The sequence below is a fragment of the Solea senegalensis genome, linkage group LG6, assembly GCF_019176455.1.
Source record: "Solea senegalensis isolate Sse05_10M linkage group LG6, IFAPA_SoseM_1, whole genome shotgun sequence".
Classification (NCBI taxonomy): domain Eukaryota; kingdom Metazoa; phylum Chordata; class Actinopteri; order Pleuronectiformes; family Soleidae; genus Solea; species Solea senegalensis.
The window spans coordinates 15098027-15159161 of record NC_058026.1 but is presented as its reverse complement, the minus strand read 5'-3'; the positions used below and the strand labels follow the sequence as shown (position 1 = coordinate 15159161).

Genomic DNA, 61135 nt, shown 5'->3' with positions numbered 1-61135 from the left:
AAACTAATTATCAATACACAGCATAGAGCATAAAAACTACTACTACTACTTCTAGTAGTAATAATAATGTAACAAAAATATTACATACAAAAACATGATTGTATGTAATATACAAATATACAAATAGACAAAAAAAATCCATGTGGTAATCCATGCAGTCCTGGTTTTGTTCTGATGAAATACACATTGGGTTGATGGGAAAAGACGATATCTTATATATGTCTCTCCGAAAGAGTAGTTATTCCAACCTGGGGCTCAAACCCGGGTCTTTTTGTTGCAAAGACAAGAGTGATATAAAAATATAGTTAATGTAAATAAGAACCCCATCACTCTTTGGTCCCGTGATTGATTCCAACAAACGATTAATCATAAATCATGAGAGGACAAGCAATGGCTTATATAATCAGGAATTCATCAGGGTCTCTACAGAGTCAATATGCACTGGTTTGTCTCCTTATATGTTGTTTTAATAATAACTTAACTAGTATGCATCAACATTCATCCACCACTGTGATCTTTTTTGTTGTTGTTGATATACTCTGTTATCTCCTGCTGAACGATTCATAAATTAATTGCACCGCAAACAAAAACCACCGAGTCTTTTACGGGTTTGATACAAACAACCCCTCCCTCGGCATTCGTTTGTATCCTCTCCCTGCTCGACAGAGCCCGTTTTCAGATGAAAAACACAGATAAAAAAGGGGGCTGAATAATAAGATGACCAAAGAAAATCATCAAACCATCAGCTTGTTTAACTTCAGTGAACTTTCAAATTCTGCTGAAAAGCCTTTGGTAAAATGCCCAGACAAAATAGAAAGAATACGATTTAAGAGTCGAAGCAGAACCTTAACAGGAGCTGGTTATCTCACTCGCTGTTTTGACAGGAGCACAGTGGAGTTAAGAAAGCAGGAGTAAGAAGCATCCAGTGAACCTTATCCATTTCTACATCTACATTGAGTGCCTCAAATCCTTTCTTTAAGGAACGCCACTTACACTGAATGCAGTTTTCTTGAAAACATTGAAAAAGGTCAGTTGTTGTAGGCATGTGTCTATAGCTCCTTTCTTTGTTATCTTAATTATGATCTACCATTCATTGCTAAAAATCATGTTGAACTTTCAGGCTTTACCTGAAAAACAATTATTCAGTGCATTTACACAAAAATCCATTAAGTACTTCTGCGACTATACATATAAATTGATAACAACCCTGAACCTTGAAATGAATTCTGGTACCAGCCTTCAGTAATTACTAAATATTTGAGATATGATTCATCTGTTTGCAAAAAATCCCTTTCATCTCAGCATCATTTTTATGATGACCTAATTATTTATTCAATGATAGATTTGAACTTGTATTTAAGTAAGTATGTATGACATTATCAAAGTCCTTTTTTAATCTCAATTCAAGTAATAATTTATCCATAATCATCTAGTCATCAACTATGTCACTCCACATTATGAGCTCTTAAGTACTTATGTTATAATATGCACTTAAGCAACAGAAAATCAAACATTACCCCATCAACTCCCCAAACGTTCCCTCAGGAACCTGCCACAAAAGGACTTCTCATGGTTGAAGTCTTGTTTGAAAGCAGGACTCCAGACTCCTAGACCCACATCTCAGCTGCTTTCGATGTGGAATAAACTGCCCACAGACAGTTAGACTTGGTTCACAACTTTCCTCCAGTGTGTCCCTCAGCACCAGTGCACACCAAGGTTGAGACCTTTGGTCCACTCCCATTACACATATGACTGTGTCTCCAGACACCTGACAGAGACAGTAATTAAAGGTGACATATGGAAAAGATGTAGGATAGAAAGACATCAAATTACTTAAAGGAAACATGTTAAATTTAAGTATTGGCTGCTGTCAGGCAGTACCGAGGACCCAAGTGCAGGCAGCGTTTCAGAGTTCAAAAAGGCAGGATTTATTCGACAGGATGGTCAAACAAAAACAAATCAGGGCACAGGCAGACAGACAGGTCTGATCAAAAAAGGGAGACACATCGACACAGACACGAGTGACAACCTGACAAAGACACACTGGGAAGGGCAGGCTTAAGTAGGGAGGAAGATGAGTGGAGAACAGAAATCAGGTGTGGCAAATCAGACGCAGGTGAACATGATGAGGCTCATCAAGAGAACAGGGAAGGGAGGGGGAGTGAGCAGAGAGAGCAGGTGAGTGGGAGAAGCACACGCAGGAAGGAGAACTACAAAACAAACAGAGAGAGACACAAAAGGAGACAAACAAGACACAGGCATGACAGCTGCCATTTGAACATGCTTGGCTTAAAGGGGTGAAGAACACTCAACATAAAAAACTTTCAGAAACACAGAGGTGACCTCTCTCCTCCTTTTGTGTTTTGAGTAGCTATAGGGACCTACATCACTGAGGACCTGAGGACACCACTTCACTAATAATAAGGCTCTACAGCGACTATATTTTTGGAGGAAATCAAAACCGATGGCAGAACTGCTCTATCACTGTCACTGAGTTTTTTTATCATGCAACATTAAGACATGGTATACATACCACACAGAAGCAGAGAGAACGCGGTGATCACGAAAAAATCATCAGACTCTCCCCTCCTCACACTGGAAGACATCTTTAAAAGACACTGTTTCCGCAAAGTCAACAATATACAGAGGGGCGAATCACACCCTTCTCATCAGCACTTCACACTATTTCCATCTCGAGGGCACTACAGCGTCCTTAAAGCTCAACAATGGGTTAAAAACTATTTCATACCAAGAGCCATCGTTGATCTCTGCTAAACACCTCCCCTTCCATACTGCCACTGACTCTGTATCATTATAAAAACAGGACTGAACCCCCCATGTGTTTACCCTCATACCCTCATAGTCTTTACTCTTGGTTTGTGCAGCAAATTCCATTTTACTGTGTTGGTACAATGACAATCTATTCTCTTCAGTCCTATTCTACAGTTCCATTTTCATGAAAACACAATAGCTTTTAGTGGCACTGAGTAGACAATTGACAGACAAGTTAGCATCATGATTGAGGCATACAGTATATGTGGGAAAATGCATGGCAGCGGTTGTACTGCAGGTTATTCTGTGTTTTTTTTCAGAGCCCAAAGTCTCTTCATTGTCATGTTGTTTGGCTCCCAACTGTTTTCTAAAAAAATAATTGCAGCAGTCCGAGGCGTTTCGGTGGTGGTGAACCATTAATTTGAAGGCTGATCCTCACAACCTCAAAGACATGTGTGCTTATGGTGTGTTATGGTTATGTTAATGCCCAACCCTAACCAAACCCAAACCACAATTGAAGTTGAAGCCCTAAAATGAACCAGTTCCTTGTAAAAACTGAGACAGCTGTCATATATAGAATACACATCAGTCCAGAGTATTTTTGAATGTTCCAACTTACAACACAGAATGACAACCCTTACCCTAACCCTAAAACCAAGTCTTAACCCTTAAAAATGTCGTTTTAAGGAGTGAAAGAATGTGCGGACCAGCTAAAATGTCCTCACTTTCCCAAAATGTCAAAAGGATACACACACACAGGTTTGTACAGCTATTCTATTTTGGACACTGCATTGACCTCCATTCATTAAGACTGCCTAAACAAAGTGGGATTATTCAATTTGCACGGATAACACAAATTAGGGACATTGTGGTCTCGACCTCACAATTTCTATACAGAAACTCACAATTTCCCGCAACAAGCAGGTTGGTGACAGTGGAGAATCCACTCTCCAGGTTGGGGTGAGAGTAGAAAGTTAGGGGAGAGAGGAAAGGTGGGAGGAATAAGGGAGGTAAGATGAACATATAAATTGTTGTAAGTACTGCTGTTCACCAACCAGCAGTTACCTGCTGAGGTATATTACTGGCAATGGATTTTCATTTGATTCACATTTGGACCATGTTTTCAGCACAGCATACGACTTCACTGAAGCACAAATTATATACTGTATGTCAGTATGAGACTTATTTTGGGAATAAATGTTTTTTCACAGAAGAAACTTTCATACCCAGCTGGTAACTGCATATTCTTGTGCATTTGAAGCCATTATTTAGATACATAGAAAGTATTTGCAACTGTTCAACTTGCAAAGATCTTGTAAATTACTTAGATTACATGAATCTTACAAAACAATTTTATTAAAGAAAGAGCTGATTTTTCAAGTGCAGTCAAAGTCTAAAATGGTTACAGAGATGCTCGAGATGTTACTCAAGTACTGTAATTGTGAGATACTTGAGCTTTGCGCATGTTTTACACCTCTACACCACAACAACTCTGTAGGTATTTTTTTTCCACTGTGTTACATTTCTCAAATAAGTGAAGTTATAAGTTACTTTTCCTTTTGTTCTGTAATTTTATATTTGTTTTTTGTTTTTTTATGTTTTTATGTACTTTTCCATCAACCTGCCCAGGGACTACAGGTGGAAAATAAAATAACAATCTGCTACAACCTGGCACAATGCATATTCTCTTGTTGTACAAGATTAATCTTTTATTGTGCATTGTCCCTGTCTTGAAAAATAAATTACATTACATTACAAATGTATCCAAAAGATCAGCAATTAGGAAAGTCCAGCTACTTAACTGTTTCCTCGCTCTTCCTCGCGTCACGGATCAACTCATGACATAATATTACCAACACGTGTAATACAGTATATATAATAATATCAGTCACATTTGTTTATCTGGCATTTATACACTGTGGAATTATGTTTATTAGTCAGTTGTATGTATTTGAGTATTGTTGTACTGTTACGTGTACTGGTACCTTTGTTTCAGTAAAAATATCCACCACTGCTCCCGCATCACATTGGTATGACATGCAATCGATTCATCTTTTGATGAGTTGTACCCTGTTAAATCCCATCCTAGTTTATATTTCCCTCACGATGAAATCTTTGCTTCTGAATATTGATGTTGGTCTTCTGTGGCCCAGTTGGTGAAAAGCTTGATGAAACTACCCTGAGAGAAAATCACATGAAGATAAGATATCTTCATGTGATTTTCTCTCAGGATTGTTTAAGCTGTCACAATAATAGCCCAAGTCCCAGAAGCAAATACAAATCAAATAGAATCTATAATCAGCACTTTTATCCACTCTGACCATGTTAAAAAAAAAGTTCTTTCCATGGAGTAAAAGTGCTGTCTGAAGACCGCAGCCTCATCTGTGCTTTATTATTAGTTCTGTTCAGTACATCTTTTTATCATTTTCAAATTGCATGTAGATGATTAATGGCGCTTTTCCACTACCCACTACTACTAGTGGGTTTCTCCGGGTTCTCCGACTTCCTCCCACAGTCCAAAAACATGCAACATGGGGATTAGGTAAATTGGACACTCTAAATAAACCGTAGGTGTGAGAGTGAGTGGTTGAATGGTTGTTTGTCTCTTTGTGGCCCTGCAATGGAATGGCGGACTGTCCATGGTATGGTATAACCCGTCTATCAGCCGATGGCTGAGTCGTGTCAAGCCGAGTTGAGCCGTGCTGGAACTGTATCAACTGTTTCCCGATTGATTTCTAGGCTCTTGTCCTTGCTATCTCTACAAGAGCATTGATCGTTTCTTCCACCCACTCTGTCCCTTCACTTACAGAACAGTATGTCTTATTTCTTCCATGTTTTGAAAAATGAATCGTACATAAGATAACTGTCACATTATTTTCCACAGTACTTTTCCCCCTTGTTCTTTTTTGTGAGTGAGACAAACTGTAATGCATGTGTGACCATAGACCATATTTAAAAAATTTAGTCTTCAGGAAATAAGAATATATTAAATAGCCACTGAGTACTGACTCAGTTTGAGTGGAAGTCTATAGGAAAATGAACTTCTACTTCTCTACTTCTCACTTGCTTTATAACTTTAGTAAACAGGAGTTAATGTAAATCTAAATCGTTAGTTTCAGGTCTTCTTCAATAGCATATGATGTCAGTTTTGTAAATAGGTTTTTATTTGCAAACACACCAATTAGTGAGAGTGAATTTGACTGCAGCATTTAACCCATCCTTTTTACACACCAGTACACACAAAGCCCACCACACACCGAGGATAATCACGTGCCCCCCCCAAAGAGGAATAAGCCCACTGAGGCAGGAAACAGGTCCCCGAGCCAGTCTGGGGCAAATCCTCCAAGGACAGGTAGGACCCAAAGGTCCCAGGGTCTGAAATGCCCAAATCTGCTGTGCCTCGGCCCAGTCCCACCGAACCCCCAAGGGACAGACCGCGACACCTCCAAAAAGGTGAACCATGATGAGCCATGTCCGTGCCACCCCAGGCACGTCCCCATAAGAGCACGAGAAGAAAGACCTTGCCCTTACAGTTAATAACACAGCATCTCTACAACAACGTAATACCGATATTCAAACTACTCCTAGCTGGCTCTTCTGTGCTGTAACATGCGTTCAAATGCAGAGGCTGTTTGGATTCATATAAAAGGCCCAGTTTGGGGGTAACCACAGGTTTTGGCTGCTCCCCTGATGTCTTTCTGTTCCTTTGTCTTTCCCTCCTTTGTTTTGGGGTATGTTGGTTGCCTGCTGGTGCAAGATTCTGATGACGCCAGGTTTGTGCTCCAGTGGGTGGTGGGAGTCAAACAGCAGGTACTGGTCTGTGTGGTCTTGGTGTTGAGGTTTCTCTCTTCTCCAATGCCCAAGAAAGTCAGGGTGTTGTCTTTGACAGCCTCACAGGTGATTTTGATGTTTTTGTCCATGTTGTTGATGTGTTTTGTAAAGTGTTCCAGCTCCTGTGTTCTGATCTTGACCCATGAATCATCCACATATCTGAACCAGTGAGTAGGTGCAGTGTCCAGAGTCCAATGCTCTGCTTTCTACCTTCATTGTATTGGAAGTAGGTGGTGGTCAGGCATAGGTCAAGCAAGTCCAGTAGCCCACGGCTAACTATCAAAAAAGATTATGACCTGGATGACTTTGCTTGAATTGATAAACATTTGACTCATTGGAAAGAAACATATTTATACCTGTGAATTCTGGTGTTAAATATCAAAATGAGATGCCAGAGTGTTTCCCATCCTGGATCCAGCAACTCTGAGGTTCAGTGGACAGAGAGAGACAGTGCATTTCTTACTTAATTCTGAGTAAGTAGTCATTAAGTAATACATACCTTTGGGTGGGATAGGAGGTCAGTAATAATAATTATTTTGTAATTGCTGTTGTTAATTATTACTATTCAACCGTAGTTAACAGATTATAGCTGAACACAGTGTGACGACTTCTTTTAAACAACCAATCATATCGCAATAAAACAACCTACTACGCTCCTATTTGGCGCAGGCGCAAACGAACACACAGAGGACAGGATCTTACCACAAGGATTTCAGCTCTTCTTAAAAAGGTGAGAAAATACAAATTGTTCAGTTCTCGTGTGGTTTTCTCAATGGTCACGGATATGTATAACGTTTCCATTATTTGCGCTCTGTTTGTAGAATACCACAGCGGCGTTACGACGTTTGTTTCTGCATTACTCTTTTGATGTTGTGCTACTGCTAACCGGCGAAAGCTAGCTAAACGAGCTAACGTTATCAAGTAGTAGTTAGCTCCCTGGGAAGCTAACGTCAGCTTTTGTTTCAGCCTGCACCTCCAGGTACATTCGTCTGTTTTCAATCACTTCTATAAATCCACGCCATGCTGAGATAATGTTCTCCCGATACAAATAACGTGAATCACAAGACACCCTTATTTAGATATGGATGGTAAGCGAACATTGATTTCATTGAAAGGTTATCATCGCTAAACCTAATTCCCACTTTATTAGGAACATCATGCTCAAATGGGTTCGGGCCCGTGTTTGCTTTGTGGAAATGACGAGTAAAGGTAAAACTTGTCCACGGAATAATATTCACATTGATTATGGCTAGCAGTTTTGTCATTAGTGGTCGAGGAAAACGTTACCCCCAGTGATAATGACTACACACACACACACACACACACACACGTTTGCGCAGCTATTCTTATGATTCTTCTGCGTTGAGTTTCATTCATTTGGACAGCCATATCAAAGTTGTATCCCTGATCTTAACCATCACTAGTTAATACATAACCTAAACCTCAATTTAACCACAATTTAAATCTTACCCTTAATACCAACCAATTCCTCAGAAATGAGCTTTTGCCTCATTAGGAGCGTGTTGTCGGTGTCCACGTCCTACAAGGTGAGAAATGGTCCTGAAGAAGTAAAAATACCTGTTGTCTCTCGCATGCATGCGCAGACATAAGAATATAAGGCAGGGTTTCCTAATCCACACTGCCCTGCATGTTTTAGATGTTTACCTGCTCCTACACACCTGATTTGAATGGCCATCTCATTGGCAAGCACAGCAGAAGCCTGATTATGACCCATTTATTTGAATCAGGTGTGTCTGAGTAAGGCAGTGGGTCTTCAGGACCTGGATTGGCAAACCTTGACATAAGGTGTATATAACCTTTCAGCCAAAATATGATTGTATGATTCATTTATTGTTGTTCATATTGCCCAACCCTTGAAGTTGATTTTAATCATATTTATCACTCTGATCGCTGGAAACCACAGTCTTTCACTGTATTATGATGATAAATAAAACATTTTAAATCATCTTCTCTTGTGTTTTCTATGTTTTTGTATCAGCTCTTAGGAGCTCATCACCACCAGTAAAGCTGTATAAGCACCGGGTTGACGGGACCGAAGGAAGTGGCGCATCTTACGGGGAGCTGCCTGCTGACATCGCCATGAGTTACAAACCCATCGCCCCTGCGCCGTCTGGCTCCAACCACACTCCTCCAGGTATTGTCTCTGACTCTACACAATCCTAATGATGTTTGTGGAAAAATATTGACACCATTGCCCTGAAAAGTATTTTTAAATTAGTGATGGCTGACACTGAGAGTTTGACTAAAAACAGTCATCTCATTACTAAGAGAACATAAAATAAATATGGTGTGGTAAGTGATCGTATGAAAGTGGCAGAGTTGTTTTCAGAGTGAAAGTTTACCTTTGGCTTGTGAGTGAAAAGAAACCTTCCTGCTTGGTATTTTATTGCAATTGGCATTTGTCATGTTGCACTACTGCTGTTCTTTTTCCCTGCTTCCATTGCTGTCCTCTCTTATTAGGTCGTCACTTAGAAAGTTAAATGTTATGTTTGAGAAGGCAGGTGTCTCATCGTGGTGTTTGTGTAACAACTGTGTTTACATGATTAGTTGTCCTCATTTTATCCAGGCTCCTCTGTTCCCTCTCCATCCCTCCCCTCGTCGTCCAGCTTTAGGCCAGCTTTCAGTGACTTTGGCCCGCCCTCCATGGGTTTTGTTCAGGTATGTCTGCAGTGCATTTCAGTTTTCCATACTGCTCTGTCTTCTACATCAGTGATGTGTCATGCAGTACATGATAATATGTAGGTTAAAGAGAAGAACTTGTATGTGGCGATGTAGATTTGTCAGCCAATTATTTTATTGTTTATTTGAAAGGGACAGTTTACATAAAGTAACATCAAGCACAAGTGAATGACATGCCGTACGTCTTAGAAAACTGCATACTATTGAAAACTGTCCATTAAGTGTGTGAAATGATCTCGGTGTGGATTAATGATGGACATTGCCTTCATTTGCTGTAGCACATGTCTTCATTTTTGGGTATTGAGGTTTCATTTTAATGCACCCACCAACAAAACAAAGGCTCAGTCTGGTTCATTGTTTTTTTTCCGTTTTAGTTTTTTTAACTCGCATCATTTAGACATATTTTACACTTAAAACAGGATGTAGCAGAACCCTCTTAAGCTAATTCCCTTGAAATGCAGCCAGACAAACAAATCAGTATTACCCCACATCTACGCTTTACTGCCGAAGCACAGTAATGACTAATGGCTTTTCCTATAGTCCTCAATATGTAGTGATATAGAAAGTTTTAAATAGAAATATTTGTGTCTGGAAGACCGTTACCCAGTCTCTGTTCTATCCTTTCAAGAGTTACATTATTTTATATATATATATATATATATATATATACACACACACACACACTTTAATTTTTTCTCTTTTGACAAGTTTTAATGGATTTTTTTCCACCCTTAAAATTATATGTTTGGGAAAAATAGCCTGTCAAAGTGTCTCAAGGATCCACCTACAGTGAGCTGCTGTCTGTCATCGAGGAGATGAGCCGTGAGATCAGGCCCACATATGCTGGGAGCAAAAGCGCTATGGAGCGGCTAAAGAGAGGTGTGTTTTGCGCTTCAAATAATATACATTGCGCTGTAATGTATATTATTAAGTACCTCCATGTGGAGGTTAAAGAGATGAATTCAAATATGTATTGTTACAATTTGTCTGGAAGCTGCAATTTTCCAGGCAGACCCTTTTTTTTTTCTGTCTCCAAGTTAAGCATTAATAGCTGTCATGAGTTTATTAGATTTAAATAGCTGATGTAGTGATAAGCAGGAAACTACTACTTACAACTATGTTTCGTAATCTCATTTAAGTCAAACTTGATTTAACTCTCTTGTACAGGAATAATCCATGCCCGTGCACTGGTCAGGGAGTGTCTTGCAGAGACGGAGAGAAGCGCCCGCACATAACCTTTTGGAAAGAGATGGTCATCCCTCACTCTCACTGTAAAAGCCCTTATTATTGTGTTGTTGTTTTTTTCAATTTCTCCCATCTTTTGTGCTTTTTCTGATGCCTTTTGATATTGGCACAGTATGTTCCTCTTGTCGACACTGTTCCCTGTATCTCGCTACACCTGATTTGTTGATGAAATTTTCTGTGAACTGTGGGGTGTGTACAACATGCAGTTTTGTATCTATTTTGAACACATTTTTAAGTAGAGTTGTTGGGGGGAAGAAAACTTGTTCAATGACAATATTTAGTATTTGTTTAATAATGGCCACTGACCAATAGATTCACTTCTCTTAAATGTTCACTGTTTAAGAAAAGCAATGTTCAAACTACACATATCCTCAAATTTCTATTCTCATTGCAGCCACTTAATATTTTCTGAATTTCTTGAACAGAGCTTTGTTTCATATTTTGTAGTGTAAACTCAAGATGTTTCACAACCCCAATAACTCTGTACATCTCAATTTGTTAATATGGAAATTTTGTAAACCAAATTTTTACAGTTCAGTATGTATATCTTAATTAAATAACAAAAAATAAAATTGTGTTTCATGTTTTTCGAAGAAGAAACTCCTTTTTGAGGTCACTCACTGCAATAACAAAATATTTGATATTAATATTAATAATATTTGAAAATATTTCTGCAATACACGGCTCCTAATCCAATATTTGGGATAAACAAATTTATTTTCAATTACAAGATTACGACCTCCGTGACATCTTACTTGATAAACGGCAACTGCTTCACGTGAATTAAATTCTTTCAAAGCAAGTGTAACAGCAAGTGAAGAACATACTGAGGGTTTAGACAAGTTCATTTTGACACAGAACACTGCTGCTATTTCTAACATCAAATAAGTACACAGGAGAAATAAAATAATTCAATTTCATGAGTCTAATGATTGTCAGTCAGCTTAGTTTCCCAGTCACTTCGACCGGGAGACAGTGGTCTCCTGCTTACACTATTGACCAGGAGAGAAAGCATGATCTGACAGTGCAAGGCTATGGTGTGCATGAGTACGTCACAATCTTTGTGCAGAATTACATTTGTTTGGTTTTCTTTGTTGGGCTAAAACAGCTTTTCACATTTCAGACAAAGCAATACAACAGTAAAGGCATTAAGTAATAATGGTAGCAAATTGATGGTTGATATATAAAGGCTGTATAACGACTTCCACAAGTGCTTCCACAAGTTAAATCAAACAAAAGATAAATATCTTTCGCAATTCCTTTGAAAATTGTAGCCAAGGGTCACCGTCGGCATGTTATTTACAAAGAATCTGACATTTCTGAAACCTAACAGGCTTCATAAGACCTCAAATTTAGAGTTATGGGTCAGACCACAGTGGATTATTATGGCATTTGGAATTTAATCTAAAGCCACCAATCAAATAATTTACTTTCCAACAAAAGAGAGGGCCTTTTTAAAGTAATATGGCAGGAATGGAAATTATACTGAGGTTAATTGATGGGTGTGTATGAGTGTACAACTGAACAACAAGACAATGTTTCCATGGGGGCAGAGTTTGACTTGGGTGCATTAAGGATAAAACAAAACACCAGCAGAGTCTACAGTTCCTCCTCTGTCTTGAAATTCACAGGCATCCACTTGTTTCCAACCCAATGAGAAGTTCAACCCTGTCAGGAGGAGAGAGGATTTATGGTCTTTTAAAATGTCACATTTTATAATAACTTCTCATTTTTGCAATTTACAAAGTAAAATGTGCACTGACTGTAGTAGCAGTGGCTGGTGGTGTGTTGTAGTCGAATAGGCTTTTGTAGCGACCCTTATCCTCCTTGTCCTTAGAACGAATCCTCTCCTCCATAGCCCTCAGCTCCTTGGCTACAGACGGCCCCAGAGATGGGTCCAACTCCAACACCTTAGCAAAGTCAGCTCGTGCTTCTTTCTCATTCCACACTGCGGCGTGGGCCTTAGCTCGCTTGTAGAAGGCCTTCACATTGTCTATTCGGAAGGAGTGAGAGAGAGAACATTAACACCAAGGACATGGACACAACTGACTTGTATGAAATGTGATCCGTCACACAGTTTTTAATCATGAAAGTTTTACAACACTATAAGCCACATAGAGAGGTAAATACATTACATTAAGTAAATATTAAGGAATTAATTCATTGTATAGTTTAATATGCAATGGATTCTCACAGAACCTTACATTTTTTGAAATACCAATCATTCTCAGTCTCACCCTCATATCTGAAGACCAAGGACGTGCAGTGCTCTATGACTTCGTAGTACTGGCCTTGGAGTAACTTGCACTGGCAGTAGTTGAGGAGCAGTGGTGTGATCATAAGATCCAACTTTACCCATGCTTCATCTCCAGGATGTTCCTTAAGGACAAGACAAAAGAGTTGATGACAAACTGATTGAATTACAGCTCTGGATTTAACAAACTATTGAGCTGTGGCCCCCTGGTGGGTAAAGAATGTATTGCAGGTGAACCGTGAGATGTCAATTTTAAACAGAACTTTGTTGTTACATTTGTTCAGATTATATTATTTATAGGACACATGTTCATTATTATTATTATATTATATTATATTATATTTTATTATATTATATTAAAAGTCTGTGTAAAGCAAATGCCTGTGCCATGAGTAGTAGCATTACTCCTCTACAAACACTGTCATGATACAAAAACTCTCAGTGAAATTTTATCAGAGGTTTACCTGCACCTGCTCTGACTCTGCCTTTGGTTTGCTAGTTAGCTGAAATGTCTTAGTCCTGCAAAAATTCATTAAAAGTATGTAGCAGAAATAATTCCTTACATGTAGTTATTATAACGGCATCACTATTTGTTTTCAAATATTGAAATCGATTAACGTGTAAACCGCAATTATCACAAAACCGCAATTGTGATTCAAGGTGTTGTTGGGTTGCATACAATTCAAAACGTCAGGGGTTATGTTGTAATCAAAAAATTAAATCATAAATGTAAATATGTGAATATATTTTTCTATATTCCTGCTAATTGTAGTGAACATTAATTGTGCCCATACCTTCATCTGTAGGTTTTTGAGGCACGCAATGCCATTGTAGTACTTCTCAGTAGCTTCCTTAATTTGGCCTTGTTTAAAGAACATGTTACCCTCCTCGTGAATCTGAGGCACGAGTTTGAGTTTTTCTTCGTCCGACATAGCCCACACGTCCAGCTGGAACGACCCTGGAATCAGAACCTGAGCAGAATATAAACCTGGAGATCAGTGGGGAGAGAATAACTATGGGGACATTAAGTCCAAGTCCAGCCAATGCAGAGATTCCCCTCTTCACACATTATATACAACTGGGGCTGAGAACATGTGAACAAACTGTGGTGTAAAGAATTATGGTGATAAGACTGAACAGTTCCTCTCCAGTCTTCTTTAAAGAATGTTTAAAAATATGGTTAGGTAACACACTGGAGCCATAGTTAGAATAACTCCTCTTCCAATGCTGCAACAATATAAAAAAAACCTCAGTGTGCTTTGTCTGTGGTGTGCCTGTTCACTCACTAGTAATTGCACCCGCTCCTACACTTGTGTTTGCTACCTATCCGAGATGTCTTTGTCTTCAAAATGTGTCTTGGTGTAAAAACATATGCAGAAATGCTCCACCACTTTATATACAATTCCTAAAGATGAGGAAATGAAGTACAGAAGAAGAACAGAAAGAAGAGCAGACTTGTGCATTGAGGGTAGGACTGGAGCTGAAGCAGCTCTGTGTTTGACTTTTCCTCAAAGTAAAATAGAAAAAAGTATTTGTTTGGGCTGTCATAGTATTGATTTTTTACTTACAATACAAATTTCCCAAATATTGCTGTTGTAACCATTATGCAGTTATGCACAGCCTGCGCTTATATCCCTGTCGCTTTGTTGCTTGTTCACTGGCCATTGCACATGCACAATGTCCAAAGACCATTTATCAATTATTAAAACACTCACATACAAAATAGAAAGCTGGGCCAGTGTCACAGAACCCAATCCAAATCATTAAAAAAAAGACTTATGTGCTCTTAAACTGAGAAAACACACATAAATGAAGAATCATGCCGCCCTAAAGTGTAATAATGCCATTTTATTGCATCAGTACATATACAACTATAGACTCTGTCCTGCCTGCTCACCTCAAGAAGCTCGATGGAGAAGACAAGAGGCTGTGGATTGGCCTGAAGACTCTCCAGATCCTTGTGCCCCAAAGAATGGTGGGAGTGGATCTGGGCAATGCCACAGCAGTGCCGCTGGCCTTCCAGGGGGTCCTTACCAGCACTGATGTTTCTCAGGGACTGGGACACCAGTGGGTACAGTGCTGTGTGCTGAGGGATGAAGAGGAACACGATAGCAAACCTGTCACACCCAGTATCACAAACTACTGATGCACAATGTTTGCCTAAAATCCTGCAGCTTCATCACAAACCTTAGGATCACAGGTGAATTCTGCAATTTCACCTGCTCTCATGGTGATGACCACTCTCTCCCACACAGCTAGTTTAAACTTCTTGCCCAAAATAAGCTCCATGGGTTTGTTGTGGCCGCCCATGTTTCTGGAGTCATCCAGCAATGTGCCATCACACAGGCTGGTGCGGTAGTGGAAGACCACCTGGTAAAGGAGAAATGGAGAAGAACAAAATTTAACACTTCTATGGAAATCGACATTTAAAAAGACAATGCATAAATCAATAGTTTTACTGGAGAAAATAAAATTGATGGTTTGGTTTACTACAAAACAAGGCTGAGCAATAATGCACTAACAATTTATATCGTAGAATCATTTTCTTCAATTGCAATGTAACTGTTAAATGATAAACAGTGCAGAAGTCTTAGGCCACCATTAGATTTGTTGTTTTAGCAGTGCTATAATGACCACACAGTATAATTATTTCTTCACTTTGTTGGAACACATTCGGATAATGCAGTTTTAAAACATTTTTCAGTATAAACTGCAACTACAGATTAAATTGTCATTACTAATTAAATTAGTGTGACTTACTCTTACACCTCAATAATAGCACAACCCTGGCTTTCTTAAAATAGCAGTGTAACTCTGATTAATGTTATTGATAAAACCTGTTTGTCCTACTATTTCATGTCAAATAATATCTTCTGTGAAACTGGTTTATAACGCCAGGTTTACTCAAGAAATCCTTGCGCATTATTACATACACATGAGTTTACCGGGTTGACAGTCTTTATTATATAAACTTAACTTTCAGTCATTCCAATCCAAATGTCAATGATTACAGAATGTCAGACAAAAAAACCCCAACAAAGTTGGACCTAAGACTTTTGCACAGTACTGTACATCGATTTATTGTTAATGCATTTTGGGAAGGTCTTTGAGACACAACACATAACTGCTTTGGTTATTTTACCTCAAATGTGTGAAATATAACGATCTTTAACAAGTGTTGTTTTGACAACAAAGAAGTTTAAAACCACAATTAACTTGCTTAATCTACCTCTATTCCTGAGCAAAAATCAGTCTTTAATTAGTTAATTATTGATATTGACTGATTTAAAATATTTCATTGTGAAACAATTTGTTGGCCAGCCCTACTACAAAATAATGCAAATAATGTTTACAGCTAATGATAAGTAGGGGTGGGTCAAAATATCAATTTAGAGATACATCGCTGTTATATGATACGCCAGGGCGAATATTTATATTTTACTTAACAAATTAAGGCACGCTCTGAAGTAGTCCCTGCCAGTTTTATTCGCTGGGTATTGCTACTTCACGTGTCCTCGTGGCCATGATGCTCATATGAATAAGGAAAACATGTCTGGAAGTTACTTGGCCAAAGAAAAGGGAGTAGAACAAGCTACGTTAAGAGATGCCCCATCCACATTCAGTACGTTCACATACTTGCTGCACTTTGTTCTCTATGTTGTTAATAAATAATCCTACACTTTTAACTTTTCACAGTAGTTTAATTTTCTTCAGTTAGACAGATATCGTGACATATCGGTATATGATTGTCTTGCAATATATTGATTATCACAGAATCAATGTATTGGTATTGAGACTTGGACCATGTATTGCATCACAAGGTAGCCTGTGATTCCCACCTCTAATGAAAAACTTTTTACACATTATACAAAAGTTCAAGACTGTATAGAAAATATGATCTCAGAGGCTCATTTATTTTTACTATACAGTAGGACCAAATAGGGCAAAAATAATTCGATGCATTTAGATTTTTAGAGTTACACTGTGGAAGAGTAAATATTAATAGAACGTGTAGCTCACTTTTGACTTGAAAACAATGCCTTTCAAGTCAAAGTCAGGGAAACTGATTTAAAGTATGTCCATACTTCAAATCAGCGTATATCATATACGTTAGGGTACGTATATGTGTACATACATAAGAATTATGCTTGTCGGTCCAAATTCAGTGTAACTTAATCGAAAACTAATAGTGCCACTCCAACTACGTTTAAATATGCGGTTACATATGCGGGTAAATATTCACTGTAACTCCGCCACTTCAAAAACAAAAAAAGTCGATTAAGCTGATCGATTGTTTACTATAAAACAAAGGAGCAACCACTACTTCTTCAGACAGGCCTGCGGAGTCGTCTCTGCGTCACCATATTCTGACCAACCACAGTGAGAAAAATTTGGTTGACATGACAAGTAAACCAATAAGCATTCATAAACACACACCATCCTGTCCCGCCCACTGCCTTTCCATCAGATGAAAAAAATAGGGAAAAAAATCCAACACGGCAGAAAGGGATAAACCCGTCAAATAGTTACAAATCTACCTTTATAATCACCACACAGACAGTTAATACTAAACTATCAGTGGATTGTCTGTGTACAAGCACAACGTTTTTACTGTAACAGCGTGTGACAGCGTTCTAGAGTCTACTGTTAGCCAAAATACAACTGGTGATAGCATTAGCTAAAGCGCTTCGTCGCATTTCAAACTAATTTGGACGTTAAAACTTAACCACCAACGCTGTAATTTATTTACCTTAGTCCCATCAGGAAAGGTGGACAGCTCTCCTCTGCCGGGACTGACCAGTTTCTTTATAATTCCTTCCTCGAGAAGCCTGCGTGCCTCTTCCTCCATCCTTCTCAGTGTTTCGGGTTCACGCACGACAAAATGACGATGTTTGCCGAAGTTGGTGCTTCGTCAGACGTCAGTTCAGGCCTCGGCAGCGCCGTGTGTGTGTGCGTGTCCAGGTATTACTAATGTTGTGGGGACCTAAACCTGTTTACACAGTCACATTATGGGGACTTGTCTTCCTTGTGGGGACAAAAAGCAAGTCCCCATAACGTAAATTACTACATTTTAAGGTGAAGATATGTTTTAAGGTTAGGTTGAGGTTAGGGTTAGGGTCAGGGTTAGGATTAGGCGTAGTAATCGTGGTAAAGGTTAGAGTAAGTCAATGCAATGTCCCCTCAAGTCATGAATGTGTTTGCTTTGAGACAATAATAAGAGCAAAACACCATTACATCACAATTTGAACAGAAATGATAACTAAATTTCTGTTAACTCTCTTAAATAACTTAACATTAAAAACAGAAATCATGATGTTTTCAATTTTCCACCAGTAACAATGCTCATGACATACATTTAACTCTGCCTACAAAAATGTGTTGCTTCATGGGGCCATGTTACATATTTAGACACAGAAAATAACGACCCTCTGGTGGAGGATAAAGCGGTAGATAATGGATGTATGGAGAGTATTTACAGTACTACATGTGTATGCAACACAAATTGCACTCATTTGTGTAGTAGTATGGTAATTTAACCTAAAAGTACACTAAGAAACACTACAGAGAATATCAGAGCACAAATACAAAATGGTAAAAAAAAGCAAAATACAGGTGCTCCAAATAAAATGCATCCCATCTCTGAGCTCGCCTGCCCTTATAAATACATATACTGTACATACACACTTTACACATCTATAAGCAGATCCAGCAATCTTTTATATTTTATTGCACACTTAAAAGGGAAGCTGAGCTCAACATGAGTGAGACTTATTGGTAATCAGGTCAGGTCAGTGTTTCTAGGTCAACAAAGTGAGCAAAATTGTGCAATTTGTGTTTGCAAAACTGGGATTCAGAGCACATTGGTGTTTGAGTGAGACCAGAGTTGAGTAGTTTGAGGTCATGCTTCTCACAAATGAGCTCTAAGTGTTCATATGTGTGTGCACAGTTGCATATTTTGGGTGGATAACATGGGAAAAAAACTACGAAACCATCTGTTTTAGTGTCGTGGCTGATCAGTGTATTTATTTTTCTACATTTTCTACAACTGAAATAAAAAATCATATTGTGTAATAATCGTCTCCAGCTCTCTGTCTCTCTATGACACACACATTCATAGAATGTCCCCATTCTTTCTCTTTTAAAACTGTGTGAATACAGAATGTTAATATACATTTCTATTGGTTGATTACTATTTTCAATATTTTAAAGATATACTATAATTTTGTATATCTCATTCTATACTTTGCACCACAGTCGTCGTTTAAATTATTCTATTTATATTGTGTCCTATTTTGTTCTTATTTGATCTCTGTCCTTCGGCTGCTGCAACACGGGAATTACCCCAGTGTGGGATCAATAAAGTCTAATCTCATCAAAAATGTGGTTGCTATTTGTCTGAACATGATACTGATAATGTGCTTATTCTGAAAAAAAGTAGTTTAATTTTACAAGAATGGTTAAGAAAAATGCAACGTTAGTATATAAAATGACATAAAACTGCCATGTTGGTTTCAGTTCAACATTAAAGCTCCCTGTGGCTGTAGTCCAACTGTGTGCAGCTGTCTCGCTTTAAACAGAGAAAAAGAGAAGACTATATGTACACTCTAGCTCATTTAACAATTATTTGAATGTAGCATATATTTGTTTATATCAAAAAGTTACAAACAACAGTTTAAAACATTTAGAGAAGTGACAGGAAAACCTGTTTTTATACAGTATCTGCAGTAGTGGATTGTAAAACAATGCATGAAGGCAACATTATAGCTGTATTGACCTCCTCACACCTCATCACATTACTCCCTATTTAAAGGTTTAACTCCAGTGATCATCACAGTTTGTTGAGAAAACTATAAGTCAACTGATGTAGTAGAAAATAGAAACGTTTTATTGTAATTTCACAGTCATTATTCACACAAAAAACACAGGCAAGACCAATGTCCTTCTTTTCATGTAGCCACACAACAATGTCAGTTCATACAGTGGAAACACACTCCAGACACCGAGTGGTTAAATTAGTGGTCATAACAATGACAAGAAAAAAAACAACGTGAGACATGGGACATTATATGTTTGTTACTAGTGACAAAATAAAATTCATTTTAAGATAAAAGAGAAATGTAGTGAAAACATTGCAACATAAAATTCAGTCACTTTTCAAAATAAGGTAGGTAGAACAGTTTGAAGCCTCTTCTCCCACGGACAGCACAGCTGATGTATATCACATGGTACACTGGAGAGACGACAAAGTTAATGTCAACAAAACAAAGCCTGTATTGGGTCATACAGCCAAAGGGAAATTTTAATAACTCAATCATCCATTTACCTCCAGGGATGAAGAGAAGGAAACCAGGAACAAAGAAAATAGCACTTGAAATTCCTGTAAGGACAAATTCCTGAATTAACTTCTATAATCAAATCAACCACACATTAGAGGAACAGTTTGACATCACTGGGAATACTTTTGCTGGGAGAAACTTGAGAACATTCATATCACTCTCAAATCTTAACAGGACATTTGAAGCTTCTAAGCAAAGAAAATATCCTAGCAGACATCCCTGTACAGTAATTTACTTTCCATGGTTTATTTCTCTCTTTGTATCAAACAAATATTCCACAAATGTATCATAGCTATACAGTCATTGGTGCCAGAATCTGTTGCAATCAAAACTCCGGTATTGATGACAATCCAGAAGTGCTAGGTTAGGTGAGTTGAGAAAACACAGCAGAACATAATCTGAAGAAATTAAGCCTCAAAAAACAAGTTGCTCATTACCACAAACCCAACACAATTATTTCAAGGGACAATATAAAGACAAGCGTCTTTTTGGTTTCTTTACTTTTCTTTTATCTACTGCATGTTCTTTGATTGTCTTTCTGATACTTCTATTTTGAAATATCCTGAGACATATTTGCATAACGTGCAGGTTAATAATACTTAATTTATTATATATTATTATGAACAAAACTATTGTCATTTCTTTTCTCCGAAAATCTAATTGACCAGAGAAATCTTACCTCCACTTGGATTCAGCTGTATGACAACACCCGTGAAAATAAGAGCTACAAGGAAACAATACAAAAGTATCAGTAGATTAGCAGAATTGTGAGAACAGGGAGGAATACTACTTATTCTGGGGAACACTGACTATACGGGACACAATTCAAGTGAATGTTATGTCATGAGATCCATATAAAGTACCTCTGTTTGTGGTCTTTCGGCCTGGTAGTGAATTAATTGTAAATTTGTATTTTATGTAATATCTAAATATAATATCTATGTATAATTAAAAAACATGAAGCAACTACTGCAAAAGAGTTCAAAGGTTAAGAGCTGTGATGACCAGACATCATAAGCATCAACATTTAGGGAAAGAAATGTGGCAACATTACAAAGAAAACATATTGAACTAATACTTTTATGAAAATAAGTAGCATAATCACTTAAGAATATCCCCACTGGACATTTTATATTTGATGAGTGACAAAATCATCAAACTCAAGACTCACCAAGTCCAGTGATAAGGAGAAGAAACGAGGCAAGAACAACTCTTCTGTTTTTCTTCACCAGCGGATGGGACACCCACCTGAGCAACAGAAATTCAAAATGACTGTGTTCATTTATTGTTGTTCCTCCGCATGAGTGTACGTCTCAGCTGTTTGAACGTACCCGCAGCAGTGTGCAGAAAGCTGTGTGACAGAACTCAAGGTGCTGAAAGACCACTGGGAGCTGCAGTAAGAAAGAGTTGCCGGATCACTGTAGACAGAGCAGAAAGTCACACTGAAAAAGCATGCAGACAAAAGAAAGAGAATCTTGACATACCAAAATGTGTCTCCTGTGTGTGTATATACATACAGTACATGGAAGACGGTAATATAACAACAAATTATGTTTTTAATTGTGTAATGAATTATATGTATGTATATATATATGTATATTTAAACACAGTATTCCATTTGAGTTTGAAGATCCAACGTACGTTCTATACACTGAACCTTTAATGATATCATAATGCAAGGTTGAAAATGAATGCATTGTTTCCAAAATGCACAGAAGGTAGAAAACAATAGAACAATCAGAAATAAAAGAATTGAACAGCAGCCTTGAGTGAAACTGCAATTTAATTTTATCAATGAATATTTGTTCAGTCCTGACACAGGATTTGAGAATAACTGAACAAGAGAACCCACCTGATTTTAAATAAGTTATTAAAAGAGGAGTTGCCATTACTGCCAAAGGCGTCTTCATTTTCCAGATTCTACAGAAAAGGGAGACAATTATTACCTATAATAAAGCGCTATACAGTTTTGTAGATTTAAATTAAGCACCATGTAACATTTCTTGAAGAACAACAAAGTGAATTATATTGTTTATTATTATTTGCACATGTACCTGATACTTCTGGTTACTATGGTCAGGGGAGCCGGTGGCAGAAGGAACAGAGTGAGTCTGAGGTTTGGTGAAAGAGAGAGTACCAAAAGTCATCTCTCCTCCATCTCTATCCTTGTTTCGACCTTTCCATCCCTCTGTCTCACCATCCGACACAGCTCCCTCCTCTTCTCCCTCCAGCACAAAGGCATCATCAATGCTAAACTGTGTTGCCATGGTGATTACCCCTTAAACCCTCAGGTCCTCTTAATGCTCACTGTGGGTTGGGAGAGCAGATCAATGTTTGATCACAAGCATGTACTCAGAGTCTTAGTTAAGTTACACAACTCATGGTATTATTCACTGTTTACATGACATGTTTTCACACACTGGCTCACTCGCAATATTCTGTCACACGAATGTACTTAGAGAGCGAGTAAACGTTATCTTTTGGGGGCTTTTAATATATATGACGATGTTAAAGTGCGTTTAAGTACACTCAAGTTTGGAGATTCATATCAACTATGTAATACACAGGTGACCACACTGAACAAAGCTAAAACACCTCAGTCTAATAAAGTGGAAAAGTACATAGTAAACTTAACCATTGAGGACAGATTTGTCTGAAATAAACGAGCGACTCTGTTGTTGCTCTCTGCCATTGTTGTGCTCTTTCCGCTAGTTGGTCAGATGACCAGGAGGAAAACTTACTGTCTCTGAGTTAATCTTTTTAGCTGCGAGGCCAAACTCGACTCCACGTTGTTCAGAGACGCGTCACATGTTGGTAAACTCAGTGGAAATCCTCCGCAAAGGCGTTCTATTAGTCTTTGTTTAGTTCTTGTACGCGAGAAACGCCTTTAAAGGAAAGTATCACAGCGCTTCCTTTCTCTTTTTTAACACACTGTGTTCGATTGCTCACGACTGATTATACCCAGCGGCGTCGTCTGGAGTCAGTCTGCTCAAACGAGCATCGATTCATCGATCGTCTACGCTGTTTGTGCAAAACATTTAGAGTTGGACTTAACTTTGTTTTGTCGTAGATTACAATTTATCACGTTCCAGTTCAACAAATCAATCTAGATTCTAGATTATTTTTTTAAATTGTTATTTGATTATTTCTTAGCGGGGGTCTTTCGAGGGGTTTTCTTTACTACCCAGTTTTAAAATTCAGGCTGTAAGTAAAATTACTTTTATCAAGTATGCACCCGATTTCGATTGTTTATTTTGGCAAATAAATTAAACTAACCAACACAATCATACTGACATAATTTAACTTTATTAACTCATTGTAGAGAGAAGTGTTGTGTCTCATATTTATCTGACACAATGTATTCATAAAATACATGCTGCTTTGTTAATGGTCCCATCTTGTTGTTAATACATTTTTCTTTTGAAAATATACAGTATAAGAAATAAACCTGGGCATTTTAAACACGTATCCATCGCTTTACTTTCCGTCAAATGTTGAAGATAAATTCTTGAGTAGCCAGGTGGTATAATTCCAAATCTTCAGGAGATGCAAGACATTTCATTTATTCCTATGATTTTTATTTCCCCATATAAAATCAGTAATACAAGAATATGTTTTATTCAAAAAGGTAAAGGTGCTATGTTGAATAAAGTTAGATTTCTATGTATTTTTTTTATTATACAGCTGTTTGAGATGATCTACACATCACAGTACATTGCAACATATACATTAAATACAGTAAATTGGCTAACAATCGTCTTCCTGTATTTAGTAACTGTTCTTTAAGCTCTTACTTTTTTCTTAATTATCTTAATCTTAAATCATATTAAACTCAGTAAATAAAGAACAAAATAACGACAGCACACATCCACATATATATGAAAATTATTATAACTATAATATTGGAATGCATCAACAAGTGTAAAGTCAGCACAGGAATGTAAATACTCCCACTTAATGGTGTTGCCAATGCAAAGTCATGTGGTTTCCAGAAAGTCAGATGCTCAGTGTTATGCAAACACACATCTCTAAATCAACAATTATAGGTACCAGTTTACAGACAGTCTGAGGTGGTGGTGAAAGTGAACAGTAATCGTATGTGGCAGAGGAATTATTGGTTAAAATAACAAACAAATAAACAAGCAAATAAATACGTGCTGCCACTTTGGATACGTTCGGAAACTGAAGAGGTGTGAGTTGATCAATGTTTCTCAGACTTTGTTTGTTCCTTATTTGCTGTACCCCTAACAATATTATTTATATTATGTTTTGTATTACTGTTATGAAGAACTTTACCTCTGAACTTTGGATGGACTTATAGACAACAGTGTAGTTGTCACATTTAGAAGTTGTGGATAAAAAGTAAAAAAGATTTAAAGGTGGGCCATATCACTATGTTTAAAAGATTGCGCCACATATTGATTTTTCTTATGGCTTTGTGCCACATTTATTTAGAAATCCTGCACTTGCTAAAAATCTCCACCAACTTGCTAATTTCATTTTACTCTTCCTGCTCTGTTCCCTGCTACAGATGAGATCCTATGCTGTACTGTGTGCCCTTGTGCAGCTCGCTTTTGAGGTAAATTTACCTTAAAAATAAGTGAGTCATAATTGTAAAGGTATAATATTTATCGGTAATATCCACAGCCATTAATTAATTAATTGAACAGAACGTTTCCTCCTCAGAGTACTTGACCCTTTTTGAAGTAATCTGCTTTTTATCAAATGTTTGACATTTTGTTTTTGTTCAGCTATCGTCATGCACACGTCTCCAGGTGGTACCTGGTTCCACTGTAGATCTGCCATGTCGTATGTTCCAATCTGATAATGCTGAAGCCGTCATTACTTGGAAATTCAATGGTACAATGGCTTATACGTCTATGACCATCATCACTTATATAAATCAGGTTACACATACAGGTCTGACCATTTTCTTACAGGTAAGGATATCAGTGAATCGTCACCAGGCTCTTTCAGAACGAAAAAGAACGGCTTCTATCTGTCTATTTTGACTGTAACTGCTGCCAATGAGGGCGAGTATGTGTGCTTGTGGAAGGAGAACAATGTTGAGTTAATGAACACGTACGACATCGTAGTTGATGGTGAGATGTCTCTTTGTCTATAGCTTTTGTTTACACACAAACACAATGTAACAATTAGATTGTAGGTACAAGTAGACATTACTATAAACATCTCTTTCTCTCTCTAACTTGCTCTTTGTACAGCGTCAGTGAGCTATGCCATTAAGGTTATCGAAGGCTCAAGTGTTCACCTGCCTTGTCATTTCCCACTGAGCACCCAAGTCAATTCCAATGCTCTTTGGTTCAGAGAGACATATGCTGGTACAAGTACAGTGCTGACTCTTGGAAATCAGTCAAGCGATGGTAACAACAGACTGAAGCTGCTTTATCCTGATGACCATGATCAAACCATTCTACTCAGAGACACAGTCATGGACGATGCTGGTATTTACCAGTGTAGATCTGAGGCTGGGGTGAAGTTAAGCACCATACATGTTATTGTTGAAGGTAGGTTTGACAGACCTTTCTCTGCTGCTTTATAACTAACAAATGCAAACCAAACAACCTTTGTATGACTATTCCATGTAATGGCAAATTATCTGAATGACCGATGAACAAAATGGATGTTAAGCAACAAAAGTGAATACAACATTTGTGCATATTAATTGCCTACGCTTTCTTTCAGCTGCACCGACTCCTGCTCCTCACATGTGTAAGGGCTTCACCACAGCATGGGAGCCATGTGAGGACACCAGCAGCCACTTAGGGGAGCACATGCTGAAGGAGTCAATGACAGAATTCTCCATGAAGATCTACTCCTTCCTCAGAGAGTCAAATCCCTCCAGTAACTTGCTCTTTTCTCCCATCAGCATCAATGGGATGCTCTCCCATTTGTTGCTTGGTATGGAAATGATTTACTTCATATTTACATTATTATCTTGTGACAGTAACTCAACGTTCTGTACTGTAGACCTCCACCAAAAATAAGATAAAAATAAATACACGTGGGCATTGCAGTTCATCCAATAAAATATAAGAGTATTCATATATATACATATATATATGTAGATATATACATATTATAATGTGTATAATATTTTGTCATTAGAGCCTTAGACCTTCAGCGTAAACATAAAGTTATTGGACCCTGGCTGAGAGTTGGACATTGCTGAAACATGTACTAGCACATTATTTCCTCTGCCTACTTGAATGTCTAGATGAAAGTGTCCACTTACTTGTGTTTTCTGTGTGGTGTGGAAATGTTTAATTGAATAGTTCTCACAAGAGTTTTCTCTGACATATTAAATGTTTGACACACTGTACTTTGCAGTTTTCTATTGTACATATTTATGTATGTCTTTAATGTATTGCCTTTCCTTCAGGTGCAAGGGGTGACACACGCAAAGCCATCGAAGCGGCAATTTATGTGCCTCAGAAATTCTACTGTGTTCACTTCCAGATGAAGAAGCTGAGAGAGAAGCTGGTCACTTCCTTGCAGATGGCTTCTCAGATCTACTATAAGTCAGGTACGACTATCACAGTGTCAAGTGCAGAAAATGGCCACTCTTTGAAGCAAAATCCAATCATAAAGAAATTTACAGGGATCTGAAGTCATACAAAAGCCTAAAATACCTTTGTCTCTGAAGATCAACATGGTTTCTCTGGTTTTTTTTCTTCCATAGAAATGGATCTGAGTGATTCCTTTACAAACCAGTCCATTCAATTCTATGAAGCAGAGCCTACCAGACTGTTGAACAACAGCGAGGAGAACACGCAGATGATTAACAGCTGGGTGGCAAATAAAACAAGAAATCAAATCACACATTTGGTTGACTTCATTTCTCCCGCTACACAACTGATCCTGCTCAACGCTGTCTCCTTCAGCGGTCAGTGAAGTGTGCGTGCACAGATGTGTGCATGGATATGTGAAAACAGAGGACACTTATAAATGGCTGTTTATGTTTGTGTCTGTGCATCAGGTCAATGGAAAGTCAAGTTTGATGTGAATCCAAAACAGGAATTATTCACAACACTGAATGGTGATATGGTATTTGTGCCAATCCTCACTCACGATGACTACCCTTTGGAAATGATGTATGACCCTGCGCTAGAGACACAGGTACCAAACACATTAGCACACCCATTTATATACTATATATATATATATATATATATATATACGTATATACATATATATATTCACATTCACAGGAGCTGTGAGGGTCCTCAGATAGACACTCTGCACTAAGTGAAAGGCAATTAAAGATTTCTTTAGAACTTTTCTATCAGGCAGAACAACCACTGAATGTGGACTCAAAGGCACAACTCAACAACAGTCTCAGTGTGAAGAACGAACACCTTTTACTGGTCTCAAACAAAAGCAGGTTTCTAAAAGCACAGGGCAACAAAAAAAAAATTACAGAAGAGGTCTAAAGCTATCAGTAATCTTTATCTAAGCACAATCACACTTGTCAACAGACAAGACTAACTGGCAACACACACGAAACACACAGGCTAAATACACAGGTGGAGGGATAACGATGAACAGGTGAAACACATCAGGGCGGGGCAGGTAATCACAGAGGCGGGAAACTTTACAGGAAGCAGACTCTGAAACGAGAGGCAATGGTAATTATTTCAAAATAAAACAGGAAACAGAACACAAGACTACTCAGGATGTTACATTTTCAGCCTGATCATGGCAATGTGCTTTGTGATAGCGCATGCTTATTAAGCATAAATCAGTCACATCTAGCTGTTTAGAAATAATAAGCACATTTTTGTACATCATATAATGAGTCTCATCTGAACTCCAGATATTGCCTTGAAATTGCCGTATTTTTTTCCTTATTCATAAAACTATTTACTCATTCATTGCTATTTTGGCATATTTTTAATAGTGCCAGTTTGCCACATATATACAAGGTTACTGCTAAATGCAATTATCTGTCATCATCGTCCATTTGTTTTTATATAAACAGTAGATATTTAGAATTATTATAATTTTTTTTCAAATCTTGCCAACAGGTGGGGAGGTTCGCTCTCTCAGGTGACAGCAGTCTTTACATCCTGTTGCCACCCTCCAACACAATTATTGATCTACAACGAGTGGAGGAAAAGATGACAGACTCATCTGTGCGACAGATGATAGAAAAAATGAAAAAAACCCGTCCTCAGTATCTTGAGGTTATTCTGCCCCAAATCAAACTGGAAGTCCAGCCAGACATGAATGTACTTTTGAAGAATTTAGGTTTGTACATCTTTCATTTTTATGTGTATTGCTTTACCTGGCAGCCATCGGACACCAAACCTTAATGTCCCACAACTATGTCTCTCCATCTGTTCACTGTAGGTCTGTGTGAAACACTTTGATATCTCTTTATTTGCCACCCTCACCCTGTGTAACTCCTTTCCCAACAGGGCTCTCGTCACTCTTTGAGGGTGCCAACCTGTGTGGCCTCTCCCCTGAAGGGATGCTGGTTTTGGATGATGCCAGGCACAAGGCCTTCCTCACACTTACCGAACAAGGAGTAGAGGCTGCTGCTGCTACCAGTCTATCATTCTCTCGCACACGCAACTCTTTCTCTGCCATGAGGCCTTTCATCCTGCTGCTGTGGAGTGACCAGGCCAATGTGCCACTCTTTGTTGGCAGGGTGACCAACCCATAACCAAGAGAGAGAGAGAGAGAGCGAGAGAGAGAGAGAGAGAAGTTCAAGATAGAGTGAAGATAACACATGAGTAGAAAAGATACAATAATATGATGGATAAAATGTATGATGTCATCACTGTTACTGAAAGCTGTCTTGAACTTTCAAAATATGACATGAAACAATGTTAAGCCGGTGTTTTTAAGTGTTGCTTTCTAAAGCAAGAAACACTGGATACAACTTTAAAGATGATGATTTAAAAACAAAACAAGCAAATAAAAAAAACACACACACACATATGTCCATTTTGTGTTTCTGAAGAACTGTGCACAATGCCATTCAAAGGAAGACAGTCAAGCAATGAAACAACCTCATTTTATTTCACGAAGTAGTTACACAAACCCACCACAGGATGGCAGTCATACTGTGTGATTGACAGTGACGGTAACTACACAGGGACTGCAGTAGTAAATTCTCACTTCCATCTCACGTCTCCGAGCATCATTACCACAGATATCATTTTAAGAAAGACAAGTGTCAAAATTCCCAAAGCAAAAGTTTGCTTTGTAAAGCACAGCAACTGAGCAAAAATACCCTGAATCGTTGTTTTCACAAACAAATACACACGGACAGTAAGAGACTGAATTGGTGGCATAGGCTGTAAACACATCTGCATTCAGGATGATCAGCAAAGGGTGCACTCGATTATACAAGCTGATGGTGCTCGCTAAATATACAGCTGTACTGCAGCTAAAATGATTACGTAAGTGAAGCAGGGTCAATAGACGACAGTCGGAAAACATTTGGTGACTGTAAATAAAAACCAACAGATTCAGAGACAGAAACAGACAAACTATCCAGCTAGAAATGTGAACTCTATTAGATCACTGTCACCTAACCTAACCCCAGGCAAAGTATTCCCAGAAATGCATCTTCGATCCTTGACATGATAATAATAACATGATATTGTCATCGATTTGGTTTGATTATCTCACTGCTGACATGCTGGAAGTTTAGATGTGCATAGAGAAAGTACAGAAAAATCCAGTCATCCTTGTCCAACCCTCGTGTTAAAAAAAACCAAAAAAAAACTGAGAATGTGTTTAAGCTTGTTGTCACGACACATAGTTTTGCTCCAAGCTTTCATAACACCCAAACACTTTTTCATCTCAACCTAATTCATTTTCTTTTTTCTTTTTTTGCAGTCAACATTGAGAGACATTCACAAGGTTGTTGAGGGACACCATGAATATGAACAGCCCGGTTGATTCAGCAGTTAGTGAAAGCCACTGTTTGACAGTGGGTATGATTTTAGTGAACCAGTTTATAGCTGAACTGGGTTAATACATTTGAAACTCTCACGGGCATTCAGACAAGTCAGCAACAAGATATAGCTCACATACAGCATCGGTATGCAGATATAGGTGCATGGAGACACTTAACATGTAAGTTAAAATACATGTGCAATCGAGCATGTTGGAGTCAGACGTGTGATTATCTGCTGTCTGCTAAAGCCACATGTGTTTCCATTCAGGTTGTAATCTCATTTATCCCTTGACGTTAAATTATGGGGGGCTACATTCTCTATGTCTGCATTTGTACTAATTGCACACTGTTTTTCTCAGCAGGCAGTCCTGTGTTTCACCAGTCCAGGTGATCCTGCTTTGTGTCCAAACAATTACATATGCCAAACCTGACCTGATCTCTTATTGATCAAAAATGTTGGCATGAAAAAACAACAACAACACATTTTAAGGATTCAACTACAGGCCAATCCAAAGTGTAGATTTTCAAAATCAATACATAATAATCAGCTGCAACATTAAAACCACTGATAAGTGAAGTCAATAACATTGGTTACATTGGGACAATGGAAGCTGTCAAGGGACGGGATGTGAAGTTAATGTGTGGGAAGCGGAGAAGTAGCAGCTTTAACAAGTGCAAACTGGATGGCAAAGCCGTACAGTCTCCCTGGTATTGAGGCCCTGTCCACACGGAAATGGAACAAAAACGTAAACAATCTTTTTTCTTTGTCATTTAGAAAAAGTTCCCCGTAAACGCAGCATCGTTTCAGGGAATGTCTTCATGCACACGAAATGCCCAAAACGACTCTAAACACTACAGTACATACACCAGGCCTGTGTGTGGCGCTGTAACGCTGCTACACCAAAAACGGAGAAGAAGACATTGAGCATGCATGCTGAGTGCAAACTTTTTTTTTGTAATTAATAAAGCTTTATTTGAATGCGTATACATTGTAATGTATAGAATCACAGAAACAGAGAGAGAGCGAACCAAGGCAGGGGGAAGGAAGGAAATAAAGTCAAAATTAAAATCGTTAAATTATCATAGCGCAACAAGAGGAGGATGACGACGGTGAAGATAAGCGACAGTGAATGCCAGCACAAGACAGAGGTGAGACTATGACATCATCATGTTCACAGAGTAGTGTATGTCTATGGAAAAACCCAAGAGTGGTGTTTTGAGGTTTACCCACTCCCACTTCCAAAAAATACCTTCTCAGGAGTCCCAAGACAACTAGACTAGTTTTCGTGTGTAATACCAAAAAACACCTTCAGATGTTTGGTGGAGCCCATGTCACGGTGAGTCAGAGCAGTTTTGTTGGCACCAGGTGGACAAAATCCGAGGCAAATGACTTTAATGTTGCAGCTAATCAATGTACGATTTTACCTGGCAGAAAAAAACTTGAGTTATGGCGCTTTTCCACTACACGGTTCCAGCACGGCTCTACTCTACTCATTTTTTTTATTTGCTTTTCCCTTAGTGATAATACCTGGTACTTTTTAAGTACCTGCTCTAACGAGGTTCCAAGCGAGCTGAGCCGATACTAAGGTCGTTTTCACACCTAATAGCCACCTACACTAGGTACAATTGGGGACCACACTTCAGTGAAACGAACCAAACCTTTTCAATAACGTATTCCCCTCCTCGCCCGAGGTGGCGCTGCATCAAAAATTACTGAAGGAGAAGAAAGCAAACAATGAACAAAAAAAATCATCGCTCATCTTTCTGCCACATAAGAGCAGAACATGGAGCTGCATCAAATCTTATCGGCCTTGTTTTTTTAAATTTTGTTTTATGTGAACATACGACGCACATACCCTGCAAGAATGGACTCAGCCATTTCTCCAGACGTAAAACACATGTGTATGCTTTGGTTGTGTTTGCCCATGATGCTCTGCACTGTTGTCCGCTTCCTGCCTTTGGTTCACTTGAAGCAAACTGAGACCTACATTTGTAGGTGGACCAGAGTTCACTACCTTGATGCGCATCAGAGCTCAGTTGCGCATTCACACCTCCCCAAACGAACCAGACTTTCCGCACTACCGAACTAGGGTTTGATTAAGAAGGGCTGGTGTGAATGCACTCCAATTGGTTAGAGAGTCACTGGAAGAGTCATGAGTGTGACGTTGGACACAGGAATCAAATCAAACAATGCCGAACCACAGATCAGTTAAAAGGACTTAAAAATCCTGGAGACATGCGTTAATCTCCAACATATAGCTAAAAAAAAGTCCAGTCCTGCTGTATAGTGGAAACGCGCCAACAGTGAGATAAGCTTGCTTGGTTCCAGTTGTAATCCAATTCCTGATGTTTGTCAAATGAAACTTCTAAAAACAATAACTGCTCTGACTGACACATTCTTCAACTTGCTTTGTGAATGTCTGGCAAATTGGGGAGACAGAGGAGGCAAAGGTTTGGCACATATGATTGACAGCTTGTCAGAAATCTCCAACCAGGAACATTCTTACCACACAGACCTGTGGTGTTGGTGGAGGCTTTCTCTTTTGTCCTTTGTTATCATTTTCTTCACACTTCTGTGCTCCTGAAGTTGGAGACATTTTGGACGGGACATGATGTGAATGCAGACACAAACTGTACAGAGAGTACATGTAGGCACTCATATTCTCATAGCCCTCGCCCGCACGCACACACACACACACACTGAAAACACGCTGATATGATGATTTACAGACAGCCACTGTCACATTAAGTGAATGAAAGACATACGAAACACAGAAGAACACAGAAACATTAAAGGTACAAATCCACCAAATGGATTAGTTTGTGCTTTATAATATGGTGTGCTGTTTTGCATCAGATCCACAACCACTAAAAGAGAGAACAGAATCCCCCTTTTGTAACATCCCTGCTCTTTCAACTAAATACCACAATCTGAGTCACTCGGGTCCAAATGGTTGACCCCTAACACCAAATGAAGTCTGAGCACATTTGTCTCAAATCACTTCTTTCGGTGTAATTTTAAATGACAGACTATGAACAACTTCCACAATACAGTAAGGTCTAATGCACAATTATGCGAGTATTGTTTTGTTCTTTAATGAGGACTTTTTCACAATTTGGTTCACCTTTAAAAAATGTGTTTAGAATACACCTTATTACCATCACTAATATTAGTATGAATATCATATAGTAATAATTAGTGCTTTAATTAGTGCCATTTCATTTTCAACATTATTATTATTATTATTACTACTACTACTACTATTATTATTATGATCATTATTATTATTATTATTATTGCATGTTTTATCCTTTGCTCTTATTACTGATTGACTTGGTCTGTTTCCAACCACTCCTCAGTAAGTCAAGTGTGTATGTGTGTGCATTTGTGAGTGCGTAGACTTATGTATGTATGATGTCTTGTATAATTTAGTCCGGTTTGTCACTGCTCGGGGCTCCTTGCTGTGTGAGCGTATGCCAGTACTCCACTTTCTTCCCTTTGTTTTTGAGACACTCGAACCAGTGTTTGAGTCTCTGTCCACTTGCATTGATGCCCAGCTCCACTCCACCTGAAACCAAGGTGGAGAAATCAGAGACGAGTCAGGAGGTGAGGAGGAAATGATAATGGAGGAAACATGAGTGACATAAGGGGGAATTTCAAAGGGGGAATTCAAAGGGGCCGGGAAAGACTAATAACAGTGGAAGAAACACTATGATCCTTTACTTCCATCCATCCATCCATCTTCTACCACATTATCCTCCACATGAGAGTCCCGGGTGGGCGCTGGTGCCAATCCCAGCTGACATAGGGTGAAAGGTGGGGGTACACCCTGGACAGGTCACCAGTCCATCACAGGGCCACATAGAGACAAACAACCATCCACTCTCACACTCACACCTACGGTCAATTTAGAGTTATATAAGTAACATTTTCAGTTAAACATCGGAAAAACACTTGCAAATGTTGAATTTTACTGTTGTGGCCATCAATGTGGTGCCAAGCGTGGAAACTAATCCAGAGGATTGTGGGGTGACTGGTGGGTTAGAAAAGAAGAAAAAAAGAGAAAGTATGTTGAAAATATGAGCTGGTTGTTAATGCATAATTGAGCTTTGGCAATTATGTACATTGCGCCAAGCAGGAAATCAACTTTTTGTATATATTTAAGTCAGATCCCTCCAAGCAGATAGAAAGAGAAAAGACAGGTAGCGGCAAGAACGAGATATTTAAATGCATTGCCAATGAGTATGATGGGTGGGAGGAATAAATACACAGAGCAAAAGGAAAGGTTTGAGGTTAAAGTGAGCAGTGGTGATGGAGGCGTTGTTGGAGCAGCAGATTGAAGGATAGAGAGATGCAGGCCATTTGTTGCACCAAGGTTATTTCAGAACCATTCCCTTTTCAGTGATTGTGCAGGTAATGGCGTGTGAAGTTTTAAACATGATACTTTGGCATTGCTGGCCACTAACAAAATCTTGGACAATGACTGCCTCATTGGTGAGCTTCAACTCATCTGAACTGGCAAATGAGCATTGCACTGCTGCTGGAGAGGAGAGGAGCAGTTTTCAGTTGTCTCATTGCCTGCATCCTGCTTCTTTTTCCTCACACAACAGTCACCCCACTTGAAAAGCAGGTCTAAACCTGTTGACAGGTTCTATACAAGAATTGCGCACTACGCTTTGCCATCTCCACCTCCACAGCACTCCCACCACCTCCAAACAGAGATGGATGGAGTGTTGTCTGAGCCTGTGGGATGCCATAGTGACAAACGGACAGGCAGACATCCTGAAACGAAAGAAGGATGAGAAATCCACAGGAGTTGCCACCGACAAGGGCAAAGTTGACACAGCAGCAAGCTGACGTGCACTAACCCTTGCAGAGATCTTACTCTCTGTATGTTTATTCTTAGTCAAAATCTGTGTTCCATGCCCGCTTCAACCAGCAGATCTAGTGTATAGCACAGTGTTGAGGGCATCAGCACTCTGAATGAAGGCCTGGTCATATAGTCAACAGCACCAGAATCAGCCTCCTCCTTCTCCTTTCCCATTCCTGTCGTGGCATCGCAGGTAATGGGACCCAAAAATCAGAACTCAGACAGCCAGGTAAAAATGGTCAAAAAAACAGGGATTTATTCCCACACCAGAGGTGTCAAGCAAATAACAAAAACAGGTTTACAAAAAGGAACAAAAGATGCCAGAGAAAAAGTCTGGGCTGAGCAGGTCTGGACAACTGCAAAAAAAATGGTACAACCAAAAGCAAGGCCAAAGTAACAACATGAAAGGTCTGGAAGATAAACAGAATTACTACAAGAGGAACCAAAACATGGGCTCTCTCTAAGTCAACGGACAATTTGACACTGGTAGAGGTAACAGCTGCACTTAAGTAGTGGCAGATCCAATTTACAAAATGAGGTGCAGCTGTGCAGTTGAACGAGAGCTGCCACTCCCACAACATTTCCCTTTGGTCAGATGTGCATAGGTGAGGAAATATGTGGCATTTGACCTCTTTTCCCCACACTGAACTTCCTCTCGCAGTTGTTTTGTGTGCAGCACCAGTTCAGTCAAATCATATGAAAGAAAGTGACTGGAACTGAGCATCATCCTCCACAGGATTTTGTGAAAATCAAATTGGCACCCCACTTTCAAGCATGGGCCATTTGAGAACAAGTTTAAACACATTAGCCTGTGCAGACAACACTGTCAGAAACAAGCCAATGCATTAAAAACTATGAACTTGACCTTACATGAATGCGACCTGTTCAAATGAGATTTCCCTTCCTACTAAGACTTGTGATGTCTCCTCAAGGACCAGAGACTTCACTTGATTAGCTATGTCGTTCGGCTAAATAGAAATTGTTTTATTTTTTTCCTTGTTCTGATTTCAAATAAAAGAATGAATGAAGGACTAGGAAGAAGGATAAGCTTATTTAATCCTAGCCCTCCTCCACTATCTAGTCAATAATAATCATCAGTCGACTTCATATTTACACCTTATTTACAAATCGTTACACATATATTATTACATAAAAGACATCCCATCAAAGTCCTTCTTCCTCCCTTCTCCTCGTGAAAACCATATTTTTATAGCTCTTATTGAAATGAGTCATGCTTGGACATTGCTTGAGCTCCAATCTGTTCCACAGCTTTGCTCCACATATAGAAATACAGAAGGTTTTTGACGTAATACGGACACAATGATTCCTAAATTACATTCATTCATCGCTATTAAATACAATTTTGGAATATTGCCAAATCTCAATTACTGCTGAGCTGTAACATTAAAAAAAACAACCCAATATGAATATATGCTGAAACGCAGAATTATGACATGGATTAGTCACAAATAAATACCTGGTATTAAGATCAGTACTGCTGCTGATACTGAAATGCTGTTTTAATTTGTCTCTTCCTTTCTTGCGACTTCATTTGGACTCATTTCATTACACTTCACTTGCAGCAAGAAGCCAATTATATTGTCTTTATTGTCTCTTTCATTAGCAGTTGTATTACTTTAGGTATTAAAGTTTTTTTGGGGGGTGGCACCCATTAGACACACAAACTCAGAGCTTTACATTTAGTTCAGGGTGAAGATGAAATATCCTGGGCTCCAATTACACCATTGAGCCATCCACTTGATTTATTGCCTGTATTTTATTACTTTCACCCTCAGATTCTTTCTGTCATTGTTGGGGTTTTTCCCTCCGTGTATCTTTGAAATCTCACCTTTTACAGTTTGACATCATGAGCCTATTAGCCCACTTGTTATTGCTCCCCGTTTCATTCGAGGGCAGTGGAATTGTTCTCGCTCGCCCTCGTTATCAACTCGTTTCTCTCATAGTCTGTGTCATTTTTCTCCCGGCCTCAGCTAACGTAACCGGCAGGCCACTGTAGCTAAACCTGTAATGATAATGGTCAAGGGAACGGCTGTTATCAGGAGCTGTAAGTTAGACGGATGGCCTTTCCTCCTGACAGGGCTAATAACTCAATGAGCTTATGAAAACATGGGGAGTCTCCCATCAACCCTCGCACACATGGGAGCACACACATTACACAGACTAAAACACCTTGATCTGAAGGCCTTCAAGCTCAAAGAGTGATATTCTCAGTGTGCATCCCCACTAGTTCTCTATTGGTCCCCAAGCTCCCATTGCTGTGATATGAACACCAGGCTATGCCAAAGCTGTTTAGCGGTGTGATGAAGAAGCAGTGATCTGTTCCATGACGGATGGCGGTCAAGAGTCTTTCTTTTTTGGATTTCGAAAGCCATACCACATACTTTTCCACTATTTGAAACTCTCCTTTGATCGCTCCGTCGTTCTCCTCACAGCTCATTAATAGCCCTGGTCTCTCTGCATTTTCTTAGCTCTTCTCTCCGCCTACGCTTGGCCTGGTTTTTATGTTTTCTGCAATTGCATTGCTTTCATTAAAACACCCTTGTACAATCATCCAATTTGATGGCACCACTGCTCCTTCATCCACCACTCACCACATCACAGTTTCTCTAAGCCTACCTATGAAGTCGTTGCTCATTCCCAAGTCATAGTCCCACACCGTAATCTCCAGGGTTTTCTTCGCCAGCTGGTCCAGGGTTACTTCATACGAGAACTCCTGTGCAGGTGTCACAAATGGATTTGTATGATTTATTAAAAGGATTCATTTGCACAGAAGTTGAAAGAAACAGAATGTCTGATTTTGCCCAGAAGACACCCAATGACATGTGAAATCTGAATGAAAAGATGCACAACTCTGCACAGCAGGAAATCATTTGGAGTGCAGTAGAGACACTAAAGACATTTCTAGGTGCACTGTGGTTATTTGTGGAACAAGAGACATATTTACCTCATTGAACTCAGGGTTGAGAGTTTTTTTCTTCACTGTGGTCTTGTACTTGGATTTTTTACCCATGTCTGGCTGCAAGATGCTGAGAAAGAGAGAAAAACAGAGCAACATTTACAGTGGATTTAAAATCTCTTGGACCTTGCACAGTCTTCAAGTTTTGTCCAACCTCAGGACATCAAACAGCTGAACTTTATAGATAGATTTTTGTAAACAGAGATCTTACTGCTTTGAAATGTAACTACAGCCAGCAGCAATTTGGTTTAGATTGGGAAATAGCTCATGCTATGCTTTTTCTTTGGTTCTTCTTTGGTGGACTGAAATAAAATGTCCCTCAGTAAAGTGTTAACCTGTGGTAAAGGCCCAACAGTCTCTTTAACTTAAAAAAAAAAAACCTTATCTGGTTTAGAACCAAAACCTTGTGGCTACTTCCTTGGCCCACTTGTCTTTCTGTAATTCAAACAAACCAAATGATGGACATGGTTTCCGTGTTTAGATTTTTTTTTTTTACTTAACTTTTTTACTTAACTTTTCCAAAATGTCAAACTATTTCTCTGGTTTAAGTCAAGCTGTAGCCCATAAACATACTTCTGTAAATTAAACAATTTTTAATCAGGGACAACTGTGAAAGCAATGTTTGTTAAATCAAGATCCTAAATTACATTTCACATTTTAAACAGTCAGGACATTTATTATTTCTGAGATCCAAGTCAGTGTTTGATTATATTATATTCTGCCCTAATGTGTGAGTAACCTTTGTTGAATGGCAACAAACAAAGGGAAATATAAAGTCGAAGATCTTTTTGTGACAATTGTGACCCAGAAATGTTTTCAACAAAGGTGAGGACAGAGAGCAAGTAAAAAAATAAAAAAGAGAGGGAGACAGTAATAGATCATAATCAAGCCAGTTTTGGAGGAGTATACTCTCAAGTGAAGATCCAACAGAAGGATCGCTTGAGGGCAACAGGAGTCATCATCAGAATCAAGTCAAAATGTTAAGGTGCTGAGATATCTCACTCCTCCAGCCTGCGCCCGATAGTGACGAATCCTGGCCTGACAACTGATGCATGAGATGGGCTTGGGGGTGTGACTGCAGAGCTGCAATCAGAGCAAGTGAAGGATGGAGGGATGAAGGTGGAAAAGGAACAGGAGGAGGAGGAGGAGGAGGAGGACTGTCATGTTTTTTATGATATAAAAAGGTCTTCAACAGTTTGTGACTCGGGCCACTTATGATTTAATTACATTATAGCTAACAGGTTAAAAACAAAAAGAAAACTCACACCGTTATAGGCATAAGTCTGGCTCTGAATCATTGAGAGCTGCAGTAGTGATTGGGGCAGGAGAGATAAACATTGATGGCAGGAGAAGCATGATAAATGTAGTGGGTTCACAGTAGATAATAACTGTATATCTACATTAAAAAACATATTTGTGTGGCAACTTTTTCAGGGAGTTGTAACACGCTGACATATCACAATAAGGGTTTTTATTATGTGCATATTGTAACTACCTTCGGACATAGGACAATATTTATATTCAGGTGGCGTCATGTTTTTGGACATCAGAGGAGTCTAAATCAAATAACTTATTTTGTTCTCCACTGGCTCCTGAGAGAAAAACTGGGTTTTAGCCGCAGGTTGGATATGTGGGTCTTTGGTTTGTCAGAGCTTATTTTTGCTTGCTACAAAAAAAACTGTGCATTCTGTCGACTGTGAAACCAAAACAATGACTGAAATGTGCTAAAGTACTTTGCAGAGTTAAGTACAGTCTCAAAGTTTACTCCGTTTGTCTCTTCATGGGAAAAGAGAAAGGTCTCTTCTTGATCAGAAGTATTTGGAAGAGTAAAGTGAAAGCCTGGGGGACATCTTAGTCTATGCTGTGCCAAAATCATATTTCACATCCAGCTCCATGGCAGGTCAGCCACTGGAATACAACCCCCCTCCCCCCCAATAAAAACACAGTTTGACAGCTACATTCATAACAGCGATACATGAATAAAACTACAGTCCACAGAGCAGCATGTACACCGTGCTGACAATACAATGAGAATAATCATTCACAACAGAGGAGGCTGGTCCTTAGAGATATGAGAGGATTATCCCCTCTGTTTTTTTGTGAGCTGTTCCGTAAAAAAGTTAATTGTTCACTGTTGAATTCAGTAAAAATAACCGTGTAGTTCTGCGTTGAATTCCTCAGCTATTTTAGCTCCAGCTTTCACTGAGTGATAAGGCTGACGGAGACTGGCAGCTATTGTTTGCCATTAATCATGATGGAGTTGCTCGTGTTCATGAGACTTTTATTTTCCCCACATAGGGGCAACAAGAGCACGCAAACAACTCACAACAGAAACATATGCATGATGAAAGCATTGCGGCCTTAAATGTCCTCTTACCACTTCAGTTGTGTTCTCCTCCTATTTCCCTTCTGTGCTTTGTGTGTGGTCTTTGTTTATCTGACTGGGGGAGGCATTCACATTCCTGTTTATTGCCCACTCATCTGCACACCTGAGGTCTATTTGCCCATCAACTCTAAAATTGTACTCCAGTACTTAAACACAGAACTATCCAATCAGACTTATTCAGTCACCCACTGTGTTAATAGCACTACAGTATGACATACTGTGGTGGCTGCTTTCAGCATGCCCGCTCTCAGCCTCTGCCTTGCTTATACGTTGTTTATATTCCCACCCGTCTTTCCTGCCTCATTGTGCAAGCCTTCGCTGGGATTTATATGCCCATTTGCTCTGCACTTTTGGATTTGGTCTGGGAACAGAAGAGTTTCAATTCAATTCAATTTTATTTGTCCACAGCAGTTTGAACACATGCCTGCTCTGGTCTCTGGAGTCAGTCCGCCGGTGAAACCAGCTCTATTTCATTCATCAGTGAACAAGTCTTAAAACAAACGTGTGTGGCCTTGTCCTGCAGTAGAGTCCAGAAATCCAAAAAGTCCCAACTTGTATTCCACTAATTATGCTGCGTTTACATATTAGGCCTTGCTACAATAACTGACTTATTTTCATTCTTGATTCCATTCTATTTGTTTTCTTTATTTTAAATGATAAATCATGATACACTATCTACTAATTACTGTAATTACGCGACGGTTTGTGCTATCAGAAAACTCTAACACTAACTTTAACTGTTTCCGGAAGCTGGCGAATCAGAGTCTTAGTCACCAGAGAGGAAAGATTTGGAAAAACATTTTGGACATTGAGACAAAGACTCAAACAAATGTTATTTTAAGTATGTTTTATACTGTTCAAATCTCAAATTTAACACGCAAAACCACGTGTTCATGTACAACTGTGTTTGCTTGTACCTTTAGTTTTTCTTCATTTTAAATTGTTAAACAGTATTTTAACATACAGTAAATAAAAAATAACTGCCAGATATTGAAAGCTATTCTCGAAAAATAGGCAAAAGCACATAGTTACAGGACATTTTCTGGCCCTTTTATGGTTAAAAAAAGGAAAAAAGTCCAGATGGCGGCTTAGGTGTTAAAGGTTTAAATACGTTAGAGTAAAAGACATATTGACTGAATCAGCCGTGTACATACAAGCCAATATGAGGCTTTATCAGCAAATATGTAAATGAGCTTCCAAAATTTCAAAATACTCTTGAATGTGCAACATGACAGCTGGAGACAACACAACGCTGGAAAACAGCAACAACAGCAGTTACACTCTAAATTCTCCACCGTATCCTTCAAAAAGCGCATGTCATCACCTTTTATTTGTCTTTGCCCAAAATACTCCTGTGGTTCGTCATGTGACAGTTTGACAAATCATTACCTGGGTGGGTTATACAATTTTTGGGACCTAAAATCATCCTGACAGCAATGTGACACGGACAAACACAGAGAAGAACAAACGCATGCTCCTTGTAAATGAGAACAGCAGACAAGAAAAACAGTTTCCAAGCCAAAAATGTTATGACACAAATGTGCAACATAAAAAAAACAAGTGACTGAGAAGACGTGTGACGTGGAAATAACAGGGAGCTAAATATATGCATGCTGCAGAGGGGACTTATGATTTTCACCTCACACAAGTGTTCAGAAGAACAGAGAGATTACTAAACAATGCAGCGTGCTTGGTCAGCAGGAAAACACCAGGCACGTCGTGTAAAATGTGCAGGGCAGAGAAACATTAGTCCGTATGGACGATGTAAACTCATTTAATCTTTAAAATGCCTATCTGACCTTTTATATGAAAGACAAATGGGTCCTGAGATAATTCAGACCTTGTGTAAATGGAACGGCTTGAAAAAGCTGAATGAAAATGAGAAAGAGAAACAGAGCCATTGGAAAAGCCTTCTGGACAAAACACACACAGACTCACACACAACGCTCTCAACTGGCATCAAGATAAGCTCATTCCTCAAGAGGCTTGCTGCTGTTATTTCAGCATGCCATCACTTAATGGACAGTAACATTTGAAAACTTAATGAGCAGATTAATCCCTGCTCAGTATACTCTGTACTCTGTGCTTCACATATGCCAGCGATTCATCCACTCTTCTGCTCTTTCAAGTTACCTTCACTAAGAGCAGTAATTATGGCAGCTCTGCTAATTCTTGGCAGACCTTCCAGTGTAGAGATCTACGCAGGCACTTTGTGATGGAGAACAATGAAGAAAACAGAAGGAAGAGCTGGCAGTGAGGCAAAGGAAAAAGACCGTTCTAAAATGCTAGAATTAAGGATCAGATCAGAGCGGCTGTTTAACCAATTCTTGTAAATTGAAGTGTTGGGAAAAGAGAAACAGTAAGAGACCATTCCCTGTGCAGACGTCATGTTTTCCAGCGTTGTCAAATATGCCTGTGCATCATGATCGGCCAATAAAACACAAGGTGTCCTTTTAAAAACAAATCAATAAAAAAATTCCATCATTTCCCGCATGACGTGTGCTTTCACTTCTTGTGTTTTTTTTTTATTCTTCCCACAGCAGTTCAGAAAACCTTCAAAAGAGCCAATACTGTGCCTCCAAAAAAGTCTCTTTGATCGACCCAAAGCATAATCATTTGCAAATAGATTAGTACCGTAAGAAGGGAAAAAAAGCTGTGTTTCTTCCAATTCAATCTGGGTTTAGGAGTTGTGTAAAAACACAGCACATACAGAATCTAAGCAGAGAAGGGTGTTATGGGTAAATGTAGGGGGCAGAGAACGGCGCTGCATTCACTCAAATCTCAATGAGTCATGCAGCGTTTGTGCCAAACAAAGTGATTCCAGGTGGTGGATGAACACAGGCAAAATAATATAAATATCTGTGGAGATAAACAATAACTAAAACGTCTAAGAAAACCATAAACCTTCACTGATAAGCCATGGCTACAAGAATGTTACAGCTTTGAACCAATGTTAAGCGTTACAAAGCCATGAACTCACATTATCTTTGTCAAAAATGAAAAGGGTCCAGAAATCCTAATCCAGAACCAGCTGTTACTTCAGTTGTATTCATACCATTCACCACAACTGCCCATAAAGATAATAAAAATATCTTATGGAAGAAATTTCAGTAGCTCGGTGCTTCTTCAAGCTTGTGGCCTCCCACTGGTGGAGGTGGTGTGGGTTACAAGATTTGTTGTCTTCAGTGCAGCGAGCAGATCTGAGATTGGGCATTGTGGGGTTTATCAGTCAGTGTTTATACCTCACAGACAGGCTGACTTTTTCACACTGCTGCATTCGAAGTATCGCTCTCACTGATCAGCACATAATAAAAGGCGTCCACATCCACCACCATCCTCCTATTGGCACCGCATGCAAATGGCCTGTCAGACACCTTCCTTGTCTCTTGGAGACTGAAACAGAATCCTTCGACTTCAGCTCTCACAGGTGTTCAGAGATGTTGCTCAGTGTACAGTATGTGTGCTTCTCACATAAGGTTTGTGAGGTGTCAGAGCCGAGCATCTGGCTTTGCCCCCTGAAGCCTGTCACTTTGTTAAAGGGAAACAGTCCGAAAATATTTAAAGTAAGCAGAGAAAAAAAACCTCCACCAAGGGAGCTCAGTTTCCCCTGGTGTCACATTTCCTTATCTTGTAAGCTTAACAAGTGATTTAAAAATAATCCTGAATCTGGATCCATGTTTGGATCACCGCCATCATCCAAAATATCTTCCTTCAGTTGTAATCTTCATCCACAAAAAAAAAAAAGGCATCTGAATCCATGCTTTACTTTTGCCAGATGGTGGATCTAATTAAGGGTGATGGTGAAACAGCTCCAGAAACAGTAAAGAAAAAAAGTACTGCATTTTTCAACAATTTCCTGTATTATGTTAATAGCGGTTGCTCTAATAATTAAATAATAATGAAAAGACAGAACCATGCATTCTTCCTTCCACAGAAGATGTCACTTTGAGCTCACATCTATCTATGTTTTCTCTTTTTTTCTAGCTGCCTTTAGGGCACGTCAGTCAGCTTTATTATAGTTTAATTACAGGCTTTTCAGCAAATGCTCTAAAAACAATGCTCAACTGTAAATGGCCTCTAGTGGCTGTGGTTATTTTGTTGGTTGAACAATTGGACAATTATCTGATGGTTACATTGGGAAAAGGTGGATGAAACGCTTGATCATTCTATAATGGTTATGCTATAGTTGCAGGTTTATTGCTAGGAATGCTTGATAATGAATAAATACATAATAACAATGTTTACCTCCACATTATAGTTAGGCACTGTACTATAAAATCACTTTCGGAACTGGGATAAAAAAAAAACTGGCAATGAACATACACTTGTGATGCAGAATAGTAAGAGTATAGTCGAATCATTTGTAAAATACCAGGTTTGTTCGTCAATATCTGCTGCGACTTACATTTTGACGAAGGGGTCCGAATAGCCGTTGGAGTCCATGGCAGCCAGATGGGCACAGCGTATAATACCAACCAGCAGACAGCCTTTCTCTGTGTTGTAGCACAGTGACACCAGGATGCGGCCACGCTGAGGACACAAAAAGCAGCAGTTTAAGATACGGCACTTGTTTTCATCCTGACATTTCACTCTTCAATGACTGGACACAGCACGGCCCATCACCCTCCCCACAGCACTTTCCACTCAAAAAGCCATACCATACAGACTAGATCCAAGTGTAATATTCACAATAACTGTGTTTCCAGTGAGTGGGATGTGGTTTGCATATAGGCCAGGGGAGAATTCAAATGAAAGTTTATAATTAAAGGTCTTATCTAAGGTCTGACTAAATGACACTGCTACCTTTTAATAACCAGGTTGAACCATAAACTGTGTCTAATCAGAGGCCAAAAGCCATTAGCCTCGGTCTATAAAATCTGGACCGGAAATTAGATAACAGCCACCAAAGGAGAAAAACAACAAACCACCAGCACTGGTGTCATTTACACACCGTTGGTGTACTGTGTTCATGTGAGAAATAGATGATTGATTAGGAAATTACACTAAGAGTTGATAATAATATTACCTCCTCCTCTGCCACAAGTGCTCCCGGTTCCACCGTCTGATTGTTAGTTTCTTTATTCTGACATGAGATGGACAGATTAAGAGGGAGAGGGAGACAGATAGACAGAGAAAGAGAGAGCAAGAGAGAGACATAGTGGTTATAGCCTCCAGAGCCTTTTTAGTACCTATGTAAATACACACACACACATACAATTGACATACCTGTGCAATTCTCTCCAAACCCATATTGTAGCGTTTGCTCTCACCCTCTCTCAGTTTCTTCAGCGCCACTCTGACCTCTCCGATGAATTCATTTCGTCCGAGCCTGTCCATGTCACATACACACAACCTTCACACACAAACAACACACACACGTAACCACAGGGAAACAGAAAAGACGCAGGTGAGTCACTTGAAAGTTACAGATGAAACCTGTCACTGCCAAGAAGTCCTCGCCAAATACTGTACATCGCAAGTGCACCCGAGCAATCGGTCAGTTGCTCCATTTGCAGCACAAGATGAGCTCGTAGTCACTACACACAGCTCTGTGAACAATGAGAATTTGTACCACTGCTTGTGTGTGTTTCCAGAGATTTTCAATCTCTTCCTCCTCAGCTGTTACTCCATCAGATGCTAATTTGTCATAATTGAACCACGTAAGAGAAAACAGATTGTCAGAAGCAGGTAATCAGTCTTCCCTCTGCATTTCTGTGAGCTGAAGGCACAAACTGATTGCATGTCATTTTTATGTAGGTAGAAGAAATTGTGGCCTGTATATTTAAAGTGTCTTTTGCACAGCCCATGGCCCATAGGAAATTAAATGGGCTGGTCACCGGTCACTACAGGTCAAGGGCTGGCATACCCAATCCCCATTGCTCCACGGGCACAGATAAGTGCTGCCCACTGCTCCTCATTGTGTGTGTTCACCTGTGTGTAAAAAAGGACGTGTTAAATGCAGATATCAAATTGACTATCAATAATTGTGTGTGCAAAAATAACAAATTCTAATTCAAATTTGTCAAAGCAAGTGTGCTTTAGAGGCAGACGATCCACTGTGGTGACCCCCAAAGAGAGCAACTGAAAGAAGTTTGGAGATACTGTATATGATTGCAGAGAGAGGGAGTGAGAGAGAGAGTGTGAGAGAGAGTGAGAGTTGATTGGAGGAGACTTTAATGGGCATGTTGATGAAGGGAACGGAGGTGATGAGGAACTAGTGCGTAGGTATGGGGTTATGGAGAGAAATGAGGAAGGACAGATGGGCGTGGATTTTGCAATAAGGATGGAACTGGCTATGGTAAATACATATTTTAAGACCATGAAGTTAAGAGGGAAGGAATTGAAGCTCAGTTAAGGAAAGAAGACAAGATCAGTCAGCAGCAGTATGGGTTCATGCCAAGAAAGAGTACCACAGATGCAAATTTTGCTTTGAGAGTGCTGATGGAGAACTATAAAAAAGGCCAGAAGGAGTTGCAGTTTATGATCAGGTGCCAAGAGAGGAACTGTGGAATTGTATAAGGAAGTCCGAGTGGAGATGGTTGACTGAAGGATAGCAGCAAACATGAAAGGGAAGGTCTACAACATGGTAGTGAGACCGGTTATGATGTTTGGCTTGGAGGCAGTGGCACTGACTAAAGAATGGAAGCGGAGCTGGAGGTGGCAGAGCTTAAGATGCTGAGATTTTGGTTTCGAAATTAGCATATTCCAGGGACAGCTCAAATTCATGGATATTGTGATGGAGGACATGAGATCCAGTGCATCAATACCTACACCCTGCTGGTAATCAGATACCCTGATGGCATAACTATCTTGCCAAAGGAGGAGATTGAAGCCACTGCCATCATGACAAGAAAGCTCCTCACCATGCATGGAGGGTTTCGCACTAAGTCCAGCAATCTGAGGTTGTACAGTTTGTTGAGTGGAAGCAAGGAGGCCGAGGATTTAGAGAGTGTCAAAGACCCTATCCAGGATGAAACAACTAACATCCAAGAATACATCTGTGAGCTGGCCCCCAGTGATTGCCTGCTAAGTAAATGCCTTAGGCAGCTGAAACTCAGCAGAGAGGAGGAATCAGAGGGGCAAAAAGGAAGGACAAGCCCCTACTTGACATGTCGCACCAACAAGAAGAAATAGTTGATATTGGAAAAATGTACCAATGGATGGAGCAGGCTGGAGTGAAACACAGCACAAAGGCACTAATCATGGCTGCACAGGAACAGGCCCTAAGCATGAGGATGGTGTATATCACACCTGGCAAGACCCCAGGTATAGGCTGTGAAAAGATCCCCTGAGACAGTGCAGCACATCACAACAGGGTGTAAGATGCTGGCTGGGAAGTCCTACATGGAACGCCACACCCAATTGGCTGGAATACTGTACAACATCTGCACTGAGTATGGACCGGAGGTCCCAGGATCAAGATGGAATAGAAGACAGAAGATGAAAGATGGTGGACAACAGAGGTAAGAGCACCGTGGTGATAGATGTGGCAATCCAAGTGACAGTAACATCAAGAAGAAGAAGCAACACAAGATGTTTCACAAATTCCAAGGGCTGAAAGAAGAGCTAGAGAAGAAGTTGGGAGTAAAGGCACTGCCTCAGGGGTGACAAGACCACTAGGGGCTGTAACCCCCACACTGGGAGTGTGGCTTCAACAGATTCCAGTAACAACATCTGAGACCTCTGTCTAGGAGAGCGCGGTCCTAGAAACAACTAAGATACTGCACAGAACCCTTAGGCTCCCAAAGCCCAGAGGGACCCAAGCCCAAGTGGGCAATTGGGGGAATGTATATATATACATATATATATATATGTATATATACTATATATACACACATCTACTGAATATTACATTGGCCGTAGAATTTAGATAAAGATGTATGACAAGTCTCCACTTCCTCCCACTGAAGGAAATTAAGTGAAAAACATGTCAGCTCTATCTGTCTGTTAGTTATGATTACAGCCCCATGGAAATGTCACACCCCAATCTCTGCTCTCACTTTATCTTGCTATGGGCATGTTTTATGCAAATGAAGGCCATAATATCACAGCAGTGTGAAAGTATTGGCTGGACAACAAACAGAGCATTTTAGGTACATTAGAAGCAGTGCTTTCCTTTATAAATGACTTTGGACTTTTTAGTGACACAAAAGAACACACACCAGAAGAAGACTGCAAAAAAAACTGTACAAGCACAATGTGTCTCCTTTACAGAAACAACTGAATCAATATCTTACTCTCTGTTGTTGCAGTCTTGTAGCATGAATTCTTTCACTTATTCAAGCCAATGGTGATGTCTGATGGAGCATGAATATTTAATCAGCCACAGTAGAGACTTCACCAGCCCATCACCTGCTACAATATTCCCAAATGGATTGTTCCTGCTTCTGATTTCTTCTCCTCTCCTCACTCTATTCTCAGCCTCTCATTCTCTTTCTTTTTACACACACACACACACACACACACACACACACATATTTTTGCATGACTATTCTTCTTAGGATTGACTTCCATTTATTTTAAGAGCCAAAACAACTGAACAAAGCATTATCCCTAACCGTACACATCATCAGCCAATGCCTAACCAACCCCAACCTTAACCTGACCACAATTCAAATCTTAGCCCTAACCTTAATCAGAAATGAGGTTCTTCCTCCTATGGACCAGATTTTGGTCTTCATGAGTCCTGCCGGTCCTGTCAAGGTCAGTGTTTATGGTCCAAAGGAGGCAACACCCTCCCTTCTTCTCGTTCTCTTACTGTCCCTCTGACATTTGGACATTTTACATGCTTTAGTCATGACTGATGAGTCTCTCTGGCAACAGCCTAAGAACAACTCTGACTCATGACCACAGCTGTCAAATGATTGATGTGCCTTTACTCTCTCATACGTGTAGTGTGGCTGCGATACGATAAAGGTTGTGTTGAAATATGACACCGCCATGTTCAACCCAAATGTTTTGACTTCCTCTGTACAAATGTTCCTCACACCTTCAATTTCCCGCGCCTGAAAATTTCTCTGAAATACCAACAGATGCTTGTGGAATCTGTTCAACGTGTGGTGCCAAATTCAGTGTGGTGTGTGTGCATTTTGACTTACAGTTTTACATGTGCAGGGTGTTTTAGCATGTCTGCAGGGCGTCTGTACTTGTGAAAGCTTTGCAATTCTTGTCAATCGAGAAAGCAGCTCTGAGGCTGTATCAATGATTGTATATAAAGATGATCGACATGACATGACATGGGGTGGTCATTTTACTTAAAACTTTGGTTAAACTTATGAATGGGGTGAGATTTATAAGTTAATACCAGCTGATAACTGGACAAATGAAAAATGTAACCACATGGCACAAGAGGAAAAAATGATAGTTCCACCAAAACAAGATTCCACGATTCATCTACGGTGGATCATCAATATTTAAAAAAACATGATGGACAGACCATTTCCAAGAATTCCAAGAATCACTCTTACCACAGCATCTAACACTCAACGATATATTTGTTCTTCGTGATCAGCACCTGACTGAATGTCACCTGAGGTGCCAACCTCAGCCTTACCCTTCATCCAATACCAAATCAACAATTTGTACTGCTGTCTCCGTGAACAACAGAGTATATTACAAAGCCTGACAGAGGGATGTAGAGAATCTCACAAGAAACTGAGAGGAGAGAGCAAAGAACCTTGCACTGACATCACGCGGGTAGTGTTTTAACATGCACATAAGCATGCATACTAAATCTGGATGTCTTGACACCCCACCTCTCACCACAACACCTCCACATGCTCCATCTCTCCAAGTCATCAATCATTCCAGTGATGAAAGCCACAGTATAGATCATATGATTCTCACGAGGTATCTATCCATGTACATATCCCACCGCAGTTCTGCGTGTGTATTCATAAGCAGATAAAAGGGGTGTGTCGTGAGAGTGAATGGAATGATTGGAGCACTATGTTATCGCTGTCTGTGCTTTCTAATTTATAATTTGCCCAAAGGCAGAGGGCAGACTGCAGCGTGATGAAGTGATAAATTTGGACTTGATCTCAAAATCTTGTCAATGTCACTGCAATGAAAACATCTTCAATCAAGAGACAAGCTTTTGCTGTAGGTCAGTGAAAAGTGTCTTGTTGGTAAATATTTGGATTTTATGAAGCACTTATCTGATTATAATGACCATTTAAAGTCCTTTACACTATAGTTTTGACCTTCACCCATTCACATCCACATTGTGCATCTGAAGTCACAAGCCACTTTAAGTATGTGTATGTGTGCTCTCTGCTGCTGCTGCTACTTCAAGGTTAAATGTGTGAATTCAGAAATGTCATCTGCATACGCTGAGTGTAACAGGTGGTTATTTGAGTTACTGTTGCCTTTCTATCCCCTAAAACCACACGGCCATTCTTCTCTGACCTCTCCCAGCCAGCATGTCCATGTTGGCAAATACCTTATGGGAGAAAGACAGAGTACTTTCTGTGTGAAGACAGTGAGACGGGTGGTGTCAGGGGTGATGTGTGACAGAAGGATAAGAAGCAAAAGGGAAAGGGATGGTCTACAAGACAGTAGTGAGACCTGCTACGGTGTATGGCTTGGACAGTGGAGCAACACTGACACAGTCTAAAAGACAAGAGGCGGAGCTGCATGTGGCAGAACTGAAGATGCTGAGATAAAGTAAGAGGGGCAAGGTTGTCAAAGATGGAGCTGCCGGGTGGGAGGAAAAGAGGGAGACCACAGAGAAGGTTCGTGGATGTTGTGGAGGAGGACATGAGGACAGCTGTTGTAACAGAAGAGGACGCAAGGGAGAGGACAAGATGGAGGCAGATGATCTACTGTCGTGACCCCTTAAGGGTGAAGCAAAAAGAGGAGGAAGAAGATTTGAGCCCCCTTAAAAAAGCCTTGCTGCACCGTTTAAGGGATTAGCCAATGTGATGTCAACCATGAAGTCTGGATTGAGGGCATAAGTTATTAGTTTACCCAGACAGAACCTCTAGTGGCCTGTAGAGCTTTACTCTGCACACTGAGGAAAATAATTGTTGGGGATGAAGAATAAGTATAAAATTGCAATGACAACTATTTTTCTCTTAAAGCCATTTCATCGCCACCCTGCACTTAGTTGTCCCATTTTGCAAATGCATTTAACCTCAGCATAATGGCTTTATATAATCATTTAATAGCAACTATGTGAATGAATGGAAAATAAATGCACAAACCCTCTTTGCACATTACACGTCTTTTTACATTTGCACTTTAAGACGAAGACCAGTGCAATAGAATGGACTTGACACCAAATACAATTTTAATGACTCACTAGTCTTTGTCTGCATTCTTACTAATCACCATCTCTGATGTGGGCTGAGCTGCCAGACATTAAGAACACATTCTTAACTGTATTGAATGAAATCCCCGCCTATTTATTTTCACATGAATTCAAATATATCGGACTAGTTGTGTTATGGCCCAGTTTGACTAACTTTGTGTCTGCCCTCTGTGCTGTCTCTCTGAGACTGAGTCTGGGCAGATGTGAGTCTGGATCCTCAGCAGTTCACAGCACATGATGATCAGTGCAGCATCCCCTTCTCTGCTCCCTGCTGCGACCGGCAGAACAGGATACAGCAGAGCACAACCCCAGCGAGTAAACATCTCTCCGGGGATCCTTCTTGGTTTCTCTATTCTCCAGCTGTTCGCTGTTCTCTGTGGTGTAATGAGAACAAAGTCAGTCTATTGGCTGAGGAATCGTGTTGAACAGGTTTGAACGCCTTCACTTCCTCGCTGTCAAACAGCGTCTCACTCACTCGAGCTCATTTGTTGTCTCCCATAGTTCTTACTGTCCTCATTCTTTCATTTTTTTTGGGTTCCCCTTTGAGTAAACTCCCTATCACTTGACTTTTTTCTCAGCTTAGTGAATTTCCTCATTCATGACTGTGTCTATCTCTTTACTCTCTCAGAGCAATCCCCCTTTATTTTCGCCTCATGCTGTCTCTCTTTCAAATGAGACATGAACTCTCTCTAGTGTGTCATCTCCCTGAGTCTTAGCCTCCCGAGCTTCCTCTTCTACAACCCCTCAGCTGTCACTTGACATCATTCATGCTTTAGCTCCTGCTCTTTGTTGGTCTTGGCAGCCACCTCTCTCACCCTCTCTCCCACAGCATCCCTGCTGGTTTATGTCTGTGGGCTGTGTCCTTGAACAGAGGTCAGTTAGGTTTCCTGTATTTTGAAGTGTATCATCTCAAGCAGCTTTTTGTGTGTACGTCTGGGTGTGAGTTTGGGGAGGGGAGATTTATATCTAAACGTATGTGTTGAAACGCTCCAGCACGTGCCCTATTTGCATATGGTATGTGAGTGTGTGTTCTCTACGTACAGAGGAAGGATGCATGTTCCTCCCTGCCACTGATTGCCCTTGACATACACACAAGAGAATAAAGCACACACACACATGACTGCACACACGTTGCGTTGTGCAAAAGAGAAGTGTGTTCGTACGTGTGCGAGTGCATGTCATCTGTGAGTGCACCCTTATGCATGCATCTGGGTTCCTGTTTCCTCAGAATAAACAATGCCATCCAACCCTACTATGAATCCACTGTGCAAACTGTCGCTGGCTGTACACATGTTCACAAACAAAGCACACACTGACATCATTTCTGAATCGACTTCATTGACTTACACATCAGTGCATCAGACTTATTTTTGGGCCAAAACTGTAATGCTTGACCTCAATCACTCCATATGGAGAGTACAGCAGGGAGGAGGGGGGTGGCGACTCCTGGGCCAACACCTGAGCAGTTACTACAGTAACAGCAAGTGGAACAGTTGGCTGGTGTCACCTGGATCCTATAATGAATCACCTAAAAGCCAACTGGGAAGCAAAGGCATTGGCTGGATGTCCACTGGAGGATTGGAAGCATGAAGCTTCCTCCACATAATAAAGTGGTCACTGGGCTGTCTGAGGAATAAAGCTAATTGCCGGCCACAATGAAATACACCTACCTGAGCGTTTTGGTTGTCATGTCAGCTGCTGTGATGCCATGGTACATCAGCGTTTCATTCCACACTGGGTTCAATGTATTCTTCAGGGTTTTTGTCCGAAGCTTGTTTGCCTGGGAAGGAAAAAGTGAAGACACATTAATGGAAAAGACAAACAAAAAAAAGAAGAGTGAAGGATGCTTAAAGGTTGAGGGAGCAAATGATTTCAGATCAGAATGAGAGCATATAAGGTAGAAAAACTGGGGGTATTGTGAGATCAAGGAAGGAGATAAATGTGGGGAGACATCATTTATTACTGTCCCACAGGAAATCTCAAACATCTGCTGCCTACTTTGTAGAGGAGAGTGAGAGGACATAGGGCTTCCCTCACCTCACCTGTCCATCTGTCTCCTCCCCACCATTATAGTGCTGCCAGACTTCATAAACAAGCGTCTTAAACACAACACAGCAGACAATTAAACTGCACAACACATTCAGCATGGAAAATTAAAGCTCTCTGGGAGATTAAATTCACATGAGCACCTAATAACTCCAACACCCATAAATAAAGTTTTGAACCACTTTCCGCCTCATTTCCCTCGATTGCTTTGAGGATGTGTTCATCTTGTTTATTTATTTTTATTCTTATACGTTTATTTTAATGTTCACAAATCCCTCTAAAAATGTATTTGGTATGCAAGTTGTGCTGATGCAAACCTCTGCTTTATCCTCATTTGGATAATAACACTTTGTGGGGCCACAGCCAGAATTAATTTGTTCACATAAACGGCTATTAATAGCAGAAAGTATTTAGTGAAGACATGTAGGTGGGTCATATGTTATGCTTTATTCATTCACTCATTCATTATCTACTGCTTTATCCTCCACATGAGGGTCCCGGGTCAGCTGGAGCCAACCCCAGCTGACACAGGGCTAAAGGCGGGGTGACACCCTGGACAGGTCGCCAGTCCATCACAGGGACACACATCTATGGTCAATTTATAGTGTCCAGTTAACCTCTGCATGTTTTTAGGACCTGGAGTACCAGGAGAAAACCCACACACTCACAGGGAGAACATGCAAACGTCCTTGTTTGGATCAGGTCACCAATCTTGGTATTTTTAATGCTTTAATTGATTAATTGAGTGAACTTAAATTAATGCAAATTTACAACATTAATATGAATTTAACTTCACATCAATTTCCAATGTTGAGTTTTACTCACAATATAAGATCTAGTGAAATTGATATTGCAGAGCTTCACTGTCACACAGAGAAAAACAAACATCAGTGAGCTGCAGTTGTGCACAGACTGACGTCATCCCTCTTGATAATGAGCACGGACACTGTAGCTTATTTTCAGTCAACCACTCACACAGTGCGCTGTCCTGGAGCCATAATCCTTCACTCGAAGTGTGTTAATACACATCTGAAAATAGTCCCAATAAAGGCAATATTATTCCTGAAGTTTCTCCTTCTGAAAAATACAGTGACCAGCTGTTTTAACTGGCTGTGACCCACTTTTAAGGATTTAGAATTGGCTCGGATCTGAGAGTCGCAGGCAAGCTGAAGAAGTCAGACAGTTATTGAAAGGCGGACATATATCTTAAAGTTCAATTATAAATTGGGTAATATTACTGCAACACTGTATATGATGTGAATATCTAGCTAGTAAATGCAATGTGCAGCATATTCTCTTACATATTCAGGTAAATCATCTCATCCCATCCCCTCTCTCTTTCTGCCACAGTCAGCCGCTTGCTACATCGCCTCAGGGTCAGATGCTGAATGCCGTCTGTTTTTGTCATTGTGTTTGTTCCATTGTTCTGCTTGGGCTGTATCCCCTCTGCCTCTTTTTCGCTCCCATCACGTCCCCTTTCTTATTCTCTATTTTCTGCTGGAAACTTTTAGCTCATCGATAAGCCTCAGCCCTCCAGAGCTCATTCACCTGAGGGGATGAGTGTCTTTGACTCGTGTCATTTGTCTGATTCATTGACGTGCAGGAGGAACCGTGCACATCAGGCAGAGTCACGACTCGTCATGGTGTTGCACAGACACACATGCCGGCAAAACTCAGGAGGACTATGGCGCAAATAATCATCACACCTCGTTCGGTCGACTGGGTTTGTTGTCTGAGAAGATGTATCTCCACAAGACCCATCTACAAACATTTAAATCTCCAGTTCCCTCTGTCTGCCCCCTGACACTCTCTGCTTTCATCTTCCTTCTACACCAGTCCAGCACTTTTGCATCTGTTCCTAAATGTTTTATCTCTTGCCCTCCATCTGCCCGTCCCTCTCCCCTTCCTTTTCCTTCCATTTGCCTGGATGGATCGTTTTATGTATTTTCATATTCTTCCTCTTCCTCAGTCCCGTCTTCCCAGAGCTGTAAGTGCAGGGTCTGGCAGTGAGTGAATTTTCCAAGCATCTCGATTAAGACAGACGAAGACACCAGTGACCACGACAGACGCTCCAGCATCTAACGTGTTTATGCGTGTTAGCGTGTGAGAGAGAGAGAGAGAGAGAGGCAGTGATGCAGAAGGAGGGATGAAGGAAGCGTCTCTGTGTGACTGTGACTCAAGCCGTAACATCTATAAACACAAGGTCATGCGACGCATGCTTGCTGTGTGATTGGGGACAGTGTGTGTGGGACAGACGTGCACCTTTGCCCGCGGTACTTTGACGGCACGCAGGAAACTGAAACCGTATGTGTTCTGGATTATTCATTGCAACACTCACAAACTGAATCTGAATGTGCATAAGTGTAGGTGTGGGAGTGCGTGTCATCCGTCATCATCACCTCATGTGCACATCTCCCACTTTTCAAGTGACGTGGCTCCCGTCTGGTGGATATTCAACAAGCGGCAGCACATGGAACTTACCTACTCATTGATGCTTTCTTTGCACCACCCTCCACTCACCCACCACCGTCAACACCACTACCAACTCCACTCTCTGCCCGTCATTGCTTGCCTGTTGACGTGAGCCGTGTAACAATCCTCCCTGTTTCCATGGCAACCACCTGCTGCTCTCCTCCCCTCATCTCCCCCCCCTTCTTCTCCACTCCCTCCCTCTGTCCCCCTTCCTTCCCTCTCAGTTGTCTCTGCATACTGTTGGTATTTCAAGGTCAAAGAGGGTCACAGCCAGATAGTGAGATAGAGACAGAGATAGGTGGAGAAAGTGGGGGGGAAAAGACCAGGAACAGTGGCAAAGAAGACAGACAGAGGAAGGATGGAGGACATAAATCCCCCAGACATTGTTATTGTTAGCACCTTAGACCTCAGACAGTAGCCTCATTCAACCTCTCCTTGCTCAGTGTCCTTCCTGCACTTATCATAACCTCATTTCATGTCAACCTTGGGCCAAAATGGCTGCCAACAGGTTGCATTTTGTTGTGTGTGTGTGTTTGTGTGTGGATGGATGTTGTGGTGAACTTTATCTCCACTGCCTCTTGCGCTAAGAACAAGACAAGAGCGGTGCAGCAGACCAGAACTTGTGCTCGATAAAGCAAAGCAGTGGTCGAGCCACAATGAGCAGTAACCAAACAAAACACTCCCTGCTCAGCGGCTCGAAACGACACCCTAAATGAGTCCACGACCATGTCACCTTTCTTGCAAGAGCATCATGACCTTTTCACAGAGTCTGATCAACAAAAAATGGACAGTGGACATTATTATTACCGAAAAGTAAATCACCGTTCATTGTTTTATAGACAAATGGAGTGTAGCATGTTTCTTATGTCTATGAATATGATTTTTTTTTTAACCACCAGTTTCTGTCAGATGTTGGACTTAGTGAGTGAGTGTGCGTGTCTGGGACAGCCCAGTGTTGTTGCTTTTTTACTTTAATTGATAGTGAGGTAAGGTTGGAGCAGTGACCTTGCTAGCCCCGGGGAGAAGATGAAGTTTGACGTATGGATCTGCCAGTCCGTTGGAGTCCATGGCTTTCAGTCCCTGTGGACACAAGCAGATGCACATGCATGAATCCAAACACACACACACACACACACACACACAGAGTGAAGAGTTAGTGACATCATCATGCCCTCAAAACTCTTGACACAACTGACAGGGTCAGCAAAAGACAGAGACTACTATGACAGACCTCCTCTACTCTATCTATCTATCTCCAAAGTGCTTCTGGGTGTTTCTTTCCATGCCACTTTGTTTTTCTGTCCTCCTCAACTCCCTTGTGTTGTCCTCACGGGAACCATTCAGTAACACTTATATAATTAACATAATATAACATTCACCAATATGTAGTACAAGGTTTGTGTCCTTGGATGATGGCCACGTTAAATGTGTCTGCCACATCAGTGGAGATTCACTATCCACCATTTCACAGAGCCATGAGATGATTTGCTATGAAGTGACAAGCTGTGGCGAACACGCTTCTCAGAAACAGGCTGAGAGAAAGAAGTGCGATGCCTCCAATGCAAACATTAAAGCGTTACAGCAGGACGGTTTTCACTGGGACTTCAATGGAGATTATGCAACCACACAGACAGACTGACAGACAAACAGACAGACAAAGAAGTGTTTTGATGAAGGATATTTAGAAATCATGAGTACCTTTGCTTTGTGAATAGTACAATGAAGACAGTTGTTCTCCTGATCAAAGAGCAGGCTGAACTCCAGCGTTCCCAGGTAGGCTGAAAACAGCACAAACCACAGCAATTACTGCCAGTGAAGGGACGACACACACACACACACACACACACATCTGAGTCATATTTGTAGCAGATGGCCACTTAAAAAACATGACACTCCTAATTTGTATTGATCTGTTTTGTTTGATTGCAGTTTGGGAACGAGCAGAAACTAGCATGCTGAGTCCTACTATTGTAACATTGTCTAATAAATCATCGGAGGTCCTTGTGACAAACACTTTGGATGTAGTTTTTGCCCATCTCTGCACACTCTGGACTTTCCACTCCAAAGTTTCAGATTTTTCTGTCATGTCTCGTTTACAATATTCATCGCGTTGAACAATTTCCCCGCCACGAAACTTAGTTTAGCCCACACTGAACTCACTGTCATCATCATCAGAGTCCAGCATCTCCTCCCTGTCTTCGTCGTTGTCCCCCCTTCTCTCCCCGTCCTTGTATCCCACACTTGTCTCCCCATTGAAAGTCTCCTCTTTCAGGATCTTCTTCTCCCTCGGAGGTGGTGGTGTGCACGGGTAATCATGGAAACGGGGGAAGAAGTCGGAGATCTGTGGGATGGGGAGGATGGGACCCGGGCACACGTTGATGGCAAAGTGCTCCTGCATAGAGATCTTGACTGGTGAGGGAGGGGGCAGAGGGTTGGAGTGGGGCATTGCCGAGGGGGAGGAAGCAGATGAGGAAGGGGAGGACGAGGAGGTAGGGGGGAGGGCTAGGTGAGAGGTGGAGGGCGGCGGTGGAGGTTTGGAGACGCTCATGTGGGCTGTCAAAAGGGACTGAGCATGAGAGGGGAATCACGAAGAGAGAAAGGAAAGAATGAGGTGAGAAAATAATAGCTCAGATCAGCGGCGAGGGGACAAACAAGAGGCTCAAAACTAGTAAAGTAAAACAAAACAAACAAACACAGCCCATTCCAATTTCTGTGAGTTTGTACAGCAGCAGCATGGGACCCTGGTAATCTAGACAAGTCAACAATGGCAATAAGTTAAAACACACACACATCTGAAACATCCAACACCAAAAACATGTCTCAGCTTCCATCCGGCAATCGTGCTAGAAAATTCTATTTTGACTGTTCGGTCATCGGATCAGTCAAAATAGAATTTTCTAGCACGATTGCCACTTCAAACACCAATTACATGCCAAGAATCCTATTCATATATAGTGCTGTAAAGTATGAAACAAGTGACGTCACTTGTGTTTATATGCACTTATCTCCAACCCTTCCTTTATCTCCCTCCTTCTCTCCTCTCCTCCTGCCTCGCTCTCCATCTGCAAATCCCCTAAGAAATATTTACATAATACTTTTCAAAGGATTTTCTCTGTGTTTAGCATATTTGTCACTAAATGACGCGTAATAACTGTTACCAGACTCCAACGTCGCCGAGCCAAATGCAATAGTTTCCCCTCTCAGCCACTGAGAGACATTGGAGACGCAGTTCCTCTCGCACTCTGCTCCGTTGTTGGTCCACATCAAACGCACTTCATCTTGGTGGTGCTCAATATGTGCACGATGATAATAAAGCACCAGGTAATATGAATAAAAGTAGGTCGCCGGGAACAAGAACGAGCGCTTTCTCAATATGATTCGACTTTAACACTGTTGCAAATGCGCAGATTATTTATTAATGCTGCTTGTTGTTCAACTAAACTATATTTCATTATGTCCATTATGTTGCTGCTCATTATTGTCATCTTGTGACTTTGTTCTTTTCTGCCTGGGCAGTTTGTTTAGTAAATGTTGCCATGATTTATGAGGCTGTTATTTTTCTTTTTTTCTTTCAGCTTTCAACTGATTCATCTGTTTTTTATGCAAATCATATTTGGAGCTTGGTCATTAGTCTTGTGTTGCTTTAGGAAAAAAAAGAAAAGAACATGTTGACTCTTGGCATACCAAGAGAAAACATTATTACTCAATGATCAATAGTATATTGACTCATTTATTTTTAAGAGGATTGATTAGATGACTTGGATGATATCTTTAAATTACTTTGATTGACAGAAAAGATTTACAATCAAAGTAAGATATTTTCTGCCACTTGCTAACATTGTCATTTTGAATAAGTTGTGCTGTTTGATATGTTTATCTCTCATATTTGTGTGTGGCCATATGTAATCAATATGGCAAGATAACCATTAAATGTTGCCAGTCTGCCGTTTGTGGTCGACTTATATGTGGAAGCCACAGGAGAATCAGCAGCTTATCAAAATTTAATACACTGATATTATTTCTTTGTAAAGGCAAAAACTAAATATACCACAACCCATTACATCCATGTTGGTGTATCATACCTCTAGTGCATCATAAAATATTGACTTTCTCCTTTTTTTTTATACACAAGAACACACATGCTCATATAATCTTTCATATCGGTGCAATTCAGACAATCCACATACAGGACAAGACTTTACATGGAAGCACACATGCTTGCCTCCTCATCATATGAAGTTACAGCACTGAAACAATCTCTCCCTCTCAATACGGACACTCGTTCCGTCTCTAATTTCCACACTGTTATGTAACAGAATCCAAATTCCGTGCTTTGCTTCCCATGGACAAATCATCATTTGCAGCGTGTTGCCTGTAAAGTCACCATTCGCTCACACCTCTGTTACATGCAGAGATACGCACATGCGAGTTCACATGCACTCAAACACATGTGTGCATGTACTCTACACACACACACACACACACACTCACAAACACACTGGCAAATGCACAAATACAGCCATCCACAAGTACATACCCAGGGACAGTCTTCATCTCTGCCAGCACTCCATCTTGTCTGCTCTCACGTTTCTCTGTCTCTCACACACTGGGAAGCATGCAGACCAGCTTTGACTCAATACCCTCCTCACTCTGTCTCTCTCTCTCTGTACTCTCTCTCGCTCTCTCTGTATGTGTGTGTCTCTCTCTGACTCTCTTTCTGTACTCTCTCTCTCTCTCTCTGGCTCGCCTCTCCTCTATCCCTCCTTCTTTTTCTTCCTTGTTAGTTATGACGTGTCTGGTTAAAGTCATTCACTTTCTCAGCGGCAGCAGAAATGTGTGTGTGTGTGTGTGTGTGAGTGAGAGAGAGAGATTTAGAAAGACGGATGAGAAGACAAACTGGCATCACACAGACATTAAATCATCCCACTACTACTACGACTACTACCAATGCACTGCTACTATGACCAATATCAGCTGTGTGTGTTTGGATGTGTGAGAA

General features: G+C 40.2%; 5 protein-coding genes across 5 annotated transcripts; 2 read left to right on the top strand and 3 right to left on the bottom strand.

The window, feature by feature from the left end:
- The first annotated feature begins 7269 nt into the window (after positions 1–7269).
- cdk2ap2 (cyclin-dependent kinase 2 associated protein 2) lies at positions 7270–11135 on the top strand. Its single transcript, XM_044028803.1, has 5 exons — positions 7270–7333; positions 8603–8758; positions 9191–9282; positions 10062–10182; positions 10471–11135. The coding sequence occupies exons 2-5, from the start codon at positions 8704–8706 to the stop codon at positions 10536–10538; spliced, it is 336 nt and encodes a 111-aa protein (XP_043884738.1). The 5' UTR covers positions 7270–7333; positions 8603–8703; the 3' UTR covers positions 10539–11135.
- A 111-nt stretch (positions 11136–11246) lies between these two features.
- On the bottom strand, positions 11247–17693 carry LOC122771308 (aryl hydrocarbon receptor interacting protein). Its single transcript, XM_044028802.1, has 7 exons — positions 17553–17693; positions 14990–15172; positions 14700–14888; positions 13597–13773; positions 12786–12927; positions 12312–12541; positions 11247–12216 (listed from the first exon to the last, which is right to left on the bottom strand). The coding sequence occupies exons 1-7, from the start codon at positions 17649–17651 to the stop codon at positions 12211–12213; spliced, it is 1026 nt and encodes a 341-aa protein (XP_043884737.1). The 5' UTR covers positions 17652–17693; the 3' UTR covers positions 11247–12210.
- Positions 17694–19665: 1972 nt separating this feature from the next.
- On the bottom strand, positions 19666–23093 carry tmem134 (transmembrane protein 134). Its single transcript, XM_044027531.1, has 8 exons — positions 22881–23093; positions 22194–22446; positions 21992–22059; positions 21471–21557; positions 21311–21387; positions 20819–20863; positions 20127–20180; positions 19666–20033 (listed from the first exon to the last, which is right to left on the bottom strand). Exons 2-8 carry the CDS (start codon positions 22404–22406, stop codon positions 19951–19953), a joined length of 627 nt encoding a protein of 208 aa, XP_043883466.1. The 5' UTR covers positions 22407–22446; positions 22881–23093; the 3' UTR covers positions 19666–19950.
- Positions 23094–24194: 1101 nt separating this feature from the next.
- serping1 (serpin peptidase inhibitor, clade G (C1 inhibitor), member 1) lies at positions 24195–29102 on the top strand. Its single transcript, XM_044028603.1, has 11 exons — positions 24195–24329; positions 24671–24718; positions 24891–24999; positions 25080–25241; positions 25365–25667; positions 25846–26061; positions 26543–26686; positions 26843–27046; positions 27140–27279; positions 28188–28410; positions 28581–29102. The coding sequence occupies exons 2-11, from the start codon at positions 24671–24673 to the stop codon at positions 28826–28828; spliced, it is 1797 nt and encodes a 598-aa protein (XP_043884538.1). The 5' UTR covers positions 24195–24329; the 3' UTR covers positions 28829–29102.
- A 63-nt stretch (positions 29103–29165) lies between these two features.
- On the bottom strand, positions 29166–60828 carry doc2d (double C2-like domains, delta). Its single transcript, XM_044028605.1, has 11 exons — positions 60674–60828; positions 58297–58702; positions 57835–57914; positions 57142–57216; positions 53289–53398; positions 45534–45660; positions 45334–45390; positions 44713–44837; positions 37910–37991; positions 37582–37678; positions 29166–33642 (listed from the first exon to the last, which is right to left on the bottom strand). Exons 2-11 carry the CDS (start codon positions 58682–58684, stop codon positions 33503–33505), a joined length of 1281 nt encoding a protein of 426 aa, XP_043884540.1. The 5' UTR covers positions 58685–58702; positions 60674–60828; the 3' UTR covers positions 29166–33502.
- Between the last annotated feature and the right edge of the window lie 307 nt (positions 60829–61135).

Excerpts from the sequence above, each read along its gene's own strand:
- cdk2ap2 (XM_044028803.1), top strand. The coding sequence starts at position 8,704 with ATGAGTTACAAACCCATCGCCCCTGCGCCGTCTGGCTCCAACCACACT. Across the intron at positions 9,283-10,061 it reads CCTCCATGGGTTTTGTTCAG|CCTGTCAAAGTGTCTCAAGG; the intron begins GTATGTCTGCAG and ends TGGGAAAAATAG. Across the intron at positions 10,183-10,470 it reads TATGGAGCGGCTAAAGAGAG|GAATAATCCATGCCCGTGCA; the intron begins GTGTGTTTTGCG and ends TCTCTTGTACAG.
- LOC122771308 (XM_044028802.1), bottom strand. The coding sequence starts at position 17,651 with ATGGAGGAAGAGGCACGCAGGCTTCTCGAGGAAGGAATTATAAAGAAA. Across the intron at positions 15,173-17,552 it reads CCTTTCCTGATGGGACTAAG|GTGGTCTTCCACTACCGCAC; the intron begins GTAAATAAATTA and ends CTCCTTTACCAG. Across the intron at positions 14,889-14,989 it reads AATTCACCTGTGATCCTAAG|CACACAGCACTGTACCCACT; the intron begins GTTTGTGATGAA and ends TTCATCCCTCAG.
- tmem134 (XM_044027531.1), bottom strand. The coding sequence starts at position 22,406 with ATGGCAACACAGTTTAGCATTGATGATGCCTTTGTGCTGGAGGGAGAA. Across the intron at positions 22,060-22,193 it reads ATAGTAACCAGAAGTATCAG|AATCTGGAAAATGAAGACGC; the intron begins GTACATGTGCAA and ends CCTTTTCTGTAG. Across the intron at positions 20,864-21,310 it reads TCTCCTTATCACTGGACTTG|CTCTTATTTTCACGGGTGTT; the intron begins GTGAGTCTTGAG and ends GTTTCCTTGTAG.
- serping1 (XM_044028603.1), top strand. The coding sequence starts at position 24,671 with ATGAGATCCTATGCTGTACTGTGTGCCCTTGTGCAGCTCGCTTTTGAG. Across the intron at positions 24,719-24,890 it reads TTGTGCAGCTCGCTTTTGAG|CTATCGTCATGCACACGTCT; the intron begins GTAAATTTACCT and ends GTTTTTGTTCAG. Across the intron at positions 27,280-28,187 it reads ACCCTGCGCTAGAGACACAG|GTGGGGAGGTTCGCTCTCTC; the intron begins GTACCAAACACA and ends TCTTGCCAACAG.
- doc2d (XM_044028605.1), bottom strand. The coding sequence starts at position 58,684 with ATGAGCGTCTCCAAACCTCCACCGCCGCCCTCCACCTCTCACCTAGCC. Across the intron at positions 53,399-57,141 it reads TTCTCCCCGGGGCTAGCAAG|GCAAACAAGCTTCGGACAAA; the intron begins GTCACTGCTCCA and ends TTTCCTTCCCAG. Across the intron at positions 33,643-37,581 it reads AATGAGCAACGACTTCATAG|GTGGAGTGGAGCTGGGCATC; the intron begins GTAGGCTTAGAG and ends CCTTGGTTTCAG.